At 35.1% G+C, this 72,089-nt stretch overlaps 2 protein-coding genes across 7 annotated transcripts in view; both read left to right on the top strand.

Annotated features, from left to right (window-relative positions):
• The window catches only part of LOC126668943 (uncharacterized), a 2,995-nt gene extending 705 nt beyond the window's left edge, over positions 1-2,290 (top strand). The window contains exons 3-4 of the mRNA XM_050362205.2: positions 1-67; positions 2,170-2,290. The exon at positions 1-67 is cut by the window's left edge and continues 325 nt beyond it. Coding sequence (XP_050218162.2) covers positions 1-67; positions 2,170-2,290 — 188 coding nt within the window. The remainder of the gene's footprint in view (positions 68-2,169) is intronic.
• A 6,817-nt stretch (positions 2,291-9,107) lies between these two features.
• Positions 9,108-35,608, top strand: LOC126665330 (uncharacterized). 6 transcript variants are annotated; one of them, XR_007637588.2, is made up of 4 exons: positions 9,108-10,168; positions 32,969-33,194; positions 33,894-33,997; positions 35,106-35,608. XR_007637588.2 is itself a non-coding variant. In XM_050358100.2 (2 exons), the coding sequence occupies exon 2, from the start codon at positions 16,014-16,016 to the stop codon at positions 16,938-16,940; it is 927 nt and encodes a 308-aa protein (XP_050214057.1). In that variant the 5' UTR covers positions 9,108-10,168; positions 14,955-16,013; the 3' UTR covers positions 16,941-26,905. The 6 variants fall into 6 exon arrangements, 1 of the variants encoding a protein (XP_050214057.1); XR_007637586.2 differs by having other exon boundaries at positions 33,913-33,997; XR_007637587.2 differs by having other exon boundaries at positions 32,981-33,194; positions 33,913-33,997.
• The last annotated feature ends 36,481 nt before the right edge of the window (positions 35,609-72,089 follow it).

The raw sequence follows: 72,089 nt of genomic DNA on the forward strand, positions 1-72,089 counted from the left end.
TTGATGGCGACGAAACATGTATCGATGGCTGTGAAAAATCTCTTGATGACGAACCATCTAATGATTGGTATGTGACGGCTTACTTAAATATATTTTTTAATTCTTTACGCTTTTAAATTTTTTCTATAATTTGAAAATTATTCACTTAATTATGTCAGTTTGAAAATAAAAGTGTATATAATAAACGTATTTTTTTTCTTGCAGATTGGAATTGAATGAAAGAAGATGGACGTCTCCTATATCAAAAGTTAGGCCTAATTTAGTTTCTTTTCTTTATAGCAAATAGTTTACATGTTTCATACGATCGGTTATTTCAGTGTTATTAAAGACTTAATCATTGATAATTTTATGTAATATTTGAATTGATTTTGTTTTTTATTCATTGATTTTAGCAACAAATTACCGTATTCAATTATTTTGGTATCGATAAAAATGGAAATAATAGCTTGTTGTGACAAATTAATTTTGTTACAGCTACCTAATAATAATGACAATTAATTTCGTCACGTAATGATTAAATTTCTTCTTGTGATAAATTAAATTTGTCACCGTTAACAACTTATAATGACAATTAATTTCGTCATGTTATAATATATTATTTGTTGTGATAAATTATATTTGTCACCGATGACAAACTGTAATGACAATTAAGTTCGTCACATTATGATAACTTACTTGTTGTGATAAATTTTTTTTGTCACAGCTAACTAATTATAATGACAATTAATTTCGTCACGTTATGATAACTTACTTGTTGTGATAAATTAAATTTGTCACCGTTGACAAATTATAATGACAATTAATTTCGTCACGTTATGATAAATTACTTATTTTGATAAATTAAATTTGTCACCGTCGACAAATTATAATGACAATTAATTTTGTCACATTATCATTATATTACGTGTTGTGATAAATTAAATTTATCACAACTAACCAATTATTATGACAATTAATTTCGTCACGTTAAGTTAAATTACTTCTTATGATAAATTAAATTTATCACAACTACCTAATTATAATGACAATTAATCTCGTCACATTATGTTAAATTACTTGTTGTGATAAATTACATGTATCACAATTAATTAATTATTATGACAATCAATTTCGTCACTTTATGATTGATTACTTGTGATAAATATTTTTTTGTCACTTCACAATCTTTTTGTCACTAATAACTCGGCGTATGTGGTGACAAATGTATATTACTTGTGATAAATATGGTTTTATCACCATATAATCTTTTTGTCACTAATAACTCGGTGTATGTAGTGACAAATTTATATGAATTGTGATAAATATTTTTTTGTCATGTTATTAGCGTTTTGTCACTAGAAGTCGATGTATATTACGACAAATTTTGACAACATTGGATTACTTGTGATATACATTTTCGTCACAATACATATGAATGTGACAAAACAATTTTATCACAATAGAAAATTTATGGTGACAAACTATAAAATTGACTTATTGTGACTTGTTTGTTGTGACCAACAAAATTCGTCACAAAGTAGTCACAATAACGTTGTTGTGACAAATTTTGGGCTTAACATGATAAATTTTATTCGTCACAAGAAGCCAAATTTTTTGTAGTGTGAATTTAATAAATATTATTATAATATATCAAAATCTGGAATAGTGTCAGCAGAAGAAACTAAAATATTAAGGCAAATGTATGTAACCAAGTTACCTAAACCTTGGGGGTTATTATTATTTAAGAAAATACAAACAAAACCTGAATTAAGTGAAGGAACTTTAGGAACATATCAAGGGTATGTCCAAAAAAGAATAAATGAAATGTGTAACCAAGCATATGAAATAAGAAGGACAAGGAAAACAATAAAAAATAGATTATGTTGCCCAGTAATATCTGAACCAAATAAATGGGGATGCTCTAGTAGTAAAAGAGACAAAAAGACAAATAGAAAATATTATAAAAATAGTTTTAGGAGATTTTATAAAAAAACAATACAAACACTATAATAAAAATGATTATGGAAAAAAGAAACTATTTAGAAAAACAAAACGATTTAGTAAGAAAAATCCTAAGGAATGTACATGTTGGATATGTAAAGAAAAAGAACATTTTGCTAAAAAAAATCATAAAGCATATAGAATATATGAGAAATTGGTTGATCAAGACTGTGAACCCATTGAATTTAGTGATTTTTCAGAGAATGGAACAATTTATGAATTAGAATCTCAATATAATTATGATAACATAAGTAATACAGAATCCGAAACAGAAAGTGATATTAGTGATGACTACCTGAAGAAATGGTAGATAAAAATGATATATTTAGCTATACTTAAGCATTAGATGAGGAAAAATTTAGTCAATTAAACAACCAACGATTTAAATATAAAAATAGAAGATATATTTAAAAGAAAATGGTATAATAGAGTCTTAAAAGCAACTTATATAGCTAAACATTATGAGTCAGCCGTAGATATATATCAAACAAAAGGTAATTCAATCATACCCCTAATAAACAAAGAAGAAATAAACAGAGAATTAGCAAAGTTACCTGATAAAGAAAAATATAAAAATTTATATTTAGGAGCAATTGAAGTTATAATAAAAGCCCATTTTAGACAAGGAATAGACAGTCCAATACAATTATTTTGTATGGCCGATAGGATAATAAATGATTCAGTAGATGCTCTATTAGGAACAGTATCAGGAAATTTAGTATATAAGAAACTAAAATTTACTATACTATCTGATTTCTCAATAAGCTTACAAGATAAAAAATATAGACAAAGCTTTAAACCTTTATCACAAATTATATAGAATAGAAATGACACGTGGATCTAAAGTATTTTCAGTCACTTATAGAACTATATATGCATTTACGACCAGTCATCATAAAAAATTACAAAAGGATAACATAAAGGCTAAACCCATCTAGACGCCCTTGTACTATATCATTTTTGTTCAAAAAGCCCCTATACTATTTTTTTATTCTTCAAGTCCTTCTACTTACATAATTTTTGATTTTCAGGTCCTTTTTTAGTTTTTTCCAGTCCCTCTACTTACAATTTTTTTGTTCCTCCAGTCCCTCAAAAGGACCTGAAAATCGGAATTTTGTCAAGTACAGGGACCTGAAGAACAAAAAAATAGTAAAAGGGCTTTTTGAATAAAAATAATATAGTATAAGGGCCTCTACATGGGTTAGGCCTAACATAAAATTACCTGTAGAAATAGATAATACCTTTAATGATCTAATTGAATATATACCACCAAGACAATTAACACCTACAACTATGACAGTTTTAACAAAATTATCTATGGATCTAAAACAAAGAAATCAGAATGTAGGATTAACATCTAGAATAATACATAGAAATAATAAACTAAGAATCATCAAAGGAGAATCCTCTCAAAAAGAACAGAAACGGCCATTAAGTGAATATATAATCGAGGAACAATCAAGAAAAATATACTCTCAGCCTAAAAATAATATAGATATAAAATCATCTCTAATATCTACACAATATTATATTCAAACAGAATTAGATGTAATGGGAGAGTGAAAATTATTAAAAACCCTAATAGATACTGTAGCAGCTAAAAGTCATATAAATGAAAGCTTAGTATCAACTTTTCCAAGATATAGATTAAATAGTCTTACGAGTTTTTAGATTATTCAGGAAAATAAACATACTATTACTGAATATGTAAAAATAAATTTAGCATTAATAGATACTATCGGAGAAGTAGTAATATTATCAATAGAAATAAATATGGATACATTAATATCTACCCAAATACCAATTTTATTAGGAATAGATTTCCTAGAACATATAAAATCATATACTATTACAGACAACCATATAACATTTACTTATAATGGAAGGAAATACAAAATTGAAAGATATAAATACTAGTCCTTTGAGTATTTATATAAATTTAGAAATTTTATATGAAAAGTATCATACAGTATCATATCATGCATTTTTAGATAGAGGATCAGCAATAACTTTAGCTCAACCATATATACTACCAGAGGAATTATGGTGAGAAACTAATGATTATAAATTGGGAATTGATATCAAAGGAAAAACAACAAAATATAATATTATTTCTGATAATATTAAAATACAGTTGCAATCTTATATACTGCAGATCCCTAGAATTTATAAGAGTGAACTCCATGGAAGTGACATACTATTAGGAAATTGTAATACCCAAAATATTTTACGGTAATTAAGTCGTGTCACGTGTCGAGATTTCCGATAAATTAAATTAAGAAGAATTTAATTTAATTATATCGAGAATTTTGAATAAATTTTAATAAGTTAATTAGCGGGATTTAAGGATTTAACTTCAGAAATTAATATAAAATAAATTATAAATCCCGTAACGATAGTTATTTCGCCAAAGTCCGCGAAATAATTTATAGTATTTATGGTAAAAGTTTTGAGTCGATCGGAGACCGTTTAAAATTTGGACGCGAATAGGTTTGGACTAAAATTAAACTTTTGAAAAGTTTCAAGGACCAAAGTGCAAATTAGCCGAATTATATATAATTTCCTTCAGATGAAGGAATCACCAGAATCTTCATTCCCTTTCTTTCGTTCCTTCGCCGTTTTCATCGCCGTTTCCGTCGCTCCATTCCGTTTCTCGTCCGTTTCCGACGTTCTATAACTCAAAACGATCGTATTTCAACGGGTAATCACGGTAAACTTGACGTTTTACCTTTTAAACGGATATATTTTGAGTTATATCGATTCAAAAATTTAGGCCACGAAACGATTTTATCGTTTTATCGATTATAGGATCGTATTTGGATGTTTTGAAGTTAGAAATAGCGTTTTGGATGAGTTTAGGGCGTTTTTACGCCTAGGAGTATGTCGGAATCGACTCCCGGGCAAAGGCCCGTGGCTGTGCGTCGCACAGCCGAACTGTGCGAACGCACAGTCACACCGTGCGGACGCACAGTCCCCTGTGCAATCGCACAGGCAGACGCGCGTACGCACAGTGTTTTCGCCAATCGACCTAGATTTTCGAGAAAATTATATACGCGCATATCGAGATTTGAAATGGATTAACATTCGATTAATTATTGTTTAATTTGAGGCGTTAACCTAATGAGGTTAAAAAAGGATTGAATTAGAAACGATATACGATCCGTAAACGAGTTGAATACCGTTTAACGGGATATACGTGAGAAGCACGACAGTTAATGAGAGTTCAATATGTCGTGTCTTGAGTCTAGAGTCAATCTTAGAATAGGATTCTTATATGAATCAAATGTTTTAAAATTTGTTTTAGATCCGGCGAGGCAAGAAGCAGCTGGGCCAACAGTTCGGGAAGCTTGACGTTCTAAGCCCCGACGTATTTTTGGATAAGCGTTTTCTGTGAGTTTATATGATTTTCTTTTAAAGTATTTATTTAAGCAATTAATTTATATTGCTTTATGTTTGAATTGCATGTTTTATATGTGAAATATTTATATGAATTACGCATACGTTGATTTGAAACCAGTTTTGATCAGATGGAACGTGCAACCTATTGAGCGGAAATAGGACTACGTGATCACCAGTTTTGATTTGATACAGCTGTAATATAATTAAGAACGCGAATTTCAAAGTCAGATATATGAACGTGATAGGAGAGTGAACTCGGTTACAGTGTAACCTGAGCCCCGTATCTAGTGGGTCGGACCCACCATTGGAATTAAGAGATTTGTCCCGACTGACGTGGTAGAGTGTGAATACTCCCGAGTCGGACTATTGGATAAGTTTCCTTTGAGTACATACGATTAGCATGTTCGAGGATTAGGGTTTCAATCGGATCTTGTACTTGGCTGCATACGATTGAATATCGTTTTATGTTTTATTTGAATACTTATTAGTAAATGTATGAACTCACTCAGTATATCCCAATATATTGACCCCTCACAGATTTCCTTTCAGGTTAAAGAAGATTTTGAAGCAACGGACTTCTATCCTACTTCCAGAAGTCTGTATTTTTGAACGTATGTAAAGAAACAGTACGTTACTCTTAGAGCTGCAGTAGATAAGTGTTTTACAAGTCAGTTTGTATTATATGGTTCTCTGTAAATATAACTTTAACGTTTTAAAGTTAATGATGTTTTACGCTTGCTGCGTTTTGATGTTTGAGATTGCCAGAGGATATGTTTGCCTGACATGTGTTTCTGCATGACACGTGTCTATGTATATCATGCATGACACATATGTTTTGCAAAAAATTATTTTACGTTTTTAGGCTTGCTACGGATTTCGGAGCAACCACTCCCATTCCCTAGCGCCGGTCTCGGCCCATGAGATTGGGTCGTGATAGAAATGATTTTTTAACAAATTACTATCCAATAAGTATAGGAAAACAATATATAAGGTTAACTACACCATGTAATCATAGAATAATCTGTCCCCGACTTCGAAATGCTTATAAGTGGAAAACATCGCCTCTGATACCTCGCGCAGTGGATCGTGGTGAGAAAGATGATATTATAAAAGAACCTGTTAGAGCATGTAATGAAAATAATCAAGACAATATAAAAATTCCAGAAGAAATTTAGTATTTATTAGAAAAATGTATAGGAGAAACTCCAATAGAAAAATGGGATAAAAATAAAATATATGCAGAAATAAAATTAAAACATGAAAATCCAATTAGAAGTAAAAGAATGTGGTATAATAAAGAAGATGAGGAAGAATTTGAAATACAGATAAAGGAATTACTAGAAAAACAACTAATTAGAAAAAGTACTAGTTCATATAGCAGTCCAGCATTTATGGTTAGAAATCATGCGGAAATAAAAAGGAAAAAAGCTAGGATGGTAATTAACTATAAAAAGTTAAATAATGCAACAGTCTTTGATGCATATCTAATACATCACAAAGAAAATTTAATGCATGGTATAAAAGGAAAAACATGGTATTCTAAATTTGATTGTAAATTCGGATTTTGGCAAATAAAAATGCACCCAAATAGCATAAAATATACAACATTTAGTACACCTAGAGGACACTATGATTGGTTAGTAATGCCTTTCAGATTATGTAATGCATCACAAATATTTCAAAGAAAAATGGATGATGTATTTAAAGATTTAAGACACTTTTGTTTAATTTATATAGATGACGCTATCATATTTAGTGAAACTTTAGAAGACAATTTTAAGCATGTTAAACAATTCTTACTAAGATGATTTAAATATGGTATAATGTTATCTAAAGAAAAAGCTGAAATAGCAAATAAACGGATAGAATTTTTAGGATTTATGATTTCTAAAGGAGAAATAGAATTACAACCCCATATAGTTGAAGCATTACAAAAATTTCCAGATCAATTAGAAAATAGAAAAATGGTACAACAATTCTTATGACATATAACTTATGCTAGTGATTTTATTCATGATTGTGCAAAGAAAAGAGCACCTTTACAAGCTAAAATAAAAGGTGATAATCCCTGGAATTGGAATGATGAGGATACTAAAATAGTAAAAGAAATAAAAGAATATTGTAAAAACTTATCAAAATTACCCCTACCTAGTAAAAACAAAGAAGTAAGATTAGAAACAGATGCATCAGATAATTATTGGGGAGCCATATTAAAAAGCATAGATGGTAAGAAAATTTACGGATATGCTTCAGGAACATTTACAAATACAGAAAAGAATTATCATAATAATGAAAAAGAATTACTAGCTGTAAAATATGCAATATAAAAATTTGAGCTAGTTTTATTACCTAGAAAATTTATAGTTAAAACAGATAATACACAGGTTAAGTCTTTCATCAACAAAAATTATAATGGAAAATTAGCACAAAGCAGAAAAATGGGATGGCAAGAATATTTTACTAATTTTAATTTTGAAGTTGAGCATATGCTAGGAAAAGAAAATATTTTAGCAGATTTACTTAGTAGACCAATAAATCATACTAATCAATGAATTGCAGGTAAAAGAAATGGAAAAAAGATCAAAAAGGATATCTAAGCTCATCTCTGAAAAGAAAGAGCTCATGGAATCTATTCAAAAATCTATATCACAAATTTTATGTTTGGATAATGAAATTGCACAGCTATCGATGAGTTATCTGCAGGTCACTGCTAGTCCAGTCCCAATTAATAAAGGAAGTTCTAGTTCACAAAAAATGACGATTCTTGGTACTACAGCCAAGAAGGAACTAGAATATGATTTAATTAAAAATTTAATGATGAGGAGATCTGTTCAATATTTAGATCTCCGACCACCATCTGTGGAAGAAATAAAATCAAAATTAATAACTCCTCAGGAATTTCTTGAAAATTTACAACCGGGATCTAAGAGCCAATGTGAATCTGATTTCCTTAAAGCCTTGCAATATTTAGGAAAATTTATTTATGCAGTTGGAATGAGTACAATTCCAATGAATGGAACTTATAATAAAGTCATAATCAAGCAAGGAGCTGATCCAAAAACGGTTCAGAAATGGTCTAATGTCTTAAAAAAACCCCGACCTTTTAGCCCCTTTTCAATCATACCCTGACGTTGAAAATTTGTCAATTTTACCCTATTTTGCATTTTTGTGTTTCAATTGTACCCTGAAAAATTAAATTAACGTCTTTTTCGTTTGGAAATTTGTTTAAAACATTCTCCATGTCTAGCATATATTAATTGTACGTTTTTAAAATTTATTTAAATTTAGTTAAATTAATTAAGAATTTAAGTTAGTGTTAATATGATTATGGGTTTTAGTTATTTTTTAAAAATAAAGGACTTATTTATACTTTTTTGAATAAAAAATAATTTAATTTCATGTTTAAACTTAGTTAATTGAATGATTTTATCATTTAAATTAAAAAATTAACAAAAATTAAAAAATTAGGGTACAATTGAAAACGAAAAATTCAAAAGTGGTTAAAATTGACAAATTTTCAACGTCGGGGTGGAATTGAAAAAAAAATTAAAGGTGAGGGTTTTTTAAGTGATTAGCTCTTCAGAAATTGTTCAGATTTGGGCTAATTCATTCTATCTACCCAAGTGACGATTTATCAGAGATATCTTTATTACCAGAAACAGTCAAGCTACAAATTGAAATTTCAGAAACAGTCAAGCTACTAAGTCATTCTATCTACCCATTGTCTATTGTGCCTGAATGCGATGACGAAAAAGGAAAGGAAATTCCTACGGAAACTGTCACAAAAATGGGAACTACAATAAGAGAATATATTCCTGATGAGCAGAAGACTTTCACAATTTCGCCATATATTTTGAGAAATTTACCAGATATGAGGATAAAAAATATAGAGACAATTATTCGGAGCATAAATGAAATGTTAAATGGTGGAAAAAGATACTATATTTCAATGATGGATGGATATCTATTCCTAAATTTAGCTAACGAATGACATTCAAGGTATTTACTAGAAGGTTATCTTGAAGGAATCTTTAAAGGAGATATACCCATGACAAAAGCTACAAGACAAATCTTTGAAAGGACAAATAAACAAGAGGAATCTACAACAGGAAAAAGAAAAGAGATAAACCCTTTAGTGGAGCTAGACCCACTCTGAAGAAGCAGAAAAATTATTGAACAAGTTGCAGGCTAAGACCCACTCTGAAGAAGCAGAAAAATTATTGAACAAGTTGTAGCAAGATGTAAGCAATGACGTAATTTTGTAATAATAGAGGAGGGGTTCAACCTCTATAAAAACCCATCAGAACTTAGGAGAAGGACACACGAAAAATTCTGAGTGCTATTCTTACTCTTAGAATCTAACTATTCCTTTCTCTAAAGCTCTTGTATTAAAAGTTTTTCAGCAATAAAATTTATGGGATTCTAAATTTTCTTTTGTTCTTTCTGAGTAATCTTAGTAGTTAACTACATCTTGTTCAAAAAAAGAAGAAGTCTAAATAGGAAAAATGAAGAAGAATGAGTATTTCCTGATTCTTTAATTTCCTTAAAAATCTAAACATGAATAATTTCTTAATGTCTGCTGGAGTAATATTCAGTTGTGTTCCTCCGGAAGCTACTTTGATACCCAGCCTATTCATATGGATTATAAGGGCAGATGATGTTATAGAAGGATGGAGCGACAATTCAGCCTAGAACGTCACCAGTCTAAAGGTGAACTGATAGTAGAAATCGTTACTATCAGGAATAGACATTAACAAAGGAAGCGCGTTGGACCCTCAAGAAATCTAAGGTATTTCAGAAACCTCATCTCTTGTTTAATTTTGGTATTAGATTTTCAATTCTATTTTTAAATAAATATGTATTAATGAAACGATGAAAAGAAAGAATGTTTTATAAAAATGAATTATTTCATTAATTTTGCAAAGAATTATATGATGGAACTGGATCTAGTTGATTTAGAATTTGATAAATTTTTAGGGGATTTAATAAGTTCAACTGAAGATCTAGTTAACGCAAGGGAAGATAGGATTTCGCTTCTAGCTTTATAATACCCCCTCTCCTACTCTCCCTTATTGGTATCAAAGCCTATTTAAGGATATAAAATGACTTATAAAGAAATAATAAATAGCGTTATAATTTTAATGGAAACTGCAAAACAAAAATTAACCATAGAAACAAATTTTGAAAGAGATCAATTAATAGACATAGAAAATGAAATAACACGTATAACAATTAATCCTTTATCAGATGAATCTGTAAGGCCTAAATTAATAATTAACAGAAACATAATATATAATGACCTTAAAAGATTAGAAGGAAAGTTATTAAAAATAAATGAAATAATAAAACAAATTTATATGATATGAGTATAGTAGAAAAATTTGGTCAATATTTAAGTATGTTAGATCTAAGCAGTAACGAAAATATAGATGAATTAATAAGAGAAATGAATGGACAATTAAGAGCACTATATGATAATGAAATAAATTTTGGAACACAACAATAAATGAAACATATAGAATATCTATTCGAATGAGAAAAATTAGAGAAATATTAATACAATTAAAAAATGAATTTAGAGAATAAAAAAAAGAACAAATAAAAGTACCTATAACTTATTGGATGTTAAATAATAAAAATGAGATATATAACAAAGAAAGATTATATGATTTTCTCCCTCTATTTAAATGGGATAAAAGAATGGAAGTAGACAATTTTTTATTATACTTAAACGAACAAATTTATCTAAAGATATAATAGATATAATAATGGTAAAATATTTAAAGAATATAAATACTGAAATTTATTTAGATTTATATTATGAAGATTTAAATAATAAACTTTTGGTATTTAAGTCAAATGAAGACGATTTTTATGAGGATTAACTAACACTTTTAACCAAAAGAAAAATACCAAAAAAGTGCCAAAGTGCCATGTCATCCATAAGAGGCATAAAACAAGATATACACACATATAGAAATAGCCCTATAATTCAAGAACTTCAAATAAGTCTTATCAAGAACCCATATGAAAGAGTTTTCAGATATCAAGAAAGACTAAAAATTATCATCAATCCTTACATATTTTGAAACTTTTCACAATTCAATCGACGGGTACTGTAGTTACTCCACAAATTTCACCGTTCGTATCGATTCCTCCGTCGACACTCCTCACCAGTTTGTGATTCAAGCTTCCCTTTTGAAGATTAATGAGTAACTTGGATAAAATTGATGTTTTGATGAAGAAACTTGAGTTAAGAAGTGATTATGAAGGTTTGATTGGATTCCTAGATTATGCTATGTTTAATAACAACTATAAAAAGAAGAAATGATATAAAATTGGAGAATTTTGGTTTCTACGGTTTTCTTTGGCCACATAAATGCATTTTTATATAGTTAAAGGTCTCAAATAGTCCTTCAACTTTAATTACTAATTTAATTGCCCATAACCATATATACCTAACCAATACACTACAATAAATCAATACACAATATCAGAAAACTTCAATCTCGATATTAATTTTTGAAATTAATTTTTAATATTATTATTCCGTGAAATTAAATACCAAATATTTATTATTCCAGAATTTTTTAATTACTATATCCAAATTTTAAAAGTATTTTCCATAATTGATAACAAGATAAATGGACCGACCTCAATAAGAGGCATGGCAACCCGAGGTTACCAAATAACCAAAGATACTCCGACCGAGAAGGGCACAACCAAAACCCAAACCGATGACTATACAATCCGAAGCAAGACAACCGAAGCAAGACAATTCAGGTAAAAACCTACATAACAGAAATCCACGGTAAAAACATCCTCGTGTAAAACCGATCAGAGCATTCAATTGATCACATCTCGAAAATACCGAACATAACCACTCTGATTACTAGGAGACAGCTTGACAGAAGGTACTCTGACATTCTCTGCAATCTCGGCATTGACAAAGAGAATTACATCAGACCTGTCGGCCCAGATAACGAGAAACAAATGAATAGTATAAAAGACTAAGAAAAAGTAGGTAAAAAGGTTAATACTCTTTCCTCTGTAAACAATCAACTATTTTCACTTCTTATTCTCTCTCTCACTAAAACACTTATTGACTTGGTCGTCAGAGAGGTTTGCCGTAATCCCATTCCGGCAATCTTTCTAACGGTTGTGCTATGCGTACATTTTCGAAGACACCGCCATACCTGAGATACACCCCCTAATCCACAAGTTATCATTTGGCGCCGTCTGTGGGTAAGAAAGTTTCCCCCTTTCTATCTCACCGGCGGGCGACAGAGATGAGTAGAGTAGAAGGAGATGAACCTCTAGCCAAGGAAACAGATATTCATAGTAAGGTAGTAGGGGATGGACTTAATGCACAACCACGAAGGGCTAACGAAGACGGCTCTATCACGACCCAATCTCATGGACCGAGACCGGCACTAGGGAATGGGAGTGGTAGCTCCGAAACCCGTAGCAAGCCTCAAAACGTAAAATAATTTTTTGCAACGTCAAACATCATGCATGACATACTCATACACGTGTCATGCTAAGAACATGCCAGGTATACTTATCATCTTCTGACAATCACAATTATCATAACGCAGCAAGCATAAAACATTCATACTTTAAAACATGAAAGTTATATAAACAGAAAACCGTTTAATACAAACTAATATACAAAACATCTATCTACTGCAGCTCTAAGAGTAAAGTACTGTTTCTTTACATACTTTCAAAAATACAGACTTTTGGAATAGGATCGAAGTCCGTTGCTTCAAAAACGTCTTTCACCTGAGAGAAAAACTGTGAGGGGTCAGTATATGGGAATATACTGAGTGAGTTCATACATTTACTAATAAGTATTCAAGTAAAATATAAAACAATGCAATAGCATTCAAATCACATGCAGCCAAGTACAAGATCCGATTAAAACTCTAATCCTCGAACATATCGATCATATACATATAAACAAATCAAATTGATCCAAATGGTCCAACCCGGGAGTGTTCACACTCTACCACGTCGATCGCGACCAGACTCTTAATTCCAAAGTGTGAGTCCAACTCACTAGATACGAGGCTCAGGTTACACCTTAACCGAGTTCTCGCTCGTATCGAATTCATTATCCAACTTCGAAAATTCATATTCATAATAAAGATTACAGCTGTATCAAATCAAAACTGGTGATCACACAGTCCTATTGTTTCCTAATAGGTAGCACGTTCCATCAGATCAATACTGGTTTCAAACCAATCATATATGTATTTCATGTCAAAACATTGCATTGAAAGCATTCAATTCAAATGTAAAGCAATATAAAATATTTGCTTATGTAAATAATTTAAAAGCAAATTATATAAACTCACAGAAAATGCTTATCCAAAAATACATTGGGGCTCAGAAACGTCAAGCTTCCCGAACTCCTGGTCCAGCTGCTTCTTGCCTCGCCGGATCTAAAACAATTTCAAAACGTTTGACTTACATCTGAATCATATTCTAAGATTGACTCTAGACTCGAGACACGACACGCTACACTCATTAACCGTCGTGCTTCTCACGCGCATATTCCGATAAACGGTTTCTAACTCGTTTACGGTTCGTATCTCTTTTCTAATTCAATTCACGTTCAACCTCATTAGGTTAAAAATTCAATCAAATGATAATAAATCGACTTCAACCTCGATACGCGAATACAAAACGGGGTATCGAAACAAAACAGTTGGGTAAAAGGGTCCAGGTGCACGTTCAGTGCATTGCGGTGCATGTTCGTGCACCTCCTGCTGGTGCACGTTCGTGCACCACATGTTGGTGCACGCTCGTGCACCATTGATAGTGCACGTTCGTGCTCCTCATGTGCACGCTCGTGCACCTCGTGCACGGCCCTCCAAAATCCATTTTTCGGGGCTTTCCGACGTGCTATACGCCTAATTCCGCATCCTAACACATCGAAAACACTAAATCTAAACTTAAAACATCCAAATTCGATTCTAAAACCGTTAAAACGATAAAATAGTTCCGTGGCCTAAAATATTAACTCGATATATCAAGAAATCAATCCATCCAAACAACAAAACATCAAGCTTATCGTGATTCGCCATTGAAATACGTTCGATTCAAGGTTCGGAACGTCGAAAACGGACGAGAAACGAGATCGTGCGATGAAACCGCAATCTATCGTCGAAGAAATGGAAAGAAAGGAAGGAATAGAAAGTGAAGGATTCTAGATCCTTCATCTGATGAAGGAAATGATATATATACTGGATAAATTGCACATTGGTCCTTGAAACTTTTCAAAAATTACAATTTAGTCCAAAACCTATCCGCGTCCTAATTTAAACGATCTCTGATTGACTCGAGAATTTTACCATAAATACTATAAAATATTTTGCGAACATTGGCGAAATAATTTCCATTACGGGATTTATAATTTATTTTATATTAATTTCCGAAGTTATATCTTTAATTCCCGTAAAACCGCTTCATAAAAATTATTTTCATTCCTGATATAATTAAATTAAATTCTTTTTAATTTAATCGGAATTCACGAAACGTGGCACGACTTAATAATTGGGGTATTACAGGCTCGTTTTGCCCGGCCACGACTTCAGGAGGTAGAACACATTTAGGCACCTCATCTGGAGTAACCACTCAGTACCCGTGTTGAATGCCTTTCTTAGGAACCATCCCACCAACTTCATACTACACACCTACGAACCAAACATCCTAATTTTTTTTATCTAAGACCAGGTGTAGCCTCCATCAACCTTACATTCACCCCAGTCAACACATCCACACCTATGACGACACCGATCACAGAAAACCAAAATCCTACCCCAACACAAATACAAGAGTATATCGAGTTCCACGCTCGACAGTTAGCTTTCCTTCAGCAAGTGCAACAAGGCCATACTCGGTCACCAGCTCCCACCACCTCTCGAGGCAATATCACCACCCCTCCATATGTGCCAGCACCACTGCCTCACCCCCCCCCCCAGAATTTTACCAAGGGCAAACAACACCCGCGGAAGCCAACCCCGAGAAAAATCAGAAAGAGCAGCAAAACCAAAGGGACGAGCATATGAACCCAACTGGAAACAGAACTCCTGAAGGACCGAGAAAGACCCCGAAACGAGTAGAAATTGAAGTAAGTGTGGACAGCTCAGGTACAGACTCGGTAAAGAAAAAGAATCTAGAGCAGGAAATCACAGAAAGGGTGAGAACCGAGATGGAAAAATTCAGAAGAAGGGAACCGAAGAGCACAAGTTTCCTTAACATTTGAAACCCGTTGTCGGCCGAGATTCGAGACGAACCCTTCCCTTTGAACTACAATACACCACAGCTAGATTATTACAATGGAACATGAGACCCGATCACCCACTTGAGTTGTTTCCAGGTGGCCATGATGGTGCAAAGCTTATCTGATGCCGTCTGTAAACTGTTTCCAACAACTCTAAAAGGACCGGCAGCAATCTGGTACCAAAGTCTGAAAGAAGGCTCTATCCAGAGTTTCGACGAGCTAGCGATAGCTTTCCGAACTTCGCTATCAAAAACCTGGGGAAAGCTTGCAAAGCTTTATCGGCAGATTCAACGCCGAAGCTGTCGAAGTAGAAAATTTAAATGATTATACCGTGATAGACGCTATGAAGGATAACGCTACAATGATGGCGTTCCAGGACAACCTGATAACAAACCCGGTACAAAATTACTCCCAGCTCATGGATCGAGCCTGGAATTACATCAACTTGGATGAAGAACAACGAAGAAAACCCGCACAAACAACGGCGCAACCCCAGATGGCAAGACCGACCTTCAATCAGACTGCCAGGCAGAACAGGTTCAGGCCAAGAGAACAGCGACAACCCCTACCTCCTCGGATGGAACCACACCGGCCGGTAAAGATAGAAGACCAAGTCTTCATCCCACTCAACACGCCGATATTGCACATCCTAATGTGGATTCAAAAGAACAACGAGCCGGTAAGATACCCACCAAAGTTACAATATGAGGGGGACAGAAAGAAATATTGCCAATTCCATGACGGTCACGGCCACGTCACCGATGAGTGTGGAAGTCTCAAGAAAGAAATAGATCGATTGGTGCAAGTCGGTCGCTTAAAAGACTTCGTGGCACAAAGCAAAAGTTATAACCCAGGAGGGAACACCCGGGGAGAGCATAGCGGGAAGAGAGATGAGGCCCCACCTCCTAAAAGACTAAATGTATCAGGAGTAATTAACACAATAGCAGGGGGAATGGCTGATCCGGAATACAGACGAGGCAGGCGAAAAAGGAAAAAAATGCTGATGAACATATCGATAGCTAAACCCCTACCGGATGTCAGTTTTGGGCCAGCCGATGGCGAAGGAGTAGACTTTCCACACCAGGACCCGCTAATCTCGGGACTAATAGAAAAGTTTTGGGTAATGAGACAGCTAATAGATGAAGGAAGCTCGATAAATCTCATTACGAAGGAAGCATACCTCGGAATTGGATGCTCAATATTAAACCTCAAACCGATCAGAACACCCCTCGTCGGCCTAGGGGAGCACCGGTCCGGGCAGAAGGAGTAGCGGAGTTAACGGTCGAACCGGGAAAGGAGACTGAAACACCAGAAGGAGGTTTAATCGGCATCACCAAGATATTTAAATCACTGTTCATAGTGGTAGATATGCCACTGGCCTACAATGTAATCCTCGGTAGACAATTGCTATTCAATACCGGAGCCGTCACATGCATAAAATACTTATCAATGAAAATTCCTACCGTGGATGGCGTGGTAACTATCAAAGGGAGGCAAGACATAGCCAAGCAATGCTACTTTGTTTCCATGAAAGGCGTATCAGAGACCCTGGCCATTGAAACAATGGAGATACCTAACTCGGATGAGGGCAAACTCGAACCACACGGAAAGCTAGAAAAAGTTAATCTAACTGGAGTAATCACGAGACCGGTCAAAATAGGCGCTGAGTTACCCAAGCAAATAAAACAAGAGATAACTGACATGCTATCCAGGAACGAAGTAGAATTTGTCAACTTCCAAGGCAAAATAGAAGGTGTAGACCGAGCAATCATTTCACATAAGCCGAATGTGGATCCAAAATACAAGCTGGTCAAACAGAAGAAAAGAGCTTTCGCAGTGGATAGACAAATCGCAATTAGAACCGAGGTGGACAAGCTATTGGCAGCTGGTTTCATCAGAATAGTGGACTACCCGGAGTGGTTATCAAACGTCGTGCTCATAAAGAAACCGAACGGAAAGTGGAGACTATGCATAGATTTCACAGATCTAAACCGGGCATGCCCCAAAGATAGCTATCCTCTACCGAACATTGATCTGCTAGTCGACTAAACAAGCGGCTACGAAGTCTACTCGTTCATAGATGCGGCCCAAGGGTAGCACCAGATACCAATGCACAAGGACGATGAAGAGAAAACGAGCTTTGTAACCGACAATGGCACATACTGGGAGTGATTGCTCTGAAACCCGTAGCAAGCCTAAAAACCTTTATAAATATTTTGCATTTCAAAAACATAAAAAGGTTTATAACTTCATCCAAAAGTACTTTAAAACCTTTACTGAAAACACAATTATAGACTGTGATTGTATCTCCAGACTTCATGGCATAATTGTCAATTCACATAACACATTAAGCCTATCTGAATACAATACCAACAATAATTCGCAAATCAAGACCATATATTACATATGATCTGTTTTCAGAAAATACTGTTAAAACCTATCAAGACCCGAAATCTCGAATCGAGACCGGCTCTAGGGAATGGGAGTGGTAGCTCCGAAACCCGTAGCACGCCTAAACCACTCTAAACGTTTCACGATTTAATCAAATAAGCAATCATGCAAAACAATTTCAGAAAAGCTTTTAAAACAATTCATTTATAAACATCTAATCACATTCCGAAAACTATACATAGAAACTAGGGTCTTGCAGTGTGATGCCACATCAAGCATTGCCCCGTTTTGCACATCAAACACAAACGGTTTAAGAACGGATAAAACTATTCAAGTTTATAAAATATTAGAGTATAGATAATAAGTAAAACCATTTGACCATATAAAAACTAGGACTAGACTACTGTAGCGCTATTGATCGAAACCTTCTTTTTACATACTTCAAAAGACAAACTTCTGAAGCAAGGATAGAAGTCTGTCGCGTCAAAAGACTATTTACCTGAAAGTGGTTAAAACAACAGGGTCAGTCAAAACTGAGTGAGTTCATAGTTTACAAGTTAGTATTCTATAAATCAAAACAATGATACAATTCATTCATGTATATGCATCTGAATATAACTTTCGATTGAAACCCTAATCTTCGATTCATTGAGTCTTCTTTGCGATCAAAATGATTAACTTAATCCTGATGGTAGGTTCCGGGATAGTTCAACCGAGTGACTCATTAGATACAGGTCACAGGATAGTTCCACCGAGCTAACCTTGTATCTAAACCCGATAGAGACGTCTTCAAAAACAAATGAAGAAGCAAATAGCTCAAATTTAACTGGTGATCACGTAGTTCCTATTGCCGCCCAATAGGAAAGCATGTTTCATCGGATCTATACTGGTTTCAAGATACCGATGCATGTATTTCATTCAAAGCATTTTTGATAATAAATCATGCTATGCAATTCATATATAAAAAATTTGCATTTAGAAAGAAATGCATTATCAATACATCAAATGTAAATACATATAAACTCACTGTTTGCTATTCCAAAAACTTTAATCACACGACACCCTCAAGCTCCTTGTCCGGTAGCTGGTTGCCTCGCCGAATCTAGGAAACAAACAGACATAACTCGAGTAAGAATTCAACTCTAAGGACATTCTAGACTCGAGATATACATATACACGTAACTCGTCTAGTTCTAATCGCGTCTAATCTCAATTCGTTCCATCTAACTCTATGCGGCTTTAGGTTTACAACTTATACCTTAAACCTAAGCGTCTAAATTTCATGTTTTCAGAGTCCGTTAACTTCAAACAACTCAAAACACCAAGCATTGAACTTCGGAACATAAAAACGAGTCACAAATGACCGAAAAATGGCTCGAAATTGGTTCTGGCACGACGTGAGAACCTTCCTCATGTCGTGAGGGCTACCTCACATCGTGAGGACTCTCCTCACGTCGTGACGAACCATCCTCACGTCGTGAGGGCACACTCTCACATCGTGAGAGTTGCTCTCACATCGTGAGAGATGTTCTCACTTCGTGAGAAACATGAAAACAGCCCCGGCTCCGATTTCAACGTGCTAACGACACTTCCGCACCTACCCATCATCAAAACGACACTCCAAACCATCACAAACATAGGAAAAACGCTTAAAACTAATCAAATACGTAACTTCGATATGGTTTCGTAGAAACTCTGACTATTCTATCAAAAAAACCCATCAAATTAAACCAAACAAACCTTAAAATGATTAGGCACCTTTATAGTCCTTCGATTTATGATCGTTTTGCAGCGAAAACCGTCAAATTCAGACGAGAAATGGTAAACCTAGGTGATGGCGAATTTGATCGTGAAAATGGTGAGAAACGAAGTCTATATCTTCATTTTTAAATGAAGCAGCTCAAACTCGTACTTTAACTCAATTTCTTAATTAACATCCGCGTCCAATCTTAAAACAGTCTCAGAATTACACAAAATTTTACCGATAAATTCTTAAAAAAACAATTCGGACAACGGCGTAAAAATTATTAGCTCGGGACCTATCTTTTATTTTATAATAATTTTCTTAGATTTTCCTTAGTCCCGCTAATACCCACTCTATCGAATAATAATTACTAATAAAAATTATTATTCTACGATCAATATTATAAACTTATTCTGACTATAATTGTTAACTCTATTTCCATTTCCGACCTACTTGACCTAAATTTCATGATTCAAGACACGTGGCACAATTTAATGCCTTACCAATTTATCGATTATTACATTCACCCCTCCTAAATTCGTCCTCGAATTTAAATTTTAGCCACGTACCGGGGATAAACAGATGCGGATATTTTTGTCGCATATCTTCCTCCGTTTCCCACATACAGTCATCAACAAAATGGTTTCTTCAAAGAACTTTCACCATTGGAAAATCTTTGGTCCGAAGCTTCCGTATTTGCATATCGATAACCTCCACTGGTTCTTCTTCGTATAATAACTCTTCGTTCACTTCCACTGTTTGCAGTTGAATCACACGCGAGGGATCTGACACATATTTCTGAAGCATGAAGATATGAAACACAGGATGAACCTGTGACATATCTGGTGGCAAATCCAGCTTGTAAGCGACCTTTCTGATACGTTCCATAATCTGGTATGGACCCACATACCTTGGAGATAACTTTCCTTTCTTTCCAAAACGAACTACACCTTTCATAGGTGATACCTTGAGAAAAACATAATATATCTTTTCTCTTTGGGTCTGCATAACTTTTCTGTCGGCTGAAGGCGATGTTTAAACGTTGTCTAATCCGGGGTATGTTCTCTGAGGTACTCTGAACAATCTCTGCTCCCGTCAATTTTCTTTCTCCGACCTCATCCGAATAGATAGGGGATCTACACTTGCATCCATATAGGGCCTCATAAGGAGTCATCTCAATGCTCGAGTGATAACTATTGTTATATGAGAACTCCACCAACGGTAAGTATGTATCCCAACTTCCTCCAAAATCCAAAACACACAAATGAAGCATATCTTCTAGAGTTTGAATTGTCCTTTCAGACTGACCATCTGTCTGAGGATGAAAAGCAGTGATGAAGTCTAACTGCGTTCCCAATGCTTCTTGCGAAATTTTCTAGAAATGAGAGGTACAAACTGAACCTCTATCAGATAAAATTGATAAAGTAACTCCATGTAAACTGACAATCATGTCAATATACACCTATGCCAATTTCGCTGCTGAATATGATAGAATAAAGTGTGCTGACTTTGTCAGACGATCCATAATCACCCATATAGAATCAAAACCTTTTTGTGTCCTTGTTAATCCAACTAAAATATCCATGGTGATCCTTTCCCATTTCCACTCTTGAATAGGTAAGGGTTGTAGAAATCCATATGGTCATTGGTGTTCCAACTTGACTTGTTGACAAGTCGGGCACTTGGCTACGAATTTCGCGATGTCCTTCTTCATTCCATTCCACCAATACATCTCCTTGATGTCACTATACATCTTAGTTTATCCAGGATGTATATTGTACATCAATCCATGGGTCTCCCCAAAATCTTCTTTCTCAAATCATCCAGATTTGGCACATACAATCTGGTTCCATGCCTCAAAGTTCCGTTGACAACGCTGGAATCTTGATTCTTTCCTTGTTGAACTTCATCTATCAGTCGTTTCAGTTGGGGATCCTCCGCTTGTCATTCCTTAAATCGATCAATCAACATTGGTCGAATACTCAACTGAGCTAACAAACTTCCAAGGTTTGAAACTTCAAACTTAACCCTTGGCTATACAACTTATGAATCTCTTTAGCTAATGGTCTTTGCCACGTTATAGTAATGTGCGCAAGACTGCCTACAGACTTTCTGCTCAAAGCATCCGCCAACATATTGGCCTTACCGGGATGGTACTGAATCGTATAATCGTAATCCTTTAGCAACTCTAACCATATTCTCTGCCAAAGGTTTTACTCAGGTTGATCAAAGATATACTTCAAACTCTTATGATCCGTGAATATCTCACATGTTGCTCCATATAAGTAATGCCTCCAAATCTTCAAAGCAAAAATTACTGCTGCTAACTCTAAATCGTGAGTCGAATAGTTCACTTCATTCTTCTTTAGCTGTCGAGAAGCATAGGCTATCACTTGACCATGCTGCATTAAAACGCATCCTAATCCAACTCTTGAAGCATCACAATACACTGTGAATCCTTCTGTTCCTTCGGGTAATGCTAATACTGGTGCTGTCGTTAGGCACTCCTTCAGTTTTAGAAAACTGACTTCGCACTTATCCGTCCAATCAAACTTAGCATTCTTTTGAGTTAACTTTGTCAATGGTGCAGAAATCCTCAAAAAGTCATGCACGAACCGTCTTTAGTATCATGCTAAACCCAGGAAACTACGGATCTCCGTAACTTAACTAGGTCTCTCCTACTCGGACACAACTTCAATCTTCTTTGGGTCGACCATAATTCCATTTTTAGACACCACATGTCCCAAAAATGCCACTTCCTTTAGCCGAAATTCGCACTTGGAAAACTTGGCGTAGAGCTGATGCTCTGTCAATACTTGGAGTACTAATCGCAAATGATGCGCGTGCTCTTCCTCCGAACGCGAGTATATCAGAATATCATCGATGAAAACAATCACAAATTGATCTAAAAACGGCTTAAACACTCGATTCATCAAGTCCATGAAAGTCGCTGGTGCATTGGTCAATCCAAATGACATCACCAGAAACTCGTAGTGTCCATAATGAGTCCTAAAAGCAGTTTTTGAAATATCATCATTTCAAAACTTCAATTGATGATAACCTGACTTAACTCAATCTTGGAAAAATACTTTGCTCCATGCAACTGATCAAACAAAACATCAATTATTGGTAGGGGATACTTATTCTTGATCGTAACCTTGTTCAACTGACGATAATCTATGCACAACCATTGCGATCCATCTTTCTTCTTAACAAATAACACTGGTGCACCCCACGGGGGTTCACTAGGTCTTATAAATCCACGATCCAGAAACGTTTCTAGGTGGTCTTTAAGTTCCTTTAGTTTTGCTGGCGCCATTCGATATGAGGGTATAGATATTGGTTTTGCATCAGGAGCCAACTCGATACAAAACTCAATCTCTCGATCTGGTGGTAATTCAGGCAATTATTCTAGAAAAATATCTGGATACTCAGACACCACTGGTACATCCTGCACCGCTCCAATTTTCTTTTGCACATCCTTTACAATGGCCAAAAATCCTTGACATCCCATTCTTAGCATCTGACACGCTTTGATGGCCGAAATGATATTAATTCGCAGGCGATTCCAACTTGTCACCCTGAATTGAAATAGGTTCAGCTCTAGGCGGACTAAACGTGACTATCTTCTTACGGCACTCCACACTGGCATAGTGCTGGGCTAGCCAATCCATTCATAGTATAACGTTGAAAGCTAACACTTCTAACAAAATCAAGTCAGCAATAAACTCTCGCCCTTGAACACTCACAAGACAAGAAGGATAAACTATGCTATCTCTTATACTCTCGCCTACTGGGGTAGCTACTGAAAAAGGACGTTCTAAATAAGCATATTGCCTTCGCAACTTAACCGCAAAACTAGGCGAAATAAATGAATGAGTAGCACTTTGATGAAATAGAACTAATGCATCTTGAGAAGTGATAAGAAATGTACCTTGCACAACAGCATTGGAAGCCTGAGCTTCTTGAGAATTCAATGCAAAAACTCTGGCCTGACTCCCACCAGCCTGTGAAGTCTGACCAGTACCACGACCTCCACCATTTCTTCCTCCTCGATTTCCATAACATCGGCCTCTCTGGCCAGTAAAAGTACTCCCCATCTGACCATAACCCGATGCTTCCTGATATGCAGTTCTCTGCTGATTGTAGGAGGGTTGAGCAATCGTGGTCATTGAACTTTAGGATATCTGCCTCGGACAATCTCTAGCAAAGTGACCTTGTTGGCCACAATTGAAACATTCTCCCGAGGTAATATGGCGTACTCCATAATGCCTCTTGTTTCAAGTCTAACAAAGGGGTGGTCCAAATCCTACACCACCAGTTGTCCTAGCACCAACTCTTGCTCCGGAAGTTCTACCTCGATTACCATATCTGTCTTTCTTACGTTCTCGATTACGCTGGGGTCTAGGGAAATTTCCAGCATAAGACTGCACTGGGGCACTGTCTACCATATGCACACTTTCACTCCTAATCGGCACTTGACCGGAAGGATTTGGGAGTCTTCCACACTGAATCAAAGTAGTATCGATCTGGCGAGCAGTATCGATCAACTGAACCAAATCCATGTTCACATCTGACATCAGACTCACAAACTCGCGTCCTAAGCCCTTCACAAACCTCGTGTTCACTCTAACAGGGTCCACCATCAAGGCCGGTACAAATATGCTCAATCTTGTGAAATTTGTAACATATCTTGACTAATCTATCTCCTTTGTTCAAATTCAGCAATCGATCACTATTCAACTCCATCACTAAATACGGAAGATAGAACTCTCTATACAGATTGACAAACTCAGCATAGGTCATCTGACCCTTAATCAGCTGAATCATATGTTGAAACCAATCCTTTGCTGGTCCTTTTAATGACATCTCTATCAAAATGATAGACTGCCTCTCATCAACTTGGAGGCGTCTAGCGTTACGCTCCACTTCTTCCAGAAAATCCAATGCATCTACAGTACCGTCGAACTCAGTTGGCTTAAGGCGCATGTAAGCCAAAACGATATCTCTATCCGCATTCCCGACTAAACGCTGCTGCTGTTGTAGAAATTACTCACGTTGCATATTCTGGTTCTCCACTTGAGCTGTTGCCAGAGTCGCAATTCTAGTTAGAAATTGGTCCATATTGAATCCTGCGGGATTCGCTAGTTGAGGCATTCCTGGTGCCTGTACTGGTTCTTGCACATTGGTAGCTTGGCCTCTGCCTATGCCTCGGCCTCTTCCACGGCCTCTACCTCTTCCAGATGCTCCTACCGGTTGCTGATGTCCTCCCTGAACAGAATACTCATTTTGAGCCTCTTCGGCTACTCCTTGTGCCACTCCTGGTGCCACAGCGGCACGCGCTCTAGTTTGTCTCTATTCAGCCATCCTGACCAAACCAAACAACACATCGATCAATAACCATACCGAAAATACATGCTTACTCCTAAGCGCAAACTAATCATATACTCGAACGCATCTATTCGCATCCTAACGATCACACGCAAATAACGAACTCACATCCTATAAAGGAGAGTTGAAAGTTTAAAAACAAATGAGGACATATCAATGACATGACTGAAATCTTATAGCTGCAGTAGTTCTTAGTTCAACTTAGTGAACTCGAAAATCCTAGGATCACATAACGTATACCGCATACAAGCTATGGCCTTGGAAACAAAACCATTACTTGGATAACAACTTTATCACTACCCGAAATCGCTAATCGAGACCGACACTAAAGAATGGGAGTGTTAGCTCCGAACCCTGTAGCAAGCCTAAAACAACTCTAAAATTTTCGCGATTTAATCAAATAAGCATTCATGCAAAACGTTTTCAAAAATGCTTTTAAAACGATTCGATTATAAACATCTAATCATATTTTGAAAACTATACATAGAAACTAGAGTCTTACAATGCAATGCCACATCAAGCATTTCCCCGTTTCGCATATCAAAAGAAAACGGTTTAACCGCTGATAAAACTATTCAAGTTTACAAAATATTAGAGTATATATAATATATAAAAATGTTTGACCATATAACAACTAGGACTAGACTATTGCAGCGTTATCGATCGAAACCTTCTTTTACATACTTCAAAACACAGACTTTTGAGACAAGGATAGAAGTCCGTCGCATTAAAAGACTATTTACCTGAAAGTGATTAAAACAACGGGGTCAATCAAAACTGAGTGAGTTCATAGTTTACAAGTCAGTATTCAATAAAACAAAACAATGCTACAATTCATTCATTGATATGCATCCGAATATGTCACGACCCATTTTCATGAATCGTGACCGGCGCTAGGGCATGGGTAATGTAGTACCAACACCCGTAGCTAGCCTTTCTTATATCATACAATTCAATTAAACCTGCAGAAAACCAATGCTCGGGGGCAACCGAGACTTCAGCCTAATTCTAACATGCTTATCCATTCTGAGTCTAAAATAGCCATAACATAAACCAATGTAAATAATGTAACATACCAAAGCAATATAACTAGTCGGACAAATCCGACAAACAACTGTAATAATAATAAAGACGTCTAGTTACTATTGCGGTCTAAGGATAAAATAGTTTTACAGTTTATCAAAATAATAAACCTCCGAGAAAAGTAAAGAACGGAGATCAGCGGACTCTCTCAAATCATAACCCTGGGAAAAATTGGGAAAATAACGGGGTCAGATATACTGAGATGAGTTTATACCACTATTTATATTTATCAAGTGGAAAACCTTTAAAACTGTTTAAAACATTTAATAACGATATTACGATTAATAGTTGGAACCCTAATCCACAATTCTAAATAATAAACATAATCCAATAGGCCTAGTCCCGAGAGCTGAGCTAGACCGAGTTACCACTGACCACACTTTTACCATATCCAGATTCCCGAGAGCTGTGATACATCGAGTTACTCTATTTGGTCCCGAGAGCTATGCTCACACCGAGTTACCACATTTCCATAAATACCTTACCCATATCATTACCGGTGCGCACGAAGTCCTAATGATGCCCATTAGGTAGCATGTTCCAACTAATAACCATAATATAAAAACAGTTCGAAATATATGTACAGTATATATATTTAATATTTAAAATAACAATTTACTTAATAAAGCGGTAAATAGTAAGTACAAACTCACTGCTTGCTAATCCACGTGATAACTGGCAAGCAACTAATCCTGGTTCGCCTCTGAAGCACGAACAGTAGTCGGGTCTAGACAGTATAAAATAATTATTAAAAACAGATCCCAACTCTATAGAGTTCTAGATACCACATAGGACTAGCACAAGTAACACGTCGGAATAAAACAATCCAGAACAACACAAAAATACCCAATAGGTAGAAACGCCCAATTAATACAAGTCTATTGAGTTCTCGCTTTAAAATCCGATTTACAAATATTATTTAAAAATCTATAAATAATAATTAATTTCCAAATAGTGGGTTAACCGAGTTATCAATAACTACCAAGCCAACCTCACTTGTCGGATGACCCAAGTCTAACCCGACTCAAAATGTTTATCAAATATAAACCCGAGTTTATATTTATAAAATAATTCGATAAAATAATAATCCATTTTAAAAGCAGAACTTAATAACTTCAATTTCAAGTAACCCAAGTTACAACCAAAACCTAACCATTTTAAGTTTATAAAACTTTAGAGACTAAACTGTACTTTAGCCAATTTAGAGACTAAACTGTATTTTAGCGAAATTGATACTCGAAATCAAATTAATTACTTCTGTTTATAATTAAAACAAAATATAAAGTTATTAACCAAAAACTTACTTAAATAAGTTTTAAAAACATCCAAAGGCTAAATTGTAATTAGCCAATTTCATGCCAAATTGATATTCGAAATTAAATATAGTTCTTATAATTCAAAATGAAATATAATGTTATAACCAATAACTTAATAAGTTAAAAAATATGTTCAAGGGATAAGTTGTAATTTAGCCAATTTAGATATTCGAAATTAAATATAATTACCCGAGTAATTATAACTTAAGTTGTAAAATACTTATTGCTCACAAATCACGTATTTATTAATCAAGGTGAGATTCGAAAATCAATTAAAGCAAAACCATAGAATGAATTAACTTGAGGAATTTAATTGAGTTAAGCAAAACAAGTTGGTGGTAATATTGGTTATTAAACCATCTTCTACATTCAACATAGCAATTCCCACCAAGATTAAACCAAACTTCCAGAAAACAGAGATTCAAAACCGATCATAGTAACCAAGCAAGGTGTAACCTTAAACCATACAAGAATCATGCCATTATTGCCAAGATTAAACTTCTAATTTACCACATAACCTAACTTAAACAACAAATAGAAAAGTTTAAAGAGGGATCCACGGCAAACATCCCAAGAACACCGGCGAGCTCGCAACGACACAACAACGGATTACATTCAAACCCAAAAGACTCATGTTAACATACAAACGACATCGAATATAACCAATGATAGCAACAATACGAACAATAGAAGATGGCAGTGATATGAAGTCCATAAACAGTAAAAACAATTCAAAACGGTAAACCGTACGGCGATTGAAACGAGGTCGATTACGTACCGTTTAGTGTAAACGAGATAGGAAATCGAAGGTACGAGAGTCTAGAATCTATAGGAGGAAACGGAATCAATTTCGATCTACAAACGAATACGAACGAATCAATTTACGGAGGTGCCGTTTATAAGCCAAAGTAGAAAATATATGAATAATGAAGAATGAACTCACCGATGGATTTCAGCAAGGTTTATGACGATGATTGCACCGGAATTTCAAAAAATTTGAAGAGTAAGGTGGCTGCTAGGGTCTTAGGGATTGAAAGGAATAAATTTTACGTTTAGAAGATAGATACTTAAAGGAGGAAAATCAGTTGGGATAGGGAGGAAAACACGCGAGCCAAAACGGCTCTAAAGCATTTAACAAGTCTCAAGCGAGACTCAGCAAAATGCTGAGGTCTCGTTCGAGACCGCTTGGTCTCAAACGAGACCACGCCAAACTTCATAAGGTCTCGTACGAGACACAACTCATAATCATGTCTCTTTTGAGACCTGATTCAAAAGGGGTGGTTCAACCCTTCTGGTTGAACCACAAACCGAACCAAAATACCCTTACCACACAAAAAAAAAACGACCAGAAAACTATCGGAAATTTATCGGAAAATAAATTAACATTTTACGGGATATTACATTCTCCCCAACTAATTAAAAATTCGTCCTCGAATTTAACACGATAAGCAATTAACAACAGTAAAACACGTAACACAAATAAAACTCATAAAAATCACATAAAATCAAAATATCATACCTCACGGAAAAAGAAAAGGATAGCGATTCCTCATATCAGATTCGGTCTCCCAGGTGCACTCCTCTACATAATGATTGCACCAGAGAAATTTGACCATCAGAATCTCCTTGTTCCGCAACTTACGTACTTGCGTATCAACAACCTCAACTGGTTGTTCCTCATACGATAACTCTTGGTCAATCTCAACGCTCTGAGGCACAATCACGTGCGAAGGATCAGAAATGCACTTTCTCAACATAGAAATATGAAACACATGATGCACTAAAGACATGTCTGGCGGCAGAACCAGACGATAAGCCACAGCTCCAATCCTCTCTGCAATCTCGTAAGGATCAACGTGCCTCGGTGCCAACTTTCCTTTGACACTAAAACGAACCACGCCTTTCATAGGCGAAACCCGAAGAGATACGAAATCACAAACATGAAACTCAATGTCTTTCTCTTCGGATCAGCATAACTCTTATGCCGACTAAAAGCAGTCTCTAACCTCCGTTTGATCAACGGTACCTTCTCTGAGGTAATCTGAATAATCTCTGCTCCCGAGAGTTTACGCTCTCCAACCTCCTCCCAACAGATAGGAGATCTACACTTGCGCCCGTACAAAGCCTCATACGGCACCATCTCAATACTCGCTTGGTAGATGTTGTTGTAAGAGAACTCAATCAACGGCAAATGAGCATCCCAGCTACCCTGAAAATCGAGAACACACATCCTGAGCATATCCTCAAACGTCTGAATAGTCCTCTCAGACCGACCGTAAGTCTGAGGATGAAAAGATGTACTGAAATCCAGTCGTGAACCCAAAGATTCCTGCAACGCTTTCCAAAACCTCGAAGTAAACACAGAACCTCTGTCTGACACAATAGAAACCGGTACACCGTGCAAACTGACAATCCTGTTGATGTACAGCTGAGCCAACCTTGAAGCAGGATACGAAACCTTAATCGGAAGGAAATGAGCTGACTTGGTCATACGATCAACTATCACCCAGATGGAATCGTACCCGTGACGAGTACGTGGTATACCAACCACAAAATCCATAGCAATCCGCTCCCACTTCCACTCTGGAATAGGTAGTGGCTGCAAATAGCCAAAAGGCCTCTGATGTTCCAGCTTCAACTGCTGGCAAGTCAGACACTTAGAAATATACTCAGCGACATCCTTCTTCATCCCGCTCCACCAGTAGGTACCTTTAAGATCATGGTACATCTTAGTAGAACCCGGATGAACACTATAAGCAGACTTGTGCGCTTCTTCTAGAATCTGGTTCCTCAAACCATCTGAATCCGGAACACACAATCTCGAACCATGTCTCAGAACACCATCCACAAAAGTAAACTCAGAATTACCGTCCTGCTGAACCTCCTCAATAATCCGTTTCAATTGTGGATCCTCAGCTTGTAAAGCTTTGATCTGATCAATCAAAACAGGCTGCACTTGCAACTGTGCCAAAAAACTACCGGCCTGAGAAACCTGAAAACCATAGCCTGAAGCTATCAAACTGTGCCACTCTCTAACCATAGGTCTACGCCCAACCACAGTGATATGGGCCAAACTGCCCGAAGACTTGCGACTCAACGGATCGGCTACCACATTAGCTTTAGCAGGATGGTACTGAATAGTACAGTCGTAGTCTTTCAGCAACTCTAGCCACCTCCTATGTCTCAAGTTCAACTCTCTCTGATCAAAGATATACTTCAGACTCTTGTGATCAATGAAAATCTCACAAGTAGCACCACACAAGTAATGCCTCCAAATTTTCAGCGCAAAAACCACCACTGCCAACTCTAAATCATGAGTAGGGTAATTCACATCATGCTTCTTCAAATGACGGGAAGCATAGGCAATCACCTGTTTATGTTGCATCAGAACGCAACCCAAACCAATACGAGACGCATCACAATACACTGTGAAACCGTCAATGCCAGAAGGCAATGCCAAACCGGAGCTGTAGTCAAAATCTCCTTGAGCTTCTCAAAGCTCGCCTCGCACTTGTCAGTCCACTCAAAATTCACACCCTTATGTGTTAGTTTAGTCAATGGTGCAGATATTCTGGAGAAATCTTGCACGAACCGACAATAGTAGCCAGCTAAACCCAAAAACCTCCTGATCTCGGTAATTGACCTCGGCCTCTGCCAATCCATAACCGCCTCAATCTTCTTTGGATCAACCTTGATCCCATCCTTCGACACCACGTGTCCTAAAAAGGTAACCTGATCCAACCAGAACTCACATTTTGAGAACTTAGCATACAACTGATGCTCACGCAACGTCTGTAGTATAGTCCTCAAATTATAAGCATGCTCCTCCTCACTCCGAGAATAGATCAAAATATCATCAATGAACACAATAACAAATTGATCCAAAAACGGCTTAAACACTATGTTCATCATATCCATAAACGATGCTGGTGCGTTAGTCATATCTCACAATTACACGAAACTTACCGATAAATTCATAAAAATATTTTACAGACGACGTCACAAAAATTATTAGCTCGGGACCTATCTTTTATTTTATATTAATTTTCTTAGATTTTCCTTAGTCCTGCTAATACCCACTCTAACGAATAATAATTACCACTAAAAATTATTATTCTACGATCAATCTTCTAAACTTATTCCGACTATAATTGTTAACTTATCCATTTCCGACCTACTTGACCTAAATTTCATGATTCAGGACATGTGGCACGATTTAATACCTTAAAAATATATGGGTTATTACAAAACCTTTCTCTTGTTTAACGAAAACACATTTTTGAAAAGTGGGTCGTAAGACCTTGATTGTATTTCAAGAAACCAGAGCACAAACATCACTCTCTTATGATGTACCTGCTTTGTTTCCAATACAATTCTAAAATACTTTTAGCATAAAAACAATGTACCTCTTTAAAAAACTATTACAAGCATTTTAGAAAAATACGCAGCTTTGAAATCATATATCATATACAGTAGTTCAAATCAGAATTTATCAAAATAAGATTGTAATAACCTGAAGTTTTGAGGTATTACGTGAAGTGCTACGAGGCATAATCATAAATATTAAGAACGAGAATCAAATTAAGATTGGATAATAAGGACTTAGACTGAAGCGGGACTATTGGAATTATCGTAAAATGATAATTTTAATTGAAAATCTTTATGCGATCAATTGGATTTAATCGGAACTTAAGGGAATAAAATAAAACAAGTTGGAAAGCCCGAGCTAATAATTTTCACGTCAAGATCCGTGAATTATTTTTTAATAATTATGGAAAATGTTTCATAACTTTCGGACATTGTTTAGTTAAGCATGTAATTTAATAGAGAAGTTGAGTTAAAATGCAAATTAGCCACTTTAAGAATTAAAGTGGACTTTTAACCACAGACTTCCGGAGGAAGTTGTGTTTTACTCTATTTTCTCAAGACAAGAAATAATACCGATAAAGTGGTTATTGATGGTCATTAAAATGAAATATTGGATGAAAAGTGCAAGCTATCTCAAAATGGAAATTTGAGCGTTTTTGGCCATAACTGCAAAAATAAATTGTTGAAAAATGATATTATAAGATATGATGCTAATATTATTTATTTGGGAAATAAATAATACGGAATTTATCGAGAATCGAATGATTAGGGAATTAGTGGACTAAATCGGACGAAAGAAAAGTTAGAAAGGGAAGGTTAAGGAGGTGGAAACTTCAAGGACCTAATTGAACTTTTAACTCACTTCTTATCATCATTTATGAATGGATATTCATTCATTTCAAGGATAATTTACAGCAAGAAGAAGATGAAACCCGTAACTCTTTTTCTCCCAAATCCTCCCAACTTCAAATCTTCATAACTTTTTCATTTCTGAACGCAATTTAGCAATTTTTGCAGCCACAGAACGAGGAAACGATTATCTACAGATCGATGGCTTCAATTTGAGGTAATAAATTAAATTATGGTTAGAATTTCAGAGGTTATGTTTCGGCTTTGTTAGGTTTAATGGTGATTGTTGTGTTTGTTTGTTGTATCATGATTCTGAGCTTGGATTAAGAGGATTCATGAAGGTTTTTGATGGCTAAGGTTCGGCCAAGAAGACATCATTAAGGTAAGGGTTTATATTCTGAAATTTATGAGTTGTTGTTGATAAAAATTTGATGAGAGTTGGGTAGGGTTTTGTGATGATTGGTTGTGTTGGTGATTGAATTATAGAAACTTGGTTTTGATTGAATTGTTGTTTGATGATGGTGAGTTTGAGGGTTGTGACTTGTGTGTTGTTGACCCTGGGCTCCGGGTAGGTTCTGTCCAGCCCCTCCCATTCCCCGGATTGGCTTTTGTTTAGTAGTTTTAATAGACGCTAGTACGGAAACTAGTTGGACGTTTTTGTAGAATCTGTTCCCGCAAAACATCCATGTTGTGTGAACCATAGCTAGATTTTTATTACTCCGAATCAAGTTCCATTTGTTGATACAGAAACTTTACGATGTTAACTATAATTGTCTAAGTTTAAGATTTTTCTGAATCGGACTCTAAGATGGTCATCTGTGGCAGAACATTTTTGTGTGCAGTCTGAACTGTTGTTCTGGACAGCTCGAGATATTAACTTCCGAGCTTGTTTTCGAAACCTTCGGATGCGTTTCATGGTACGAGACCTGAACAAAAGTTGTAGGCGACGTTATAAACTTTAAAAATGTCGATTTCGTTTAGGAGTCAGACTATTTTAGAAAAGTGTTTTTAATGACCCAAGTAGGTTGATTGAACCAGGTTTAGATGCGTAATCGTAATTAGATTTGTTATTAATTCGTAGCATTATCGAATATGCGTAGACTCGACGAAGCGACTATAGAAAAGGCTCAAGGTGAACGGATCGAGATGTCTTCGTGTTTATTTGAAGAATTTGGATAGCAAGTGGTGAGTACACTTTATTACTTGTAGATATTCATAAAGCCAGGTATTTTCATATACTAAAGGCTATATGAATAACATACTTTATGTTTGGATCGTATGTTGTTTGGTATGTTTGAAAAGTATTATATTACGTATGTTTTGAAAATAAGTATTTAATGTAACATGTTGTTTTAAGAATAACATAAACATATAATAAATAAGTCAAGTAGTGATAGTACAGGGAAGGGAGAGTAAACATAATACGTATTTGAATATCGCCCAATATGCACCTTAAGAGATTTAGTACATGATAATATGTGCTACTAAACGAATCAAATGCTTTATATGAGTATGTTTTATGGATGTGTGATCTTATTTGTTATATGCTTGTCATGGTCCAATTAAGGATCAATATAAATAGAAATAAAATATAGAAACGCTAAACAAAAATAACGAATAGGTTGTACTATTGTACACTTGATAATAAGTTCTGAGATACGAGGTAATTCGGTAAAATTATCCCGGGACCTGTATCTCACTAGCATTCAATAAAATTCCTCGGGACTCATATGATAATAAAAGTCAAATATAAAGTATCGAGAACCAATTATGCAAACAATAATCATGACGAGAGAAATATAACGCATCGGTTGGCTTTGCTATCGATATCAGGTGATCGTAATACATCGGTTGGCTTTGCTATCGATGTCAGGTGATCGTAATACATCGGTTGGCTTTGCTATCGATGTCAGGTATACGTGTACATCGGTTGGCGTTGCTATCGATGTCAGGCGAATAAAGTTAAAGAAATATAACTAGAAATGAAAGATATCGAACATGAATAAAGAATGAAATATACTGAATTTGCATAAGTGACAAAGGATATTAAGTACGAATATGAAATACTTATATGATCGTTTTGAAGGTATACGGTATGTGAGTTTAAATGAAGTAAGAGTTTTGGTATGATTTATATTGAGTATGCTCTATCTTTATCTTAAGTATGATTTGAAAACACTTTATTTTACATAAAGCGGATTTAAAATGTTTTTACCCTTTATGTAATATTAACTTGTAATATTGTGCACTCACTCAGTTTTATACTGACCTCGTTGTTTCTCCCATTATTCAGGATAATATGATATGATTTCGAGAGTCAAGCTTCCGAAGTTCTAATTCTCGGAAGTGATTTGTACAAGAAAAGAAAAGAAGGTTTTCATTCTAGCAGTCCGCAGTAGTCTAGAATTTGTTAACTATACTCTTGTATAAGGTGTTTAACTCTGATATTATTGGTAAATGGGGTCACATGTATTTTAATATATGAAATATGTTTTGATTTGTGAAAAATTTACACAGGTTTTTAGGCTTGCTACGGGATTTAGAGCTACCACTCCCATTCCCTAGCGCTAGTCGCGGCTCATAAATTTGGGTCGTGACAAAGATGAACTACTGTAAAGAGAAAGATAGACTTCCCGATACCCAACTATTTGCAGCTCTAGAGGTATGGTTGACATTCACATCCGGAATCATTATGGAAGTCTGACCTCGTAACTTGATAACTTGAAAGGGTACACATTGGAGAGTCATAAATATAAATATTCCGAGTGAGTCTACACTTTTACAGTTGAATATTAAAATCGCTTATATAAGAAATCAATTATGTATAAAAGTATTACCAATTAATCGATCCATATGAAATCCTATAAGGCAAACTATTATATGGTCCTCGACTCACACAACTTAGAATCTAAACCATAAATTGAATCACTGCCATCTAATTTTGGGTATCTAAACCATAACCATGAAACTGCCATCACAGCGTTACCTGTGACCGTAACCGTGCTACTGCCGTCTCATAATTACCCATTAAGTTAGGAAGGTTAGCACTTCCAACGCCTAATGACTTAACACCTCGACACACTAACCTTTATACTAGACATAGGCTTGTATCTAGAATAGTACTGATGATCATAGAGTCCTATTGTCAACCAATAGGAAGATTTTTTTCAATGGATCTTTCTTGGTTTTGTTATACTAGTGCCATTTGTTATTTAAAACAGTTTAAATATAAATATTCAAACGTAAAAACCTCACAAAAGTGATATCCCTCTAAAGCGTATGCTCCTGATAGCCCACTAGTCAAACACCCTAGTGCCTTGACTTGGAAGATCGACTACTCGTTGTATCTAGTTAGAATTCAAACGTCATAGCAATGTCATACATCTAGTTCCTAACTTTAGTCCTATCATATAAACAATAGACTTAAATATGAATCTTGTTATAGACTACTCTATAAATAAAACATGTAAACCAATCTCGACATTGAACTTCTCGTTTAATTTATTCTACAATTCTCGGTATAAACTTATAATCACTTTAACATTAATCGTCTTGATTAATGTATGGCTTTATTAAAACATTACATCGTTTTAATCTTTTAAACGTCCAAGTTTCGGAGTCCTATAGGACTAATGTCGAACGCGTGGTTCAAAATAGGCAAAAATGCCTTACGCCCTCTTCAGCGTCGCTGTGCGTCCGCATAGAAGGCCTTTCCATTCTGTGTGTCCGCACAGCCCTTCGGTTTAGTCGTGATTTTCTTTTCCGAATACTAAAACACAAGCCAAACAATCCAATTCCGCAATTTAAACGTCGAACCAATTCGAATTCGATCAATTCTATACGATACGATAATCGTTGTAAACTAAAATATAATCCAAATTATAAATAACAAATTAAAATTAACGGTTAGTACCTTGAATACGTGCAGAGTATCAAAGAAATTGGAGTCGGAATCAGGAAATCGGAGCGAAAATATTATAACCTAATTTTGAGTTGTTGTGTGACTTTTGGCGCAGCGGGACGCGAGGGTCAAGGTCGTATATTTCAATTTAATATTAAAATTCCAACAATCTGGATCTAGAAATTGATCATATCAATAACAAATGGATCGTCGCATCATTTAGTAATTAAAGCACGCATCTAGAAATCCTAAGAAGAATACCTATGTCGATTCTCCCACGATTCTTGTAGTCCCGAAGGTACGGAACCTCAAGCTCGTCCACACGAGTATGCGTCCGATTGAATCCACGCCTTGAAGTAATCCACAAGAGTTCCTCTTGTCGAGAAACCCTGAGCTCAAACTCTCGCCGTGATTACTTCTTTGCTCGGATGTATGAAAAACTTCATCAAGCTTTTCTGTGATTAACGACTACTTGAACTCCTTCAAGGATAGCCTTATCTCTCTCCAACTTGGTGTTGTAGTATGTTGTGTGTGTTGTATTGACAACCTCTATTTATAGGCTGGAGTTTATGGAAAAACTCCAACACCTCACATGCTAGGTGTCACACACCAAGTAAAGGAGTTGCCACCATCTAACACCTCACATGCTAGGTGTCGCACACCAAGCATAAGTGTTGCCACCATCTGACACCTCACATGCTAGGTGTCATACACAAAGACATACATGACATCATCACATGCCATCATCACGTGACATCATCCTGACATCATCTCATGACATCATCACATGACATCGTCAAATCACTAATTACATTAACTTGGATCAAATACAATTGGGTTCCTACTAATTTATAGCTCTTACAAATTAGTACTCGTTTTTCATCTTAGATTAATTTCCGAGATATGCTAGTATCTATATGAAATCAATCTCTCGTAAACTCAATCGGTTGCACACTCTATTGTGTGTGACTAACAAGGTTCACTTCTATATGGAAACGAGAGTAATAAGAAATATCTTTCTTATATTAAATAATTAAATCCCATTAATTATTAATTCTTATAGATCGTGAGTGACGTCTAGCAACATATCACGACCCCCAAATAGAGATGAATGTTTCGATGCATTCTTTATGAACTAATGTTCATAGTTACCGTACACTCAAAATTCCCTTCATCTAAGATTCTGATCTCGACTAGTGTCAGAGTTAACTCAAACATTGTTTGTCTTGATCATATGACCTCATCTCTCAGTTCTTATTCTGATAAATATGACTTCCAATAGAAACAATTTTCTAAGTAAGTCATATATAGCTATGCATGTTTTATCATCCATCAAGAACAATTCGAGATAGCATAGAATCTTATCTCCGTTCATCATGATTGATGAATCCTCTCTAGGTTAAACCCCTATCTCTATGTACAACTAACTAAAGCCAACACATCCAGCGACCCTAGCTCATGAAAGATCTAGGGATAAGGAGTATCAAACTCTAATAACCGATATACAAGATAGTGTCACTGCAAGTCAAAGGACATATGTGCAATTTTTAACTAGATGACATTAAATTGACTTTGAGGAAATACCATGTATAAGTCATTTAGCGTCACTTGTTCGACTCACTCAGCCCCCTTGAGTGTCTATATATTTATTCTGATCCCCATCAAGTAGTATGAGACTCACTACTTCTTATAATTAGTAACTCTTTACTAATCAGGAGAATAAATAGAGGTGACGAACTTTCCGGAATAATGCGATGCCCTTATTCGTAGAACCCCATCGATCGTGAACGGTTATTTAGATCACTTTTATTATAGAATATGTCACTCATATTCTTAACACCTTAAGAATAGATTCTATCACAATGTGATAAGGACAATACGTAATAAATGAACACTTAGTTGATGAGACACTTAGTTCAAATAAAACATATATATCTTTTTCCATTGGGATTAGTTCTACAAATATACACGATCAAATGGCCCTAGGGCACATATTACTAACAATCTCCCACTTTCACTAGTGCCATTGACAACTATATCTAAGCCCCATCTTCTCAAGATGTAAATCTAAATGACTTTAAGTCATGTAAACCTTAATGACTCTAAGTCATGAGCTTTGTTAGTGAGTCAGCCGTGTTATTGGCTGATGCTATCTCTTAGAGAAACACTTTTCTCTTTCCAACACTTTCTTTAGATAGTATGATAATGCCTTTCCTTATGTTCGGATAAGTTGTGAGACCCGGTTTCCTTTGCTAGGGCAATAGCACTATTATGGTCGCAGAAAAGAGGAACTGTCGACTTAATGGAAGAAAACCGTACTTAGTTCTACTAAGAACTATTTTATCCAAACACCTTCTATTAAAACATCTCATGCCATAATATATTTGGCTTATATAATGGAATCTGGAGTTGACTATTGCTTAGAACACTTCTAGCTCAATACTCCTTCATTATAGATAAATATGAATCCGAAGATAGACCTTCTATCATCCATATATGATTATTAATCAGAATCTGTAAAAGTGTCTACTTAAAGATTTTGTTCTCCATTAGTTAAGACCATATCTTTAGTTCTCCACAAGTACGAAAAATATCCTTAACAACCATTCATTGTTTCCACAACCGAAATTGGATTGAAACTGATTAGTCCCACTAACCGCATAGACAATTACTGGCTTAGTATGCATTGATGCATACATCAGATTACCAAGTGCCGAAGCCTATGGTATCTTAGCCATATTATTTCTTTCGTTGGAAGTCTCGGAAGACATTCCCTTCAAAGAAGATTTTCATGCCTAATTTGTATCAATCCTCTCTTAGAACTTCCATATTTAACTACTTCAATATCTTTTCTAAGTAGAGCCTTTAGGGGAAAGCAATTATTCTCATATATCTATCTCCATAGAGTCTAATACTGAGAATTTAGGCTACCTCTCCGAGGTATTTGATGGAGTGCGTATTGGATAAACCAAAATTTTACAAAAGTTAACATTCCGATATTATTATTGATTGGTAATATATTATCTACAAACAAGATCACGAAATTGAGTTTGCTCCCACTAACCTTCTTGTATATATTGGGGTTATCATCGTTTCAAATAAATTCGTAACTCTTTACGGCTTTATCAAGACGAAGATTCTCTTCCATCTAATATGGATCATTTTAGCTTACACGCCTTGGAACCTTCTTTGGATTCAAAATCCTCGGCTTGTTCCATATAGATATTCTCCTTAATTTAACCATTAAGGAATGTGGTTCATACATCCACAGGTAGAACCACATAATCTAAATATGTAGCTATGGTAAGAAAAATCCGGACGGACTTAAGCATGGCTACCAGCGAGAAAGTGTATTCACAATACGACTTCTTGTCTCTAGCGAAACTCTTTCACAATTAGCCTAGCTTTAAAGGTCTCCATCTTTCCATTAGCACAAATTTTATGCTTGAAAATCCACTTATTCCTTATCAGTATAATACCTTCGGATGGATCGACTAGCTCCCAAAATTTGGTTACTATACATGGAATCCATTTTGGATTTTATCGCTTCAAACCATTTTGAAGAATCTATATCACATATAGCTTCCTCATAAGTACAGGGATCAACACTTGATGTTTTTCTCCATGACTAAACAACTCTTGTATATCATGCCGGAAAACCATATCTCTTCGATGGACGAGATACTCTACTTTTTCTTCGAGATGTTATTGTAGATACATCTTTTCCTAACTTTGGCTTTTAGTGGATTTAATAAATTTTCATTGATTCATTCTTTTGTTGGTAATTAGATGACTCCTCATCTAATTCTATATTCCTTTCTTAGTCTCCCTCTTAAATAAACGCTTCATCAAGAAAGACTACCACTGACAAACAGCGATTGTTTGTACAATTAGATTGATTTTTGATTCCAACTAGATGACTCCTCATCTTATTCTATATTACATTGATTTTTGATTCCAACTTCATCGGATATCAATATCTTGATATGTTATGAACATCCTCAAATCATAATATCCTTAAGACTTGATTTCATACCATATCTCATAAGGTATCTATGGATCAGATTTAGTTGGAATTCAATTTAGAATTTCATTTACGGTAAGAAGTGCATGACCCCATAACTATATGGGTAAGTCAGTTATAGCTCATTATTGGTCGTATCATGTCCCACAATGTACGATCCCTCCTTCTTTACAGACACACCATTCAACCATGGTGATTTTAGGAGTAAGTTGAGAAACAATACCACATTCCATTTAGGAACGTACCAAATTTCGCACTCAAGTATTCTTATCTTTTCGATCACATCGAAAAGTCTTAATACTTTTTTCAATTTGGTTTCCTACATTCTTGAAGTCATTTGAACTTTTCAAAATCTTCACGTTTTTTCTTCACAAGACAAACTTAACATATCGTTATAAATCAGCGATGTAGGTAATGAAGTATAAATACCTACCTTGGTTCGTTTCTGTAAACGTACCAAATACATCACTATGTATAATTTCTTAAACGTCTTTGACTCTACCATTTTGTCTCACAAAGGATGATCATGTCATTTTGCCTTTAAGATATGACTCACAAGCCGAAAGCGATGCAGAATAGTGATTGCCCAAGATTCCCATCTTATCTAACTTGATAGGTCTATCTTGCGCAATTTGTCCCAGTCATAAGTGCCAAAGTTGTTCAGTGGTTTGATAATTTATGGTATTTATTTCCAAAACATCTTTTGTATTTAAACATCTTTATTCGAATAATAAAGACCATTTTGTACATATCCATACCCAACTCCGTATTATAAAACATAATACTACAAACTTTCTTTGTAGATAGAAAATCAACTACTAAATTTGTCATACAAATTTGGACAAGATATTTCTATATATGTTGGGTAAGTATAAAAAAACTTGTTTAAGTACAACTTATGTTTATTTTAAGGAAATTAAAGTTGATCCTATATTTCTTGTTGCAACGCTTGCGTCATTTCCGAACTTTAAGATTACTTCATCATTTTCTTATCATTCTCACTTTTACTAAATCCGTAAAGGATAAACAAATGTTAGAATTAGCATTGGTATTAAATACCCAAGCTTTTAAATGAGCAATTGACATTGGAACATGAGATAGACAAATTCTTGATGGAATTGTCGTTCCTCTCGTCATTGCCCTTTAAGTATTCACAATACTTAATACAATTTCCATTTCAATGTCATACAGTTTGACAAATTTGACCGAACCGCCTTTCAAATATACCAAATATTTCCGGCAATGACTTATAGTGTCCTACATCTTAAAAATGAAAACATTTTTCTTTGTTAACCGATGTGCATTTTTTTCACAATAGTCTTAGAGGCATATCTAAATATCTAATCAATCAAAAAATAATTTTTAACCACTAGTCAATTAGTATCGTGAATGTCACTTTAAAGGATTATATTTAATCTTATTATCCCTTAGCCATCAAAGATCTCTAATAGTATTCATGTTATTTTGCATATTTAACCATAATGATTTGGTCTTTATCAAAATGGCCTCCCACTATCTTTTTCAAATCCTAGACTTCCAAAATAGGAAACGTAAATCTTTGTTAGAAAATATTTCAAGCAGGTGATTGAATTCTTATAGTCATTGTTCTTTCCCTCAGGTACGTCTAGTTGCCGTTATTGGGATCACAGTGTACTACAAGTGAACAACACTTGTTCATCATATCTCATATGAGGTTCAATCATTTCTGGCTCCTAATGCTTTCACATTCAGATACCCATTGTCGTTATTGGGTTTCCACATTAGTTAAGTTTAACCCATTAAAACAACTAAGATGTATCAATTTAATAATACACGACTCAGGTACTCCTAATTGTCATTATGTCACGACCCGAATTCTCGAGCCGAAACAGGCGCTAAGGAATGGGTGTGGTAGCACCAAAATCCGTAGCAAGACTAACGATACAAAACTTTTTTTCTTTTCAAAACTGTTGTTGTAAAAACTTTATTAGTTTGTTTTCAAAAAAAGTGACAATATAAAGGCTATAAACTTAACGAACTATACCTGTTACAAAAGTTAAGCTACTTTATAAACATAGTTATATACCTATACACATATCACAGTGCGGAAAGCCATATATACAACAACTAGCTATGTCAGTTTAACATACACAACTGACTTCCTATACTTGAAAAACAAGGCCTTACAAAATAACATATACTATCACGACCCGATTTCTATCCTGAAACTCGTGTCGAGACCGGCGCTAGGAAATGGAATGGTTGTTCTAAAACCCGTAGCAAGCCTAGGAAAAACAGTAAAAACTTTTCTCGTTTAGAAAACATTAAATGTCTCAATCTCTTTTCACAAGTATTTGAAAACCTTTAATGAACGTGTAATCAAATCCATGTGATTTCATTCCTTGACTCAGGGTAGTACGCGTACACAACACGTACACCAAAATAAACCTGTCCAGAAAACAATGCCAGCGGTGCAAACCAGTTAACACATCAAGTAACCAGTTAAAGCATGTCAAACAAACATAAAGCTTTTATTGAAACCAGGTTTCTTTATAAACAACTGTCAAAAGCCCTTTTTTGTGTAAAACATGCTTCTGTCCCAAAATACTGACACTAACAGTAGTTTCATATCACCAACGAGCTGTAGCTCAAATGGTATAAGCGCTAGACAGCAAATTGTCAAGGTCGTGGGTTCAATTCCTCCCACAAGCGCTCGCCCTCCTCCAATTATAAAAAAAACAGTAGTTTCATATAAGAGTTAAAACATTTACAAATGAACTACTGTGTGATGATAGAACTACCCTGCACCTCTAAAGTGACCTTTATATAATTACAACTTCCGGGAAAAGAACTGGAAGTCTTGTCACGTCAAAATGTTATTTACCTCTGAAAGGGAAATCAACGGGGGTAAAAAATGAGTGAATTCACATAGATACTTAATGTTGGTAAAAATACGCAAGAGTGCATAGCTAACAAGTAATACAGACTGTGAAGTCCGGATATCGTACCCACAGGGAAAGCTACTAAAGACAACCAGTTAGGAGACTCGATTTATATAGTTGAAAAGATATTTTTGGTTTCGTTAAGTAAATTAAAAGACAAAATTAAACTAGTGTAAATTAATAAACTAAAGCTAAAATTTAAATTGAGGTTTAACAAATATGGGTAAAGCAGGGATTATTAATCTTCGTTATGTTGTTTATTCAATTCAGGTTATGGACTGGATTTTCTACTAAGGTTCGGACTAGTCGAAAACACCTATAATTCTCTCTCGAGCAATTACAGGCAAAAACAAAGAAGAAACTAGTAATAAGCTAATTACTCACTCTCGCACAATGATTAACCTAATTACTAATCAATTAATTGTTTATGAAGTAAATCCTATGAATATGCACTCGTTAATTCACTCTCGCGCAATTAACTCCTATGTTCTTAATTATATTGGTCTATTCTAATTTTACTCTCTTGAGCTAAAACTAAAACACATGTCATAGACTAAGTGATCAGTTTAGGCTAAGCATTAAGAACAATGATTAAAACATAGAAAGAACAAAAACCCATAAAACTGATTTGTTTAAACATACATAAATCCCATTAATAATCCCCAATGAAGGGTTTAGCTGCTCATATTCAAAGTAAACTCAACATTAATGTAATAAGACTCCATAATTTCTCAATAATTATCGTACCTTGGTCGACAATAATCCTAATACAATAGTGTAGAGAATCTATAATACAAGCTAAAACGATGAATGAACAATGAAACCTATGCTAAAAACAATGTAAACTAATGTCTAATGTTGCGAACTAAGCGAACCCTTCCTTCAATGTCAAATGCGGTATTTATATGTCTTTTGGCTCAGAGAATGACTTCAGGTCGAGTCAAAGTGAAAACCTAGAAGTGCCCTCGAGTTGTGTGGTGTTTGGAGCTGAATATGAACATTTTTGTCTTTTTAAATCGTAGTCTTAGCAAAGTGCACGAACGTGCAACAAAGTGCACGAACGTGCATATTGGCTTCTCAGCAAAGTGCACGAACGTGCACAAAAGTACACGAACATGCACCCTAAGAGAAACCCCGTTTGTTTAACCATAGTTAACACTATTGTTTATGCTCACTTGTTTAACACAGGATGAATTGTGAACTCATAATGTCACAACCATCTTAACTCTTTGTAGGGTTACCAGGCTGTAAATTGAATTACTAACGCCATTGGACTACCCATTAGGTCTAGGCCGCTTTGCAAGCATATGGCCTTAGGACCAAACTATCATACAACAAGGTCCAGTAATTTATTAATACCAGTGATCACATGGTCCTATTGTTGCCCAATAGATAGCACATTCCAATTGATCTATATCTGTTTCAAATCGACTCTATGCAATGCAATTTCAATCACATTTTGAGTTATAAATGTTTCGGCATTAATATTCATAAGTAAATATGAGAACTCACAAAACCGTTATCCACAAAACAGTTTTCGAACGCCCTCTACCCCTCTGGTCCAGTAGCTCGCTTGCTCGTCGGATCTAGTTAGAAAACAATTGTTAAAACATAATTGAAATAAGAATTCTAACTCTAAGGAGTAGACTCGATAGAAATTACTAGACATATAATGTATATAATCTATTCTCGTTATCGATATCAACTTATAGTTCTCCAATTATCAATCATTTTGATTAATAAAGGACCTAATTAAAACATCTCTATGTTTTAATTAATCGAACTCCCTTAATTGTCCAAGTCCTTTTTAGTTCTTCAAACGTCATGGTTCGTGTTTCAAAGTCCTTTTGGTTCTGTATTGAACATACCGTTCAAATTTGTCCGAACCTCGTCGATTTGGAGCTCGACATGCGAAAACACGTCGGAAGTGCGCGCTGGCGCAAGCCCCTGTGCTCCCGCAGAGGACACTGTGCGCCCACACAGTTTCCCTGTGCGTTCGCACACGCACACAGTCTCTTCGAGACAGTGCGCTCGCACAGCCAATTGTGCTAATGCACAGTGGCTCTGCTTCACGCACAGTGGATGTACTTCACGCACAGCCACGGGAATTCCGTTCCCGGGCTCAATCCGACCTACTTGCAATCCAATTTCCGGTTCAAAATGCGCATTCATATACCAATCAACTCAATGTCGCAATCGGAACGTAAAATCAATACGTATATGTTTGATTCGATACGGTAACCGTTATATATTCAAATGTAATCTAATTTCTATAGTTACGAATTTAAAATAACGGTTGTTACTTCGATTAATAACGAATTACCGAAGAAATTTGAGTTAGAAATGAGAAATTGGATCAGAATCGGCGAACGTATCGTCACGCGCCTCTAAAGCTAAAAAATTTTGGTTCTCTGATTCAAATGAAATGTTCATTTGAATTGAACATATATATACTTTGGCTAAAAGCTAGACTAGTCCTTAGAGATTCACGCGTTACTTTAGCCCAAATTCTCAAATATATGTCTGCAACTAAAACGGACAACGAACTCCGAATTTTATAAAATGTTAACCATGAATTTCATAATTCGTAAATAGAATGAAAACGTAACTTTTATTCTCACGGGACCTATATTTTATTTTTAATAAATCTTTTAAGATTTATTAGGGCTAAATTAGACCCAATTAATAAAATTTCTATCTCCAAATCCTATAAAATTTTAGGAGTAATTTCTTATAAATATTCCGTGAACATTGATTCCTAAAATATTCACACGGGACTTATAAATTATTTTAATTTATAAGCATTTCTTAATTCCCATTAATTAAAATATAAATATCCAAATTCTATATTTTAACTTATAAAACTATTTTATGTTTCTACAGTACTATAAATTAAATTTATCCTTAAATTTAACTTACGTACTCCCGATCCTATTAATTATTCCTTACGTGGAATCGTCTCTTTTCGAAACAAGAGTGGGTCCCGAGATAATTCAGTGAACCCATAGCCCGAGATAATTTGCTGAACCCGTAGCCCGAGATAATTCACCGAGTTACCCAAATAGACCTAGGTCCCGAGAACATTCACCGAGCCAGTAGCCCGAGATAATTCACCGAGTTTATCATACGATCTATTTTCAAGATCCTCTTTATGAGGTACAAAACACAACGACTCCTTCACTTTCCATTATGAGCCACATACTTTCCATTCTACATACATATTCATAGAATTATAGACCGTATTGACTCTGGTGATCATACAGCCTATTGACACCCAATAGGTAGTTCGTTTTCTACGGATCATGCACAAGGTATAATCCTAAAACTTTTGGATATCCAACCACAATTCTATACTTTAAAGTACTTACACAATATTATGGAATAATAAGTACTTTATTCAAAATTATAAATTCTTTATTTCAAACTATACCAAATTCATGCCTTTTAGAATAAGGATTTCCTCCTTATACAATGCACACTACTCAAACTATAATTGCCGTCTAATTGACGGTTTCATAATACTACACTTTCGGATTATAACTTACTTATCACTTGAATTAAGTGAACGTATGTTATAATTCAACAGTTCTATATGCATTCTATCCTTTTCGTATAATCAACTCACATACTTTTTTTATCAAAACGTAGCTATCTTTATTAATTATAACATATATTATCTTTTTCATAGCAAAATACTAGTTTCTAAAGTAAGTTGTAGAAACTAGAACAATCATAAAGCATAGAATTTAATATCAAAATATAAATACGCGAGAGTAATACGGAACTTACCTCGATAGCTTCAAAAGCACAAAAGAAATAAACTGAATTCGCGGTCGAATAGAGCGCTTAGTCCACTATTTCCCAAAGCCACAACTTGAATGATCTATACATAATAATATAGCGTTATATTCGAGTTTCATATTCAAATAAACATTTTAGCAAATCCTAGGTATTCCATTCAAGTATTCAAACTTGAAGTTTTTACACTACGTCCTTATTTTTAATCATGCCTTCCTAAAACACATTCTAATCAACTTGACTTATCATACCGACACTTTATCAACCAAGCTATCTATCCTTTCATACCTTAAGCACAATTAAACACATTTCATCAATTCCTTAAATCCAATTATTTATCAAAACCTTTAACTTTTAATTTCATCTTCTACAAAGCAATTTACTCAATTTCACAAAATTGTCAAAATACCAAAATCATCAAATACGTCAAAGCTCATCGGAATTGGACTAACTCCGGCGAACCCCATCGGCCCCCAACGACCAGCTGGTCTGCCTCGCCATGACTTGTCTGACTTGTCTCCTTTTCAAGCTACCAGGCTCCCCCCTTCAACCTCCAAGCCATCACAACTCATAAACACTTAAAAACTATTGATGAACTAAATTTCCATATTTTTAAATTCCCTTGAAACCCAAGAAATTGAGTTGCAAACTCTTTTAAACTCACCTCAAACTTAAAACCAACACCCATAGACCACTAATTAATCACCAATTGCATCAATTATTGAAATTCATAAAAAAAAACCCTAACTTTATCAAATGAATCTATAGCTTAGGGTTTAAGCTCTTACCTTCAATTTCTTGCTCCTAGATGATAAGGGATGATGAATTGATGATTAGCTAGGAGGAAAATCTTGATTCCGTAAGCTCTTAAAGATTGATCACCCTTCCCCCATTTTCTTTCTCTTTTGCGTGGTGAGAGCTGAGAGAATGAGAGAAAGATCGTTCTGATTTTGGATTAAACAATTGATAAGGCAAAGATGCCACTTTAATCCTCTAACTCTTTTAATATTATCAATTGGATTCTTAAACTTCCAATTATTCATTTAAGTCCAAGTTTAGGGGTTAGGCTTGCTAATCCTTATGGGCTAAATCCAATCTTATATCCTTAGCCCCTTTTTCTTTTTAATTGTTAATTACAACAATTAACGAAGCATGTCGATTTTAATTCCATTTAAAATCGATTATAAGAGAATTCAGACTCCATTTAATAAATCCATAATATTTAATTATGGCCTTTTCCGAATATTTTATTATCTATCGAATATTTCATAAAACCATCCTTAAATATATTTAATAATAATATTTTCCAAATATTTTTATTTTCTTTAATTACTCCAAGTAACTTGGAATATGAATATTCAATAAATATATTCCGCCTTAGCGTTCTTATTTTCACTTTATGGAATTTTTCCTTAAATTCCTGTCATTCTTGTTTTAATTATTTAAATATTAATTCCTTATTAATATATTTAATAATAAGCAACTTCACGTTAAAATTATATTTTCTAAACCATTTTTGGAAACTACCTTGTTATTGCCCAATTATAATATAATAATGCATATTATACTTTTGCCAAAGGTACGGGGTATTATTGTTGGCGCAGCGGGAGGCGCGGGTCCGAATCGTATATTTCAATTCAAAATCGAAATTCCAACAATCCGGATCCTAAAGTTGATCATATCAACAACAAATGGATCGTCGTATCATTTATTAATTAAAGCACGCATCTAGGAATCGTAAGAAGAATACCTATGTCGATTCTCCAACGATTCTTGTAGTCCCGAAAGTACGGCGACCTCAAGCTCGTCCACACGAGTATGCGTCCGATTGAATCCTCGCCTTGAAGTAATCCTGCAAGAGTTCCTCTTGCCGAGCAGCCCTAAGCTCAAACTCTCGCCGCGATCACTACCTTGCTCGGATGTATGAAAAACGTCGCCAAGTTTTTCCCGTGATTGATGAATACTTGAACTCCTTCAAGTGCTTTCTCTCTCTACAACTTTGTAGTGAGATATGTGTTGTGTGGTGTAGTGAAATGAGCAAGGACATGCTCTATTTATAGGTTAGAGCATGTCTTAAGAATGCAACACCTTGCATGCTAGGTGTCACACACCAAGCAAAGGTGTTGCCACCACATGACACCTTTCATGTGGTGACATCACATAGGTGACATCATATAAGTGATGTCATCATATGACATCACACATATGACATAGGCTTATCTCATTGCATTATCCCCATGACATCATCATTCCATTAGCTTATGATTAATGATTTAAGTATCATTAATTACACTAATTAATTACTTAAACCTTTTAATCATAAAACTTGGTTAAAATATAATTAGGTTCCTACTAATTTATAACTCTTATAAATTAGTCCCTAATTAACTTGGACATAGTACAATTACGTTCTTACTAATTTATAACTCTTACAAATTAGTCCCTAATTTGTACTTGTTTTTCATCTTAGATTAATTTCCGAGATATGCTAGTATCTATATGAAATCGATCTTTCGTAAACTCAATCGGTTGCACACTCTATTGTGTGTGACTAACTAGGTTCACATCTATATGGCAACGAGAGACATAAGAAACGCCTTTCTTATATTAAATAATTAAATCCCATTTAATTATTAATTCTCGTAGATCGAGAGTGACGTCTAGCAACATATCACGACCCCCAAATAGAGATGAATGTTTCGATGCATTCTTTTTGAACCAATGTTCATAATTACCGTACACTCAGAATTCCCTTCATCTTAGATTCCAATCTCGACTAGTGTCACGGTTAAGTCAAACACTGTTTGTCTTGATCATATGACCTCATCTCTCAGTTCTAGTTCTTGATAAATATGACTTACTTAGACTTCCACTAGAAACAACTTTCTAAGTAAGTCATATACACCTGCGCAGGTTTTATCATCCATCAAGAACAATTCGAGGTAGCATAGAATCTTGTCTCCGTTCATCCAGAGTGATGAATCCTTTCTAGGTTAAACCCCTATCTCCATATACAACTAATTATAGCCAACACATCCCGCGGCCCTAGCTCATGAAAGATCTAGGGTTAAGGAGTATCAAACTCTAATCACCTATATACAAGATAGTGTCACCGCAAGTCAAAGGACATATGTACAATTATGAACTAGATGACATTAAATTGACTTTGATGAATTACCATGTATAAGTCATCTAGCGTCACTTATTCGACTCACTCAACACCTTGAGTGTCCACATGTTTATTCTGATCCCCATCAAGTAGTATGAGACTCACTACTTCCTATAATTAGTAACTCTTTACTAATCAGGAGAATAAACAGAGGTGACGATCTTTCCGGGATAATGCGATGCCCTTATTCTTAGGACCCCATCGATCGTGAACGGTTATTTAGATCACTTGTATAATAGAATCTGTCACTCATATTCTTAACACCTTAAGAATAGATTCTATCACAATGTGATAAGGACAATACGTAATAAATGAACACTTAGTTGATGAGACACTTAGTTCAAATAGAACATATATATCTTTGCCATTGGGATTAATTCTACAAATATACATGATCAAATGGCCCTAGGGCACATACTACTAACAATCTCCCACTTGCACTAGTGCCATTGACAACTATAATGACTCTAAGTCATTATAGTTGACTCTAAGTCATGTAAACCTTAATGACTCTAAGTCATATAAACCTTACTGACTCCAAGTCATGGGCTTTATTAGTGGGTTAGCCGTGTTATTGGCTAATGCTATCTTTTAGAGAAACAATTTTCTCTTTCCAACAATTTCTTTAGATAATATGATAATGCCTTTCCTTATGTTCGGATAAGTTGTGAGACCCGGTTTCCTTTGCTAGGGCAGTAGCACCATTGTGGTCGCAGAAAAGAGGAACTTTCGACTTAATGGAAGAAAACCGTACTTAGTTCAGTTATAAACTAATTTATCCAAACACCTTCTATTACGACATCTCATGTCATAATATACTCGGCTTCTATAATGGAGTATGGAGTTGATTCTTGCTTAGAACACTGCTAGCTCACTACTCCTTCATTATAGATAAATATGAATCTGGAGATAGACTCTCTATTATCCATATCTGATTATTAATCAGAATCTGTAAAACGGTCTACTTAAAAATCTCGTTCTCCATTTGTTAATATCATATCTTTAGTTCTATAAAAGTACTTAATGATACCTTTAACAACCATCCAATGTTCTCAACATAGATTGGATTAAAACCGATTAGTCCCACTAACCGCATAGACAATTTCTAGCTTTGTATGTGGCAACACATACCTCAGACTACCAATTGCCGAAGCTTATGGTATCTTTTCTAGATTCTTTCTTTCTTCAGAAGTTTCGGAAGACACTCCCTTTGAAAGAAGAATTTTATGCCTAACTAGTATCAATCCTCTCTTAGAACTTCCATATTGAACTACTTCAATATCTTTTCTAAGAAGAGCCTTTAGGAGAAACCAATTATTCTCTTAGATCTATCTCTATAGAGTCTAATACTGAGAATTTAGGCTACCTCTCCGAGGTCTTTGATGGAGTACGTATTAGATAAACCAAAGTTTTACAAAAGTTAACATTCCGATATTATTATTTATTAGTAATAAGTTATCTACATGCAAGATCATGAAAGTGAGTCTGCTCCCACTAACCTTCTTGTAAACATTGGGTTTATCATCGTTTTTAATAAATTCGTAACTTCTTACGGATTTATCAAGACGATGAAACTCGAAGCTTTCTTTTCATCCACTAGGGATCATTTTAGCTTACACGTCTTGGAACCTTCTTCGGATTCAAAATCCTCGACTTGTTCCATATAGATATACTCCTTAATTTAACCATTAAGGAATGTGGTTCTTACATTCACATGTCTAACCACAAAATCTAAATGTGTAGCCTTGGTAAGAAAAATCTTGATGAACTTAAGCATGGCTACCCGCAATAAAGTGTATTCACAATACAACTTCTTGCCTCTAGCAAAAATCTTTTGCAACAAGCTTAGCTTTAAAGGTCTCCACCTTTCCATTAGTACCAATTTTACACTTGAAGATCCATTTAAACCTTATTGGTATAATACCTTTGGATGGATCGACTAGCTCCTAAAATTTGGTTTCTTTATATGGAATCCATTTCAGATTTTATTCCTTCAAACCAATTTTGAAGAATCTATATCACATATAGTTTCCTCATAAGTAGAGGGATCAACATTTGATCTTTTACTCCATGACTAAACAACTCTTGTTTATCATGTGGGAAAACCATCTCTCTCTCCAGTGGACGAGATACTCTACTTAATCTTCGAGTTGTTAATGTAGATACATCTTTTACTAACTCCGGCTTTTAGTGGGTTTGATCAATCTTCATTGATTCATTATTTTGTTGGTAACTAGATGACTCCTCATCTAATTCTATATTCCTTTCTTAGTGTCCCTCTTGAATAAACGCTTTATTAAGAAAGACTACCACCGATAAACAACGATTGTTTGTTCGGTTCGAATATAGAAACAATATCCTAAACTGTATTTAGGATATCCAACATAATCTTTCCATGATTGATTTTGATTCCAAATTTATCGGATATAAGTTACATGATATGTTCCGAACACCCTCAAATCTTAACATCCTTAAGACTTTATTCCATACCATATCTCATAAGGTATGTATGGAGCGGATTTAGTTGGAATTTGATTTAGAATTTTATTTGCGGTAAGAAGTGCTTGACCCTATAACGAGATGGATAAGTCAGTATATAGCTCATTCTTGATCGTATCATTTCCCACAATGTACGATACGTCCTTCTTGACAGACGCACCATTCAACCATGGTGTTCTCAAGGAGTAAGTTGAAAAATAATACCACATTCCTTTTAGGAACATACCAAATTCTGTACTCAAGTATTCTTCCCTTTTCGATCACATCGTAAAGTATTAATACCTTTTCCAATTTGGTTTTCTACTTCATTCTTGAAGTCATTTGAACATTTCAAAATCTTCATGTTTGTTCTTCATAAGACAAACTTAACTATATCGTGATAAATCATCGATGTAGAAAATGAAGTATAAGTATCTACCTTGGTCCGTTTCTTTAAACGTACCATATACATCACTATGTATGATCTCTTAAACGGCTTTAGCTCTACCTCTTTGTCCCACAAAGAATAATCAGGCTATGTTGCCTTTAAGATACGACTCACAAATCGGAAGAGATGCAAAATCTTGATTGCTCAAGATTCCCATCCTATCTAACTTGTTATGTCTATCTTTTGCAATATGTCCTAATTATAAATGCCAAAGTTGTTTAGAAGTTTGATTACTTATGGTATTAATTTCCAAAACATCTTTTGCATTAAACATCTTTATTCAAGTCATAAAGAACATTTTGTACATATCCATACCCAACTCCGTATTATCAAACATAATACTACAAACATCCTTTGTAAATAGAAAATCAACTACCAAATTTGTCATATAAATTCGGATATGATATTTCTATATATATTGGGTAAGTACAAAAAAACTTGTTTAAGTACAACTTATGTTTATTTAAGAAAATTGAAGTTGATCCTATAGCTCTTGTCGCAACGCTTGCGTCATTCCCGAGATTTAAGATTACTTCATCTTTTTCCTTTATTTCTCACTTTTACTAAATCCGTAAAAGATAAAAAAATGTGAGAATTAGCATCGGTATCCAATACCTAAGCTTTTAAATGAGCAATTGACATTGGAACATGAGATAGACACATTCTTGATGGAATTGTCGTTCCTCTCGTCATTGCCCTTTAAGTATTCACAATACTTAATACAATTTCCATTTCAATGTCTTTTGTTTTGACAAAAGAAACAATTTCTTTTATTGACCAAACCGCCTTTTAAATATTCCAAATATTTCCGGCTATGACTTATATTGTCCTACATCTTAACAAACGAAAACACTTTTCTTTGTTAACCAATGTGCATTTCTTTTTCGCAATAGCCTTGGAGGCATCTAAATATCTTAATCAATAAAAAAAAATGGTTTTAAACCACTAGCCGATTACTATCGTGAATGTCACTTAAAAGGATTCTATTTAATCTTATTATCCCTTAGATAGCAAAGATCTCTAATTAGTATTATTGTTATTTTGTATATTTAACCATAATGATTTGGTCTTTATCAAGATGGCCTCCCACTATCTTTTTCGAATCCTACACTTCCAAAATAGGAAACGTGAATCTTTGTTGGAAAAGATTTCAAGTGGGTGATTGAATTCTTATATTCATTTATCTTTCCCTCAAGTACTTAATGCTATTCTTGGGATCAAAATGATATATAAGTGAACAATTACTTGTTCATCATATCTCATATGAGGTTCAATCATTTCCGGCTCCTAATGCTTTCACCCTCAAGTACTTAATGCTATTCTTAGGTTTCCACATTAGTTAAGTTTAACCCATTGAATCAACTAAGATGTATCGATTTGAATAATATACGACTCAGGTACGCCTAATTGCCTTTCTCGCCGTATATTATATCGACTACACCCGTAACATCTCATGCTTTACAATAAACTCAACAACATCTCTTGACGATATCATCTCACCCCTATGTATCCATAGCCGACAAGATGATAACTCAAAGCGTGTTAGTTTATTGCTCCAATGGAGAGCCATTGATAAACAATTTAATGATTAATCAATATAAACTTAATCTTTTAACTTTTAGGAAGATTTCTTAGGGTTTTTAAGTTATTCAGGTCTCACTAAACACACAATACATTTTAGCATGCATCTCATACATATTAAAGCTAAAATTAATCATGCAATCACACATGTATGATCATGGACTTCCTAGGTCTCATTCTTTAGCCACAAAAGAATGAGCAAACTATTACATATCTCGGAAATGATTCTCTAATCATTCACTATGTAATATCTGCTTTCTTTAGGTATAGAGGAATCGTCCTAGAACCTCCGAAAGCCTCAACCGATCGCTGATCCTCGAAAAAAAAAATTTATTTTTTATTTTACGTTTTTTTTTTTTTTTTCGAGTCGGAAACTTTTTCCCCGGTTGTAAAACCCCTTTTTCAGCATTTCGGTTTTTACGAAAAAATTTTTTTTTTTTTTTTTTCTTTCGGGCCGAAAACTTTTTCCCGGGTGTAAAACCCGTTTTTCAGCATTTTTGTTTTTTATGAAAAAAAAAAATATTAATTTTTTTTTTCCGGTTTTTTTTTTTCGGGTTTCGCTTTTTCCGCATATTCCGTTGATGACAACATAATGCACAAGCGAATCACGTATTGTGTTAAATGATCACATTAGAAAAATTCCCAGGATAGATTGGAGGGTCACGAGCGGACCACTTAAGTACCAATCTCCTAGACAGAATTTATTCAAATGTAATTAATATCACAATAGCGTTTGTTCATCTTGAAAAAAAAAAATCCCTCGGAATTATAAATTACATGCCCAATAATAATTCCTAAGTCCATGATTATTTATACATTTATTCAATCGTAAAGCGTTAATACTCGATGATACGGTGGCTTTGATACCACTGTTGGCGCAGCGGGAGGCGCGGGTCCGAATCGTATATTTCAATTCAAAATCGAAATTCCAACAATCCGGATCCTAAAGTTGATCATATCAACAACAAATGGATCGTCGTATCATTTATTAATTAAAGCACGCATCTAGGAATCGTAAGAAGAATACCTATGTCGATTCTCCAACGATTCTTGTAGTCCCGAAAGTACGGCGACCTCAAGCTCGTCCACACGAGTATGCGTCCGATTGAATCCTCGCCTTGAAGTAATCCTGCAAGAGTTCCTCTTGCCGAGCAGCCCTAAGCTCAAACTCTCGCCGCGATCACTACCTTGCTCGGATGTATGAAAAACGTCGCCAAGTTTTTCCCGTGATTGATGAATACTTGAACTCCTTCAAGTGCTTTCTCTCTCTACAACTTTGTAGTGAGATGTGTGTTGTGTGGTGTAGTGAAATGAGCAAGGACATGCTCTATTTATAGGTTAGAGCATGTCTTAAGAATGCAACACCTTGCATGCTAGGTGTCACACACCAAGCAAAGGTGTTGCCACCACATGACACCTTTCATGTGGTGACATCACATAGGTGACATCATATAAGTGATGTCATCATATGACATCACACATATGACATAGGCTTATCTCATTGCATTATCACCATGACATCATCATTCCATTAGCTTATGATTAATGATTTAAGTATCATTAATTACACTAATTAATTACTTAAACCTTTTAATCATAAAACTTGGTTAAAATATAATTAGGTTCCTACTAATTTATAACTCTTATAAATTAGTCCCTAATTAACTTGGACATAGTACAATTACGTTCTTACTAATTTATAACTCTTACAAATTAGTCCCTAATTTGTACTTGTTTTTCATCTTAGATTAATTTCCGAGATATGCTAGTATCTATATGAAATCGATCTTTCGTAAACTCAATCGGTTGCACACTCTATTGTGTGTGACTAACTAGGTTCACATCTATATGGCAACGAGAGACATAAGAAACGCCTTTCTTAAATTAAATAATTAAATCCCATTTAATTATTAATTCTCGTAGATCGAGAGTGACGTCTAGCAACATATCACGACCCCCAAATAGAGATGAATGTTTCGATGCATTCTTTTTGAACCAATGTTCATAATTACCGTACACTCAGAATTCCCTTCATCTTAGATTCCAATCTCGACTAGTGTCACGGTTAAGTCAAACACTGTTTGTCTTGATCATATGACCTCATCTCTCAGTTCTAGTTCTTGATAAATATGACTTCCACTAGAAACAACTTTCTAAGTAAGTCATATACACCTGCGCAGGTTTTATCATCCATCAAGAACAATTCGAGGTAGCATAGAATCTTGTCTCCGTTCATCCAGAGTGATGAATCCTTTCTAGGTTAAACCCCTATCTCCATATACAACTAATTATAGCCAACACATCCCGCGGCCCTAGCTCATGAAAGATCTAGGGTTAAGGAGTATCAAACTCTAATCACCTATATACAAGATAGTGTCACCGCAAGTCAAAGGACATATGTACAATTATGAACTAGATGACATTAAATTGACTTTGATGAATTACCATGTATAAGTCATCTAGCGTCACTTATTCGACTCACTCAACACCTTGAGTGTCCACATGTTTATTCTGATCCCCATCAAGTAGTATGAGACTCACTACTTCCTATAATTAGTAACTCTTTACTAATCAGGAGAATAAACAGAGGTGACGATCTTTCCGGGATAATGCGATGCCCTTATTCGTAGGACCCCATCGATCGTGAACGGTTATTTAGATCACTTGTATAATAGAATCTGTCACTCATATTCTTAACACCTTAAGAATAGATTCTATCACAATGTGATAAGGACAATACGTAATAAATGAACACTTAGTTGATGAGACACTTAGTTCAAATAGAACATATATATCTTTGCCATTGGGATTAATTCTACAAATATACATGATCAAATGGCCCTAGGGCACATACTACTAACAATTATATTCTTTCCTCCTTATAAAAATTCGTCGTCAAATTTTCATATTACTTTTTTTTTGTATCCAACAGTTTACTTATTCCTTGACACTAGGTACTTGACCAATTTCTGGCTTGAACACCGACACCCGAACGCTGTTCAAGTATTGACCTATCACTTGAGTCATATCTTATGGAACTTTGCCAACAACTTCCGTGTCGATCTCAAGTCCAAAATAGCGTTCTTTGGAATCAAAAACTGATCCTTAAGTAGCCTCCTTAAACTAGCCTTTAGCATTGTACTCCTTTGCTACTTCATGAGCTTACTTAGGTATACACCTCGCCTGCTTACTTAAGACATGTCTTCTTTTCCAAGATTGGTTCCGGCTTGCCATCATCCTTTCCAACATGCCATTTCCGCAAATAGCTAGAGACTCTCACAAAAATTATTTCAAACCACGTTCGAGTTTATCTCTAAAATGGCAATCGTAGCCACTTGTGGCTATGTCTAGATTCAAATCTTAAATCCAATAGATTTTTCCTAGCCTTGACTATTTTTGATATTTCTTACTTCTTTCCTTATCGTCTTTTTCTTACTTCATCTTATCGTAGCTATTTGCCTCGATTGTTCTATATCGTATCTTATCCACCTATTACTTTGTTCGTCACATCGTTGCTAATAGAATTTACTAGACTTAGAAATCCATGTTCCTATGTTTATCTACACCTTTTTCTTGTACGACTGTCGACTTTTGCCATTACGTTATCACTTCACGATGAACGAGCTTCATGCTCTTATCAAACCCTTTCCCATAAAGGCATATAATCTTTTCGATCCTTACGTGGCACTATATCCATCATGATATGTGCTATCAAGTTTCCCTCTTATGCGAGGTTACCTTGCCACATTCTTACTTTTAGAGTTTCCTGTCATAATAGGGTCTTATCTAGACACCTTCTTTCTTTAGGGGTTTGTTTCATACTGAGGTCTTATATACATATTCCTCGATGTCTATTATCATAGGTTCTAATTGTCACGGAATTCTGTATCCGAAAATTTTGCTTACAACTTTCAAATACATCAAATACTTTTTTTTTTCTATTTTTTTCTTTTGCCGGCATTTTCGATTCTTTCTATTCTCAAAATAATCATCGAAATCATTTTATTGATATAAAAATTCTTTTGTAAAATTGTGCATACAGAGAGATGATGTCTCTCGTCACTAAAGAGTTGCAATTTTCAAACCACTTTTGTTTTCAATGTATATATATAATGCATGGTCTATTTTTTAAAGAACAATTGTTTATATATAGAAAGTACATATACATACTAACATTCATATGAATGTGATCGTGATTTGAATGACATGCCTTCATGCAAACGTCTGAGCACAATTTGCACTTTAAAATCACAAAACATTTTCACAATCATAAGCTTGTAAGTTTAAAGGACTTTAAAAGTTCCATGACATTCTTATTATCTTTTCTTAAGCCAACTCTACGTATTATGTTGGGTCTTTCTTTACTTAAGCATTCTCGTCACTTATTTGTTTACTTTATGGCTTATTATCTTTATTATTAGTCATTAACCAAGCTATGGCATATGACTCACAATTTCACATTACTCTTTTCACCATAATCTTTAAGAAACTTACACTAAGTTTCATAATTATGATCTACTTTGCTATCAAACATCATACATTATGAATCCTAGCACGATTAGGTTATGCTTTTGTTTACTAGGTTTCATACAAAAATCACTTAATCTTTTTGACTCTACCTAACATACTTAGGTACTTTATGTTTAAACTTCTACGTTTAGCTTTTGCACGCATACTATCTTACTTACTTACATTTATCACATCATAACTATAAACATATCATCACACACTATACACGTATATAAGGTAATACCTGGTGATGCACGGTTAGGTGCATTCGGCTCTTGAGCCGCTTGGTTTCCTGCATCCCAATGTACCGGGAACTCTGATCTATCGCGTCTAAAATAGAACGGACGAATAGGATCGTCATTCCACTTGCGATCACTCGCTATCTTCTCAGCTCTACTTACCACTGATCCGTATGACTTGTCTGGAAACCCTGTCAGCTCACTGAATTCTGGTCCTAAGCCTCAAATGTACTGACGGTTCACCTATGTGTTATTCATGTTAAGTTGAGGAACCGCCTTCACCATTCGGAGGAACTCACTTGAATACTCTCCTATAGTAAGCACACCTCTAGCAAAGGTAATTAGCATCATTTGGATGCTACTTATGCGCACTTGTGCTTGACTCTCTAGTCGTGCTCTCTCTTCCCTCAAGGTACTCAACCTATGTGTCTCACCCCTAAAACAAACCCCAATGTACTACCTAATACTCGGAACCTATAGAAGTGTCCTCTGATGGATCCTCTTCTATCTCCACTTTTTCTTCGAACTCCTCAGCTTCCTCTGCTTCCGGTAACTCCTCTTCTTCCTCCTCCATATTAGCATGATCATCTACATGCCCATTCTCTTGTATTTTCGGAGATCCCTTATTATCAGCTAACCAACCATTCTGATTCACTTCTGGCATCTTTCGTTGCCATTCACCATATGGTTAGGTCGGTTAAGAGGTAATTCCTCCTCTCCAGGTAGAGCATGTTCCCGAGCCCTCCTAAGCCCATGCATGCTGTAGCACAAACACAAACGATTCCACGGGTGAGTTTCTATATATACATAATCAGCACTCACACACGTCTACACCTCACTGAACACATTGCACTCAACACTTAATCACACAAATCAACACTTAATCACACAAAACACATCATCAAATCACCTTAGGACTTAACAAGAATAACCAACTATGGTTCAAGACGCTACTCTAATCTTAGGTGTTGCAATAGTTCACTAGATCTTTTATAAAGCAATGGTAAACTGGACAACTGCTCTTATTCCACACTTGTCACGACTCGAATTCTCGAGCCGAGGCTGGCGCTAAGGAATGGGTGTGGTAACACAAAAACCCGTAGCAAACCTAACGATACAAAACTTTTTCTCTTTTGAAAACTGTAATATCCCGTGTTTTCCCGTCGATTTCCGATGAGTTTCTGATTAGATTTCTGGTTCGTTTGCGAGTTTGGGTTTTGATTTGTGGCCCTAGCTCGAATAAGTTCATTCTTTGGGCCATCTCGTGCACCTAAAGCAAACACTGTTGTGTTTTCCAGCAGGTGCACGATCGTGGAGCTTAAGTGCACGATCGTGCACTTGCTGATCAGAAGTGCCCGAACGTGCACACCAACTGCACGTTCGTGCAATGGCGCTGTCGGGCAGTTTGACAGGTCTATAAATAGACCTGTCACGTTTTCTTCTATCTTTCTTTCGCTCGTTTACTACAAACCTTAGCCATCTTGTAACCCGAAAACACTCTGAGATTATTTATTCCAAATCTCTTCCTTTCGTTCATGAATTCTGGTATCTATTCGATTCTCTTTTCTGCTATGCGTTATTCTTACGATATCGCTATTGTCGTTTCTAACTTATATCTCTATCGTTTTAATATCAAACTGAGGTGGGTTTGCTCGTTACATCAGTAAATTCCATTCCCTTCAATCCTTAAGCGTTGAACCTTATTCAGTACGTAAGTTTTATCCGTTTAGACGTCACTACGGTTTATTGCTTTGTTTATGATTCTGCCGATTTCTAAATCATGATGGGCATGCATATTTCTGTCCTTAGGCCCTATATCTCAATTGTGGTCTGAGCTTTCATCTTTGAATCATCAAGGCTCCGTTATCTCGACTGGTATGTCCAATCCCTTAAGTTTTTACGTTGTCGTTTTTTATTCTGCCGTTGTGTATTGTTGCTGCCGTTTATTTGTTTCATTGACATTGATGTTATCTTGTTCTAGAGGCCATAATCTGATGGTTTTTAGCTGATAGGTTGTTGTTTAGTTTGGCATCATTGTTCGATTCTTTCCGATGTTAATCCGACGAAAACTATAGTTGTATTATGTCTTGTTGTTGGCTGTTGTACCTTCTTTCATTGCCGCCATTTATTTTGAGTTCTATGGCCTTTGTATATTGTTGATTGTTTATGTGAGAATTGATAATTGTTGGGTTTGATTTCGTTGTTAAGATTGTTGAGTTTCATTAGGTGTTTTGGTTTGATTTTCATTCAATCTTTTGGTTGCATGAAAAGCTTATGGCTGTTCATATGCTTAACTTGAAATACCCTGATTTCATGATTTTGAGAATTTGGATAATTACGGTGTATTCTTGTGTTGGGTTATTATCAATTAATGAAACCGAACATTTAAGTATCAAATTGATTTTAATTAATGATGGTTTACTCCTTTGAAAATAATATTGCTTTTGGAGTATTATACATTGGCATATTATTTTATAATTTTTTATCGGGATAATTACTTGGGTAATTATTGTTTGAGAATTTTTGGATTGATATGTCAATGTGGCTAAATTGTAAACTTACCTTTTAAAACGTTTCTTAACCTATTTTAGTTAAGTATTTGGTTGTAACTTGGGTTACTTGAATTTAAAGCTATTGGGTTCCGTTTTCATTATGGTCTATTATTTTATCAAGATTATTGTTCTTAGAATTATAAACTGTGGTTTATATTTTTGATAAATTATTTGGGTCGGGCTAGACTTGGGTCGCCCGACATGTGAGGTTAACTTGGTAGTTATTGGTAACTCGGCTAACCCACTATTTGGAATTTAAATTTATTTATTATTTAATAAGTATTTAAATAATATTTATCTAAAGGGATTTTAAAGCTAGAACTCGATAGACTTGACTTGTTTATAGCTTATTATTAATTTAGAATTGTGATTACTCTGATTGGCTTTACCTTAACTTGTTGATTGTGCTAGTCCTATGTGGTGTCTAGTACTCTTTAGAGTTAGGGTTTGTTTTAATAATTACGTATATTTGTTTAGAGTCGTCGACCGTTCCTTCTTTGGAGACGAATCAAGATTAGATTGCTTGCCAGGTTATCACGTGGATTAGCAAGCAGTGAGTTTATATCTTTATTTACCGCTTTATTAAGGAATCGTATTTTTTTCTATATATATATTGTATAAAAAGCTTTCGAATTGTTTTTAACATTATGGATTTGATTTGGAACAGGCTACTCGATGGGCATCATCGGGACTGCGTGCGCACCAGTATGATCATATGGTATTGAGGTAGGTTAGAGATACGTCTCGCCTTAGTGAGGGCGCCGGTGGAAGATACGTCTCCATGGACTCACATATTTATTAAATTACATTCGGGGATCGGTTATGGAGATACGTCTCACTGACACGACAAATGAATTTAGAATTTTGGTTTAGAGTTTCGATTATTAACCATAATGAATAAATGTTTTATAAATGTTTTTAAAGGTTTTCTAACTTAATAAATGTAAATGGTTATATGAACTCATCTCAGTATATCTGACTCTGTTGTTTTCGCAATTTTCCAGGTTTATGTTTTGAGCATTTGGTTGATCTCCATTTTCTTGATTCTTCGGAGGTTCTATATATTTTCATAATAAATGGTCAAACTGTTTTAAACTCGTAGACCGCAGTAGTAGTACTAGATGTCTTATGTTTTCGACTTATGTTATTGGTTTAGACTTAATCTTTATTGGAGTGATCCAACTGTTTATTAATAGCTATTAACATGTTTACATTGTTTATGGTATTTATATATATTGCCATACTGTTGGAGTTTTTGATTTGAGACAAGTATACCTCGAATATATGTTGTTTCTATATACTGTTAGACTGGGCTGGAGTCTCGGTTGCCCCCGAGCATGTGGCTTTATGAAGGTACATTGTTTTAAAAGATTATTGGTTGTTATCCTTAAGTTTTGCTACAGGTTTCGGTACTACCATACTCATACCCTAGCGCCGGTCGCGATCTCTGAAAATGGGTCGTGAAAAAGTTGGTATCAGAGCTTTGGTTTCAAACCAATGGTTATTGCATGTTATATGGTTTTTGTTTATGGTATGATAAGTTGATGTTGGGTCTTATGAACTATTGCGGAATTAGTATTTGTGTCTTGTATTTTGAAACGTCATCCTTTGTTTTCAAATTTTCAGCCTACATCCTATAGGTGTGTCATTAATTATTTAGTGTTGATGCTATAATTGATAATTGATTTCACTTGGATGTTTACTTGCTATGTTTATCATGTTGATGTTGCGTTTCACATAGGTGATGATATTTGGCCGTGTATCTTTAATGATTTTTGTTGACGTTGGATTATACGGTGAGTACTTTTGGCTTTGGCCATGAGCATTGATTGTTAAAAATATTATTTCGTTAGGCTTTAGCCTTGTATCAGGTTTAAATGGTCTTTGCCATAAAATCTTTTATCGCTTTTTGTTACTTTATGTTGCTGGCCACATATTGGTTTTATATTTCTAAAAAAAATATTATTTTTGGTCTAACTGGTGTTTTGACATAAAAGTCGGATAGGTAGTCTGAGCATGATACCTAAAAGGTGATTTTCATTACTTTTCCAGTAAAAAACATTTCTCGTATTTCAAAACTTACTTTTGAGTAATGATTCCAAAAGAGTGGTTTTTGCAATAAAATTATTTTGAAAGGTGATACCATTTTGAAGATTTAATATTACTTTTGTAATTTTACCATGTTGTGGTTTCTTTGGTGTTGTTGGTTTTAAATTCAATTTGCCAGTTATGGCCGACGTATGTGTTCCCGAAAAGTTTGTTAAAGGTTAATTGTTTCCTCACTTGGGTGATTAGTTCGATGTTTGTTATTTGGGTGACGTCGAGCTTCCTATTTGAAAAGAATGAGATTTTGTTTTAAGTGCATTTTCCGGATTTGCAAATATTTTGAATATGTTTTATAAACGGTTGTTTTGGGTTTGACTTGGGCTATCCAAATTTAGGAGTTGAGCTTGGTAGTTGTAATGACTCGGCTAACTCGATGGTTTCATGGATGGAGATATTTGGGTATATTGTTTTGAGGAAATTGATTTATAAGAAGAAATTTTTCCTGAATATAATTTTTTTTTTTAAAAAATCGTGAGGCTGAACTAGAACTTGAAAACTTTAATTTACCTTTCGAAATAAGTTTTGATGTATTTTAATCGATGACATACTACTAGTTATTCTTGATTACGACGAATCGTCGAGTGTTGAAGTATGCTTTGTTTTTGCCTTTTTAAATAGATTTGGGTTAATTGTGGTTAATGGCGTTCTTGGATGATTTATGATTTGTAGAATTAATAAATTTTTTGTAGTAATTTGCGTTGCATAACTCGCATGTGTTGTTTTGATATGTGAGTAGGACCTTCGTTTATACCTTGTGTTACTTTTAATGTTAATTTTGGGTTACACTGGGTTTGGTGTTTTGTTATGGGTCGACATACTTGGACTTCGATATTGAGGAAGTTGATGGAAGTTTTCCTTGGAACGGTTGATGGTTTCTGATTATTCTTTAAAAGGATATTAGAAAATTTGACCCGAGAAGTTAGATCAGTATACAAATACACTGGTGTTCTCAAAAAAAATTGGACGATGCAATGTAGGAACTGATGGTAAAATTTGTAGAAACGTATGTTATGTATTGTTTACCTTGAGTTAAATTTCAGTTTGGTTTGGTTATCTGGTAGAGAAATGTATTTGGGGGACAAAGTTCGTTATGCAGTGTCATTAGAATTGCTTTACGTGATTACTTTGGTTGACATGTTTATGCGTTTTTTTTGTGTTGGCTATATGCGTTTTCGTTCGGGAAGCAGATAGTTTTATGATATGTTTTACGTGGGTTGTGTTATGTTAAATTCAAGGACGAATTTTAAATAAGTTGGAGAGAATGTAATATCCCGGGTTTTTCCGTCGATTTCCGATGAGTTTCGGGTTAGATTTGTGGTTCGTTTGCAGGTTTGGATTTTGATTTGTGACCCTAGCTCGAATAAGTTCTTTCTTTGGCCCATCCAGTGCACCTAAGCAAACACTATTGTGTTTGCCAACAGGTGCACGATCGCGCACCTCAAGTGCTGCTCGTGCACTTGAGATGAAGTGCACGAGCGTGCACTTGAGATGAAGTGCACCAGCGTGCAGCTCAAGTGCATGATCGTGCACTTGCTGATCAGAAGTGCCCGAACGTGCACAACAACTGCACGTTCGTGCACTGGCGCTGTCGGGCAGTTTTGACAGGTCTATAGTAGACATGTCTCGTTTTCTTCTATCTTTCTTTCACTCGTTTACAAAAAACCCTAGCCGTCTTGTAACCCAAAAACACTCTGAGATTATTCATTCCAAATCTCTTCCTTTCGTTCATGAATTCCGGTATCTATTCGATTCTCTTTTCTGCTTTGTGTTATTCTTACGATATCACTATTGCCGTTTCTAACTTATATCTCTATCGTTTTAATATCGAACTGAGGTGGGTTTGCTCGTTACATCAGTAAATTCCATTCCCTTCAATCCTTAAGCGTTGAACCTTAATTAAGTACATAAGTTTTATCCGTTTAGACGTCATTACGGTTTATCACTTTGTTTATGATTCTGCCGATTTCTAAATCATGGTGGGCATGTATATTGTTGTCCTTAGGCCCAATATCTTAAGTGTGGTCTGAGCTTTCGTCTCTGAATGATCAAGGCTCCGTTATCTAGATTGGTATGTCAAATCCCTTAAGTTTTTACGCCGTCATTTTTTATTCTACCGTTGTGTATTGTTGCTGCAGTTTATTTGTTTCATTGCCATTGATGTTAACTTGTTCTTGAGGCCATAATCTGATGGTTTTTAGCTGATGGGTTGTTATTTACTTTGGTATCATTGTTCGATTCTTTCTGATGTTAATCCTACGAAAACTATGCATGTATTATGTCTTGTTGTTGGCTGCCGTACCTCCTTTCACTGCCGCCATTTATTTTGAGTTATATGGCCTTTGTATATTGTTGATTGTTTATGTGAGAATTGATAATTGTTGGGTTTGATTTCGTTGTTAAGATTGTTGAGTTTCATTAGGTGTTTTAGTTTGATTTTCATTCACTCTTTTGGTTGCATGAACAAGTTTATGGCTGTTCATATTCTTAACTTGAAATATGAAGATTTCATGATTTTGAGAATTTTGTTAACTACGGTGTATTCTTGTGTTGGGTTAATTGTATCTTCACTTAACCTTTGATTTGGTTATTATCAATTAATGAAACCGAACTTTTAAGTATCAAATTGATTTTAATTAATGATGGTTCACTCCTTTGAAAATAATATCGCTTTTGGAGTATTATAAATTTGCAAATTATTTTATAATCTTTTATTGAGATAATTACTTGGGTAATTATTTTTTGAGATTTTTTGGATTGATATGTTAATGTGGCTAACTTGTAAACTTAGCTTTAAAACGTTTTTTAACCTATTTTAGTTAAGTATTTGGTTGTAACTTGAGTATGAAGCTATTGGGTTCCGTTTTCATTATGGTCTATTATTTAATCAAAATTATTATTCTTAGAATTATAAAATGTGGTTTATATTTTTGATAAAATATTTGGGTCGGGCTAGACTTGGGTCGCCTGACATGTGAGGTTAGCTTGGTAGTTATCAGTAACTCGGTACCCACTATTTGGAATTTAAAATTGATTTATTATTTAATAAGTATTTCAATAATATTTTTCTAAAGGGATTTTAAAGCGAGACCTCAATTGACTTGACTTGTTTATGGCTTATTTATTAATTGAGTATTGTGATTACTCTGATTGGCTTTACCTTGACTTGTTGTTTGTGCTAGTCCTATATGGTGTCTAGTACTCATTAGAGTTAGGGTTCGTTTAAATAATTACTTATATTTGTTTAGAGTCGTCGACCATTCGTGCTTTGGAGACGAATCAGGATTAGATCGCTTGCTAGGTTATCACGTGGATTAGCAAGCAGGGAGTTTATATCTCTATTTGCCGCTTTATTAAGTTAACAGTATATTTTGTATTGTATATTGTATAAACAACTTTCAAACTTTTTTCGACATTATGGACTTGATTTGGAACGGGCTGCTCGATAGGCATCATCGGGACTGCGTACACACTGGTATGATCATATGGTATTGAGGTAGGTTAGAGATACATCTTGCCTTAATAAGGGTGTCGGTGGAAGATACGTCTCCTGGGACTCACATATTTTTTAAGTGACAGTCGGGGATCGGCTATGGAGATACGTCTCAGCGACACGACAAATTGATTTAGAATAGTGGTTTAGGGTTTCGATGATTAACCATAATGAATTAATGTTTTATAAATGTTTTTAAAGGTTTTCTAACTTAATAAATGTAAATGTTTATATGAACTCATCTTAGTATATCTAACCCTGTTGTTTTCTCAATTTTCCAGGTTTTTGATTTGAGCGTTTGGTTGATCTCTATTTTCTTCATTCTTCGAAGGTTCTATATATTTTCATAATAAATGGTCAAACTATTTTAAACTATTAGACGCCAGTAGTAGTACTAGATGTCTTATGTTTTCGACTTATGTTATTGGTTTAGACTTAATCTTTGTTGGAGTGATCCAACTGTTTATTTATTGCTATTGGGATGTTTACATTGTTTATGGTATTTATATATATTTCCATACTGTTGGAGTTTATGATCAGAGACAAATATACCTTGAATATAGGTTGTTTCTATATACTGCTAAATTAGGCTGGAGTCTCGCTTGCCCCCGAGCATGTGGTTTTGTGCAGGTACATTGTTTTAAAAGATTATTGTTTGTTATCCGTAAGGCTTGCTACGGGTTTCGGTACAACCATACCCTAGTGCCGGTCGCGATCTATGAAAATGGGTCGTGACAAAAACGGTTGTTGTAAAAACTTTATTAGCTTATTTTTTTTAAAAAGCTGACAATATAAGGGCTGTAAACTTAACAAACTATACATTTTACAAAAGTTTCACAAGCCACGTTATAAACATAGTTATATACCTATACACATATCAGAGTGAGGAAAGCCACATATACAACAACCGGCTATGTTAGTTTAACATACACAACTGACTTCCTATACTGGCAAAACAAGGCCTTACAAAATAACTTATGCAATAGCGGTTAATGAGCAAAATAAACATAAACCGCTAAAAGACCTTGACCAAAAACATAACATTTGAAGTATGCAGTGCTGAGGAGCGAAACTATACATGGAAAAAAGACGACTTCCGGAGCTACTACTGAAAGTCTGGATCTGACAGCTAAAATCTACACACCTAAAAAGTATTAAATATAAACGGGTCAGAAAAACACTGAATGAGTTCATAGATTACAATTGGTACTAAACTTAAAATAAAGGGTCACAATGATAACCAAACAAACCTTTGGTTATGCCCGTTAAATAAGCATGTAGTTCAAATATATATCAAATACAACATAATTTAAACATTCATATTTATAAATATTTTTAAATAATAAGTATGTATACAACATACAAATATTGATCCGTTTAAAACCTTAATCTTATTCCTGAAACGTATTACCTATACCACTTATGTTCAAATCGTTTATACTCATATCAAATCACATCGTCCAAGTGGTATCATCTCTTTACTAAACAAGAGTGGGCCCTGAGATAATTCACCGAGCCCGTAGCCCGAGATAATTCACCGAGTTTATCCTACGGTTTATTTTCAAAATTCTCTTTATGATGTACTAAACACAACGACTCCTTCACTTTCATAAACTTCTACACCGTATCGAATCGGTGATCATACAGCCTATTGACACCCAATAGGTAGTTCGTTTTCAATGGATCATGCAAAAGGTATAATCCTAGAACTTAAAGATATCCAACCACAATTCTATAATTTAAAGTACTTACACAATATTATGGAATAATAAGTACTTTATTCAAAATCATAAATTCTTAACTATACCAAATTCATGCCTTTTTTAGAATAAGGATTTCCTCCTTTTACAATTCACACTACTCAAACCATAATTGCCGTCTAATTGACGGTTTCATAATACTACACTTTCAGATTATAACTTGCTTATCACTTGACTTAAGTGAACGTAGGTTATAATTAACAATTCTATATGCATTCTTTCCTTTTCGTATGATCAAGGCAAAACCCATACTAATGCCTTTGTACTATGCCACTTTTATTCGGGAGACCCCTATTCCAAAGTTGTTTAGTTCGGGTCCCTATACTTGGCAAATTCTGATTATGACGCCCTTACGTGGATCGAATATGGAAAGTGTAGTTCACTCTCTGTTAATGAGAGTAGGGAGAAAAGAAAGTCACATTGAAAAGAAAAAATAAATAATATTTGTAATTGTTTTTTTACATAAGTAGTAAGATGGTAATTTTACAAATGATGACTGTGCATCTTCACAGTGATGACATGTATCATATGAACCATGTTTGCCAGTTCCAAAGCTTTCCATTACATTTCTTGCATCTTCACTGTGGCCAGCATCTTCAAAATCATCGGTTGCATCGTTTCCATGGGCGGAGCAGGTGGAGAAGCAGCCAACGGAAATGGTGCCTCGACGCTAGCAGGAGCGACACTTGTGACCGGAAAAGGGGACGACGCACTCACCGGCTAAAGAGCTGGAGAAGAAGATCTGGAGCTTTTCCAAACAACTCAGTAGGTAGAAATACATTATCAACGGTGAAGATCACAAGAGGAGTTGAGTTAAGAATAGTCTCAGTGACTCTCGATGAAGCAACACCGATGTGGAGAGTAACGTCATCGCCGGCGGTAGAAACCGTTAGATCGTACTTGCTACCGCCGTTAGCAGCCAAAGTTGAGATTAGATCCTTTTAGTCTTCAAAGCTCCTTTTGGACTGTAACCAACGGGGGCGTCTCTAAAAGAGAAATTATCTTTAGCATTTGTAAGCTTGCTCAGATCAAGAACTCCGGCAGCCTAAAACTCCTCATTGTTTAATGCAAAATGGCTAAACTTTTATCAGCTGCTGACTGGTAGGTTTTAATCACACCGCTTGAAAGAAGGAGAGTAGCAAAAGTTTTACATCATTATCGCAATCGTCATCATCCTGTAGCTGCTCCACCCAGTCTCCTCTCGATCTTCGCTCTTCCATGCCTGAGTAGCGACAAGCGGTGGATCGGAATGGTGCCGGGAAAAGAAAGGAGGAAATATGCAAGGAAGTGGAATCTTATAAAGCCACAAAGTATTGGACATGGCAGTGGTGTTTGTTTGTGGTTTCTTGAGAATTGAATTAAAAACCGTTCTTTAATTTTTAAGGAAGAGGATAATAAAATGGAGAAAATGATAGTATGTTTGAGGTGGCATTGTGATGTGGCATTATATTTATTTTGTTAACGGTACTTTTATTAGTTAACGGACAGCAAACTACACTTGTCTTTTTTCATCCACGTAAGGGTGTTATAATTAGGATTTTCCAAGTACAGGGATCCGAACGTGAAAAAATTTGTGATTAGGGGCCTCTCGAACAAAAGTGGTATAGTACAGGGGTCTCCATATGGATTTTGCCTATAATCAAATCACATATGCGACCTTTTTATCAAAACGTAGCTATCTTTATTAATTATAACATACATTATTGCTTTCATATCAAAATATTAGCTAGGAGGAAAAGCTTGATTCCTTAAGCTCTTGAAGATTGATCACCCTTCCCCCATTTTCTTTCTCTTTTGCGTGGTGAGAGTTGAGAGAATGAGAGAAATATCGTTCTGATTTTGGATTAAGCAACTGATAAGGCAAAGATGCCACTTTAATCCTCTAACTCTTTTAATCGTATCAATTGGATTCTTAAACTTCCAATTATTCACCTAAGTCCAAGTTTATGGGTTGGGCTTTCTAATCCTTTTGGGCTTAATCCAATATTATACCCTTAGCTTCTTTTTCTTTTGAGTTGTTAATTACAACAATTAAAGAAACATGTCGATTTTAATTTCATTTAATAATCAACTTTAAAATAATTTGGACTCCTTTTAATAAATCCATAAAATTTAATTATGGCCTTTTCCGAATATCTTATTATCGAATATCCCATAACCGTCCTTAAATTTATTTAATAAAAATATTTCTCAAATATGTTTATTTTCTTTAATTACTCCAAATAACTTTAAATACGAATATTCAATAAATATATTCCGCCTTAGCGGTCTTATTTTCACTTTATGAAATTTTTCCTTAAA

This window comes from Mercurialis annua, linkage group LG1-X, assembly GCF_937616625.2.
Source record: "Mercurialis annua linkage group LG1-X, ddMerAnnu1.2, whole genome shotgun sequence".
Lineage (NCBI taxonomy): Eukaryota > Viridiplantae > Streptophyta > Magnoliopsida > Malpighiales > Euphorbiaceae > Mercurialis > Mercurialis annua.

What these genes read in the sequence shown, in the direction of transcription:
- LOC126665330 (XM_050358100.2), top strand. Translation starts at nt 16,014, where the DNA reads ATGAAGGATAACGCTACAATGATGGCGTTCCAGGACAACCTGATAACA.